Source organism: Myotis yumanensis, unplaced genomic scaffold (assembly GCF_028538775.1).
Source record: "Myotis yumanensis isolate MYYU_CA2020_CCGP unplaced genomic scaffold, mMyoYum1.0.hap1 SCAF_10, whole genome shotgun sequence".
NCBI lineage: Eukaryota > Metazoa > Chordata > Mammalia > Chiroptera > Vespertilionidae > Myotis > Myotis yumanensis.
Genome location: NW_027223761.1, coordinates 62,098,718 through 62,170,806, shown reverse-complemented (window position 1 = coordinate 62,170,806; position 72,089 = coordinate 62,098,718). Strand labels below are relative to the sequence as shown.

Genomic DNA, 72,089 nt, shown 5'->3' with positions numbered 1-72,089 from the left:
TGTCGATGGGCTGAATCAGCACGTTTATGGAACAACTGAAAGAAGCAGAAGACACTGAATTTAATGACCTGGTGTAGTTTACTAACGCTCACTGGTTGAACTGTAAAGGAATCTTACAAAGGTTTACTTTGTTGTTAACTCCGATTCAAGATTTTCTTAAAACAAGCGTGTTTGTAGAATTTTCAATAGTGGAAGGCAAAACCTGTCAGTATGACTTGTGTTTTCTGTCATATCACACTGCATATGAACAAACAAAACCTGAAGTTCCAAGGGACAAAGCTTATCATAACCTAGCTCAATGGGAGAATTACTAGTAATATTGATATTAAAATGTTGCATAAGACAACTCAGTAATAATTTTACACATTTTTCTAACATTAATATGCAGAGTATCTTAATTATAATCAACAGAGCTATGTAAATTGGGTGAAAAACAACTAGAAAAAAATGAAGAAATAAGAAACACTTGTTTCTAATAATAATTTAGAGTTGCTTGCTTCCCCCCAGCTTTATTGAGATACTAGAGGCCTGGTGCACGAATTCGTGAATGGGTGGGGTCCCTTGGCCTGGCCGGTGATTGGGGCCGATCGGGGCTGGCTGCCTGCGGGGAGGGACTGCAGAAGGTTGGCTGGCTGTGGGAGGTTGGCTGAAGGAGCGACTGACCACCAGGGGGCAGCTCCTGCATTGAGTGTCTGCCCCCTGGGTGGTCAGTGTGTGTCAAAGCTACCAGCTGGTCATCTGGTCATAACGGCCACTTAGGCTTTTATATATAGAGATTAGAGGCCCAGCGTACAAAATTCATGCACTTGGGGGGGGGGGGGGTGGTTTCCCTCAGCCCGGCCTGTGCCCTCTCGCAGTCCGGGAGCCCTTGGGGGATGTCCGACTGACAGCTTTAGTGCTACCGTGGGGATGGAAGAGGCTCCCACCACCACCACAGTGCTCGCCAGCCATGAGCCTAGCTAAGCAGTGCTCCCCCTGTGGGAGTGCACTGACCACCAGGGGGCAGCTCCTGTGTTGAGCGGGATCAGGCCGAAACCAGCTTTCCAACATCCCCTGAGGGGTCCCAGATTACGAGAGGGTGCAGGCCAGGCCAAGGGACTCCACCGGTGCACTATCGGGGCTGGGGAGGGATGCGGGAGATTGACCAGCTGGGGAGGGACCGTGGGAGGGCTCCAGGGAATGTCCAGCCTGTCTCACTCAGTCCCGATCGGTCAGACCCCAGCAGCAAGCTAACCTACTGGTTGGAATGTCTGCCCCCTGGTGGTCAGTGCATGTCATAGCAAGCAGTTGAGCAGCCTTAGCATATTATTAGCATATTACACTTTGATTGGTTGAACGGATGACCAGGCACTTAGCATATTAGGCTTTTATTATATAGGATAACTGATGTATAACATGTAAATGTAAAGGGTGCGATGTGATGATTGTGCAGTCGTTTACCACAATAAGGTTAGTCAACACACCCATCGCTTCACATAACTACTTTTTTTTTTTTTTTTTTTTTTTGCTGGGACAAGGAGTGTTGAGAACATTTATGATCTACTCTTTTAGCAACTTTCCAGGACACAATACAATATTGTTACATATACTCACCACACTGTGTATTAGATTCTTAGAACTTAATCATCTTATCACTGGAAGTTTGTACTCTCGGAACAACATATCGTTGCTTTTCAATTTATACAATACCCCTTTGAATGTGAAATTAATACCAAATTGTCTTAAGTTAGTGAATTTATTAGATTTTGATTGATATAGTTTTGAAATTGATATACTTTTTTTAAGAATGCCAAACTTGACAAGCCCATATTGCATCACAAATAAATAAATAATTAAATAAATAAAAAGCTGTACGTGGGGGAAAAAAGAAAGAATGCCAAACAGAGTTTGTTTTACTGCATGATGTTTGCATAAGAAAAAATATTATTGAAAACTGTAAAACAACATGCAATCATCAATAACCTAATTATTACTGTATACTTAAGGTAGGTAGACATATAATCTCAAATTTAAAAACTATTTCCAAAAAAGTAGCATGAGCTTTTAAATATGGCTTATATTCATAGTTTTAAAATATATATATTTTTATTGATTTAAGGGAAGGGGAGAGAGAGAGAGAGAGAGACATCAATAATGAGAGAGAATCATTGATTGGCTGCCTCCTGCACACCTCCTACTGGGAATTGAGCCTGCAACCCGGGCATGTGCCCTTGACTGGAATCGAACCTGTGACCCTGCAGTCCTCAGGCCAATGCTCTACTGAGCCAGACCAGCTAGGGCTATATTTGTAGTTTTATCTTATTAAAAAGTGTTTCCAATATACTGCTGGAAAGTTGCTCTTTATAATGGTGCTGGTGGTTATAACATTATAAAGTAAAACACTAGTTATTTTTATGGAATTAGAATGCTAACATTGTGCTATTCAAACTTTAATTAGTTTTGAATTCTCACTCAGATTAAGTTCATATAATATAATCTAAAAGATCTGTTTTATAACCAATGAAAGTCGGTTGAATTGTAGTTATGCATGTTGAATAGTCAAATATCTGAGTGGTGAGGCCGGAACGGTGAGGCCCAGAACCCACTCTGGTTGGTGTCAGTGTTCTGGGCCATGCAGCGGAAGCCTTCTCGGGAACATTGCCTTTTGAGCACAGTGCACAGGAAAACCGAAGGGTTGACATTTCATTTTTCAGAGATACATACAATGCCCTTTCCTGTTGTCTGACGATATCAACCAAACATCTCTCGTGACCACTCCTTACTGATGGCTTCAGGTCTGTAGCTCTTATTCCCCCATTAAAAGTGGTTTCATCTGTTATTAGTGAGTCACGTTCTTCTGATTCTAATGGCCTTTCGTAATCTGCACAATCTACCAGAAATACACCACCGAGAGCAGGAAGGCAGTTTTTCTACATTCCCCGAGCTTGGTGTGTTCACCCAGCCCAAAGCTGTAAAGGTCGTGCTAGAACTGGGAGTTCCTCTGAAGTGGACGCACTGTTGGGACATGCTCAAGTCTGTCATGTGTTAGTATGGGTAGCAATGGTAAACATGTTTGGGTTTACAAACAACTTGGGTATGTAAGTCTACTTTTTCAACTTTGAATTTTTAGAAATCTAATACAGTTCAAGTGTTTTGATGTAAATTTAGCATCTGAATTGGGATGTGCTATAAGTGTAAGATACACACGACTATTAAAAATGTAGTACAAAAACAGCAAAATATTTCTATGTTGATTACATCTTGAAATGTTAATATTCTGGGTATATTGAGTTAAATAAGATATATGACAATTTCACTTCTTTTTACTGTTTAAATAATATGGTTACTAGAAAATTTCAAGTTACATATATGGCTCACATTATATTTCCATCGTACAGCACCAGTCTAAGGATATTGAGAGAGTCTAGAACTCACCTTTTCTTTTTTTTTTTTTTTTTAAATCTTTATTGTTCAGATTATTACATTTGTTCCTCTTTTTTCCCCCCATAACTCCCCTCCTTCCAGCTCCCACCCCACCCTCCACCCTCACTCCCCACCCGCTGAGTTCATCCATAGGTGCATGATTTTTGTCCAGTCACTTCCCGCATCTCCCACACCCCTTTTCCCCTAAGAATAGTCAGTCCATTCCCTTTCTATGTCCCTGATTCATTATAATCACCAGTTCATTCTGTACATCAGGTTATTTATTCACTTGATTCTTAGATTCATTTGTTGATAGATGCATATTTGTTGTTCCTAATTTGTATCTTTACCTTTTTCTTCTTCTTCCTCTTCTTAAAGGATACCTTTCAGCATTTCATATAATACTGGTTTGGCAGTGATGAACTCCTTTAGTTTTTCCTTATCTGTGAAGCTCTTTATCTGACCTTCAATTCTGAATGATAGCTTTGCTGGATAAAGTAATCTTGGTTGTAGGTTCTTGGTATTCAGCACTTTGAAAATTTCTTGCCATTCCCTTCTGGCCTGCAAAGTTTCTGTTGAGAAATCAGCTGACAGTCGTATGGGTATTCCCTTGTAGGTAATTGAGCCTCTTTCTCTTGCTGCTTTTAAGATTTTCTCTTTGTCTTTTGCTCTTGGCATTTTAATGATGATGTGTCTTGGTGTGGTCCTCTTTGGATTCCTTTTGTTTGGGGTTCTCTGCGCTTCTTGGACCTGTAAGTCCATTTCTTTCTCCAGGTGGGGGAAGTTTTCTGCCATTATTTCTTGAAATAGGTTTTCAGTATCTTGCTGTCTCTCATCTTCTGGCACTCCGATAATTCTGATATTAGACCACTTAAAGCTGTCCCAGAGGCTCCTTACACTATCTTCACACTTTCGGATTCTTTTTTCATTTTGCTTTTCCAATTGGGTGTTTTTTGTCGAATCTTTGTTTTGATTCTTGTGCTCCTCTGGTCTGCTATTGGGTATAATATTCTTTATTTCAGTCCGTGTATGCTTACTTTCTAATTTCTTTATCGTAGCATCGAGGGTCTCATTAGTTTTCGTGAGGCTCTGCACAAATTTATGGCAATCCCTCAAAATTGCGATTCTTAGCTCCATATCTTCCATTTCTGTCATGTTTTTTTGTCTCCGCATCTTATATGCTTTCTTGGTGCACCCCCTTGTGGTCTCTGTGCGCAGTCTTGTTCTAGCCAAGCCTTAATTGTTGTAGTTAACACTAGAGGGGTTTGACCACCAGGCCGACTGGCTGTAGGAATCAGCTGTGGGAAACGTCTGTCTTCTGGGGAGGCGTTATTCCAGCCTTTGCCTGAGGCGGTCAGCAAATGGTTGTGCGCAGGGCCTGGGCGGGGCGGGCTCAACAGGGCGGGGGGAGGGAGCAGCTATGGCCGCTCTCAGTCCGTCCCCAGGGGCTCTGCCTCTCGGTCCCAACAACCGCTGCAAACCTCGGAGGGGCCGTAGCCAGACAGTCCCGCTTCTCCCGTTTGAGTCTGGGTCCCTAGAGACTCGCCCGGATCTGTAGCCCAGAGTCTGAGACTCCCTCCTGATTGAAAATGACAACCGCGCCCTCAGCCGCCAGCCCGCTTTGCGCGAACCCTCACCACCGCACCGCCGTACCTTTAAATTTTCCACACTGCGCCTCCGCTGAGCGTCGGAATGCTGTTGTTTTTGCTTCTAGTTGAAGAGACTCTCCTCAGCCAGCCTTCCCGTGGTTCTGGTTGATGTCCGCTCCGACTTTTAGTTGTATTTTTGAAGTGGTTGTCCACGGTGGCAGTCTCCGGTGTTTAACTATGCCGCCATCTTCTAGAACTCACCTTTTCATACCTACATGGGTATGACCAGAGCCGGAGCAGACACATTTAAAGCTTCCCAATTGTACTGGATTGTCAGCTCAAAAGTGGGGTGCAGTATTGTGCTGGTACATGTTTAACACTTGCTCTTGGGTAAAAAATTCTATTTTGTAGTATTAATCGAATTTCTGTGGTGTAAATACTCTTATCATAGACCATTTCAAGTCACCAACTTGACATTACTGGGAGCTGGGAAGAAATACTGATAAGGCCCTCACCAGCAGGCAGCAGTCGGCTTCGGTCCCACTAGTCGGGAATATCCTTCTTCATTGTTTCTGCAGGATCTTGCACAAGATCAGCAAGGAGTACATCCATTTTGAGTATTTGTTCAGTGAATGAATGTTTCTGACACCTACACATCTGTAGTTTCAGTTTTTTCCTAATCCTCTAACCTAGTGGTCCGCAAACTCATTAGTCAACAGAGCCAAATATCAACAGTACAATGATTGAAATTTCTTTTGAGAGCCAAATTTTTTAAACTTAAACTATATAAGTAGGTACATTCAACTTTAAATTCACGGTTTTTGTCTTCCGTTTTTCTTTGCTTCTTCTTTGTAGCCATCTCAAACAGGGCACCTAAAAAAATGTTTCATTTTATAATAATAAAGCCACCAACACAAAAGAATTACAATTCTTAAATCGACAAAAATACCTGTAGGATTTGCAGCTGATATCCTAAGAATTTTCAGCTGGTATCCTAAGATTTGAGGCTATCCTAAGAATTGTCATTGTGGATGCATTTAACAGCATGAGGTGAAACTCTCATAACTAGTATGTCTTACTCCTTTTTTGGCTTACTACTTGGAATGTTTTGATTTTGATTATGTCATTGTAGTAAATACCTACTTAGCCACATTCAAATTTTTCCCCCCACACATCAGAACAGGAATGATTGCACAAAGCTGAAGCGTTCCTAACCTTAGCAGCTGAGGGTAATTTTCAAAACTCCCTTCCTCACAAAACCGGGCACCTCAAGGAATCACAGTTTCTGAGTCAATATGCTGTCCTTTTAATTTATAGAAATGAATGCTTAAATTTTAAGAGAAAATGTTTCTCGGTATCTCCAAAAAACAAATATGTTGACTTTTCCCTTTCCAAATTCCTGTTCTTTTATACTTGGATTCTCAAGTATAAAAATAGGATAGCATAAAGTCAGGTAGATCTATTCAATTGTTGTATAAAATTCTACAGACCATTTTGGAAAAGTCCAGTGCATGAGCCAGAATTTTTTTTTCTTTAACAATTCCTTTTGCCACAAATTAGATTAAATTATTATTTTTCTAAAATGACCTGCAGACTAAAATAAAAGGAAATTATATAAAATGAAATAGTAAGAATTTGGTTTGTTTATTTCCTGATCTTTATTAATTTAGAAGGTAAATTAATATTACCGTCAAAACACATAAAAATCTTTTTTCCCAATATATTTGCCAGGCATCCAGAGGAATATCTCTTATTTATTATAAGGTTTTTTTCATAGTACCTGATACGAGAACACAATTGAATAAAATATGTAAAAATGTTCTCTGTAAACTCATTTTATCAGCACCAAATCTGACATTTATTCTCATTTTCATAATATACTTCTAGAGAAATCAGAGTTCTTATTGGTAGTTGCAAATGACTTTTCAAATGAGTCTAAGAGATAATCTGTTCTTGAATATTCACTGCCGGTCGCTTGTGGCATAATGAAGCAGTTGCCTGAGGCTTAGTAATTTCTGAGAAAGTCTCAGCCTCTTTATATCGGATTTTCCCGTCTCTTTATTATCTCTTCTGGATCTTGAATTAGGCAAATATAAGACCTGTCCTCCATGTCCACCAACATTTTCATTTTTTAATTTCTTCATCTCTCTTTGCTGCAACCCAGTAGTTTCTATAGGTTGTCTATCAAATTCACCAATTATATCTTTATTAGTAGTTTAATTACTTCATTAAGGTTTCAATTTCATTTAGGTTTCAATTTCACGGATTATTTTTCAGTTTTTAAATGTTCCATTTTGTTTTCTTAAAAATCTGTGTGCTCATTTTTTAAAAAAAATCCTCACCTGAGGATAATTTTTCCATTGATTTTTTAGAGCGAGTGGAAGTGATGGAGGGAAAGAAGGAGAGAGATAGAGAGAGAGAAATCTATGTGAGAGACACACCGATTGGTTGCCTCCCCCATGAACCTGGACCAGGATCAGGAATGAACCTGCAACCCAAGTATGCGTTCTTGACCAGAATTGAACCCGAAACCCTTTGGTCCACGGGCCAATGCTCTACCACTGAGCCACACCAGCCACAGAAGATGGTACCAACCTCTCACATTAAGAACTAAACTTACTGACTCTGTGTCTCAGACACTTTCCAAGTACCTCACAGGTATCAACTCATTTAATTCTCACAACACTCTTCAGAGGCCTGCACTATTACTGCCCCCATGTTGCAGCTGAAGCGCAGACCGTTGCCCAATGGGTCACTTGCTCCCGGCGCCACTGTATTAGCCTCTCCAGGAGCAGACGCTAGCGCAGGGATTCAGAGACGCGTCATCTATGGAGCGTGTACTGCTGGCTCAGCCGCAAAGCCTGTAGCTGGGGGGAGGGGGGGGCAGCAATGCACAGCAGGGGGAACGAGCTGCACAAGGAAGAGTCCAGTCTTAGCCTGATCCCGGGGAGGAAGAGCGGGGCATTGCAATGGCAACAGCTGTGGAAGTGGCCTCGGCCTCACGTCCACCAAGGGCAATTCTCCAGCGTGGGTCCCGGGTGCAATCTGTTAGCAGCTCTGAACCATCTGAGATTTGAGTGTACAGGGCGGCCAGGGGGATCTGGGCCAGTACCAACAGTGTCTGCTGCAGTCACACGTGGAGGAGGGGGAGAGGGGTTCAAAGCCAGATCACCTGGTCCCAGAGTCGCCCTGCTGCCGCTGCAGGCCTGCCTCGAACTCTCTCACTGCTGCCCTCAAACACCGCAAGCACCGTCTACCAGGAAACCCCCGAATTGCCAAACCAAGCACCACACCCAGTTTTGTAGAGAGAGCAGATCTTTCTATCTGGAGACAATTTTGGACCCATTTAATCCAGAGGTTGCAATATCAATTCCACAAGAACTCTCTTGTTTCCAGTGCTCCCAATGCAGAGAGGCCTATTCAATGCAATTTTGCACGTGCCCAGGGCCAGACCTAGGGTGCACAGCCCGGGAGTGAGCGCCTCCTTAAATTCTGTGCCCTACGTGCCCCTGGGAGAGGGGCCCTGATCCTTCACCCTTCAGACACCAGGGAGTCTGCTTGGTGAGAAGTATTCCTGGTATTTCTCTCTCTCTTTCTATACCTTATCAGTGGGGAACTGGTAGAAGGAGGGACGTCGACATCTGGAATTAATGACTTCAGCTTTTAAAGCTTCTGGTCTTAGGAATGAACTCATGCCTACACAGGCACGGAGTGAGCAATGGAAGGCTGGAGAGCTTTGAGAGTGGGAAAACGGGTCATCACTGGAGTCCTCCTATATGTAAACCACTCTGTGGATCTCTCTCTCTCTCTCTCTCTCTCTCTCTCTCTCTCTCTCGTAAGTTCTTTTAGTTATTTTCCCCTTTTTTATTGAATTTATTGGGGTGACACTGGTTAACAAAATTGTACAGGTTTCAGGTGCACGATTCTACACCACACCCTCTGTCCACTGTACTGTGTGTTCCTTGCCCCACGTCTCAGTCCATCACCATTTATCCCTCTTAGACCAGTGGTTCTCAACCTTGGCTGCACATTAGAATCACCTGGGAATCTTTTTAAAATCCTGAATTTTGGGCCTCATCCTCTGGAAATTCTGTTTCTTTGTTATGGGGTGGGGCCACAACATTAGTAACCTTTAATACAGTTCCTCATGTTGTGGTGACCCAACCGTGAAATTATTTTCGTTGCTACTTCGTAACTGTAATTTTGCTACTGTTATGAATCGTAATGTAAATATCTGATAGCAGGATGTATTTTCATTGTTACAAATTGAACATAATTAAAGCATAGTGATTAATCACAAAAACAATATGTAATTATATATATGTTTTCCGATGGTCTTAGGCGACCTCTGTGAAAGGGTCATTCGACCCCCAAAGGGGTCACGACCCACAGGTTGAGAACCGCTGCTCTATACCCTCCTCCACCTCTCTTTACCCACTTCCCCCAGCAATCACCCCACTATTGTCCATAAGTTGTCAGCCTGCTCTCTATGAGTCTGTCACTATTTCTTAGTTCATTTTATTCATTAGATTCCACACAGGAGTGAAATCATATGGTACTTGTCTTTCTCTGACTGGCTTATTTCACTTAGCAAAATGCTCTCCAGGTCTATTCATGCCTTCATGAAAGGTAAGATTTCCTTTTTTTCTTTTTTTAAGTTTTTGTTGATTTTAGAGAGATGAAGAGAGAGAGAGAGAGAAATATCGATGTGAGAGAGAAACATCAATCAGCTGCCTTCCATATACACCACAACTAGGGATCAAGCCTGCAAACTGGGCATGTGCCCTGACCAGAAATCAAACTGGTGACCCCTCAGTGCATTAGACAATGCCAAGTAGTATTTCATTGTGTAAATGCACCACAGCTATTTAATCCACCTATCTACTGATGGATACTCAGGCTGTTTCCAAATCATTACTATTGTAAATAACACTGCAGTGAACACAGGGGTGCATATATTCTTTAGAATTAGTGTTTCGGGTTTCTTCTGATATATTCCCAGGAGTGAAATAGTTGGGTTATTGGGCAGTTCCATTTTTAATTTTTTGAGGTTACTCCATACGGGTTTCCATAGTGGCTGCACCAGTCTGCATTCCCACCCACAGTGCATGAGAGTTCCAGTTTCTCTACATCCTCGACAACACTTGTTTGTTGATTTATTGATGATAATAATCCTGACAGGTGTGAGGGGAAACCTCATTGTGGTTTAACTTTGCATCTCTCTGATGATTAATGTTGTTGAGCATCTTTTCATGTGCCTATTGGCCATCTGTATGTCCTCCTTGGAGAAGTGTCTGTTCAGGTCCTTTGCCCATTTTTAATTGGATTGTTTGTTTATTTTTGGTGTTGAGTTTTATAAATTTTTTATACATTTTGTATATTAACCCCTTACCAGATTTATCAGTAAATATGTTCTCCCATTCAGTGGGTTGTCTTTTCATTTTGTCAATGTTTTCTTTTGCTGTGCAAAAACTTTTTAGTTTGATGTAGTCCCATTTGTTTATTTTTTCTTTTGTTTCCCTTGCCTAAGGTGATATGTCAAAAAAAATATTGCTATGACAAATGTCTGAGATTTTACTGCCTATGTTTTATTCTAGGGTTTTTATGGTTTCAAGTCTAACATGTAAGTCTTTAATGCATTATTAGTTTATTCTTGTGTATGGTGTAAGAAGGTGGTCTAGTTTCATTCTTTTACAATACCATTTATTGAATAGATTATCTTTATCCCATTGTATGTTTTTGCCTCCTTTGACAAATATTAATTGACCTTAAAGGCGTGGGTTTATTTCTGGGCTCTTCATTATGTTCCATTGGCTATATGTCTGTTTTTTATTTTTATTTATTTTATTTAAAAAAATATATTTTATTGATTTTTTACAGAGAGGAAGGGAGAGGGATAGAGAGTTAGAAACATCGATGAGAGAGAAGCATCGATCAGCTGCCTCCTGCACACCCTCTACTGGGGATGTGCCCGCAACCAAGGTATATGCCCTTGACCGGAATCGAACCTGGGACCCTTCAGTCACCAGGCCGACGCTCTATCCAGTGAGCCAAACCGGCCAGGGCTGTTTTTTATTTTTAATAATATCATGCTGTTTTGAATACTATGGCCTTGTAATATAGTTTGATATCAGGTAGCATGTGATTTCTCCATCATTTTTGTTCTTCTGTCTTAAGATCATTGTTGCTATGCATGGTATTTTGTGCTTTCCGTATACATTTTTGAAATATTTGTTTTAGTTCTATGAAATACACCATTGGTATATACTTTTATTTTATTTTTTTAAATATGTATTTTTTATTGATTTCAGAGAGGAATGGAGAGGGATAGATAGCAACATTAATGATGAGAGAGAATCACTGATCAGCTACCTCCTGCATGCCCTCACTGGGGATTGGGCCTGCAATCTGAGCATATGCCCTGACGGGGACTCGAACTGTGACCTCCTGATTCATAGGTCAACACTCAACCACTGAGCCATGCTAGCCAGGCCGCCATTGGTATTTTGATAGAAATTGCATTGAATCTATAAATTGCTTTGGATAGTATGGACAATTTAATTATGTTAATTCTTTCCATCCATGAGTACAATATATGCTTCCACTTATTTGTATCTTCTTCAATTTCTTTTTTCAGTGTCTTATAATTTTGTGAGTATAGGTTTTTTACATCCTTGGTTAAATTTATTCCTAGTATTTTATTTTATTTTATTTTATTTACAGTATTGGCATAAGGATAGACAAATAGATTCCGAAAACAGTATTGAGTCCAAAAAGGAACTTCCAGAAATAAGTTCAATTGATTTTTTAAAAATATGTTCTTATTGATTTTTAGAGAGAGAGGAAGGGAGAAGGAGAGAGAAACATTGATGTGAGAGATAAATAGCAATCAGGCCCTAGCTGCCAGTGGATAGAGCATCAGTCTGCAGACTGAAGGGTCCCGGGTTTTGATTCCAGTCAAGGGCACATGCCTGGGTTGTGGGCTCGATTCCCAGTAGGGGGCTTGCAGGAGCCAGCCAATCAATGATTCTATCTCATCATTGATGTTTCTATCTCTCTCCCCCTTTCCCTTCCTTTATAAAATCAATAAAAAAATATTAAAAAATATAAATAGCAATCAGTTGATCATTTGTCTTTTATATGTACCCTGCCTGGGAATTGAACCCCAAACCTGGGCATGTGCCCTGACCATGAATCAAATTGGCAGCTCTTCAGTGCATGGGATGATGCTCAACCAACTGAGCCAACTGATTTTTGACAAAAACACTAAAGCAATTCAATGGGGAATTGGGACTTTTCAATGTATTATGGTGGAATATAATATTTAGAGGGAAAAAAATGAAACTTGATCTCAATTCACACCCTATGCAAAATTAATTTGAGATAAACCATAGTCTTAAGTGTAAAAGCTAATACCACAAAGCTTCTAAAAGAAAATGTAGAAGAAAAGATTTATGATACTGGAGTAGGTAATGATTTCTTAAATAGCATATAAGATGCAGTATACATTGCCGCAGTCTTTTGCAGCAAAGGTTCAGGAATCTGGAGAAGGGGCTGACGCATAAATGGATACACTAGAGTCCAGTGGTCGGCAATCTCATTAGTCAACAGAGCCAAATATCAACAGTACAACGATTGAAATTTCTTTTGAGAGCCAAATTTTTTAAACTTAAAGTATATAGGTAGGTACATTGTTATTAACTTAATTAGGGTACTCCTAAGGCTTAGGAAGAGCCACACTCAAAGGGCCAAAGAACCGCATGTGGCTCACGAGCCCCAGTTTGCGGACCACTGCACTAGACAATTAATTTAGAGGGCATTGGGAGAGCCAGATGGATACCTACTCTCTAGTGGAGTGGTTCTCCAAATGTCCAGACCCATGGCTTTTTATTTACACACTAGAGGCCCAATGCACAAAAATTTGTGCACTCGGGGGGAGGGGGTCCCTCAGCCCGGCCTGTGCCTTCTCGCAGTCTGGGACCCCTCAGGGGATGACCACCTGCTGGCTTAGGCCTGCTCCCTGGGGGATTGGGCCTAAGATGGCAATCAGACATCCCTCTGGCAGCCCGGCAGCCCTCGGGGGATGTCCACTTGCCAGCGGGGAGCAGACCTAAGCTGCAGTCGGACATCCTTAGCACTGCTAAGGAGGCAGGAGAGGCTCCCACCACCACTGCTGTACTGGCAGCCATCAGCCTGGCTTGTGGCTGAGCAGAGCTCCCCCATGTGGGAGCGCACTGACCACCAGAGGGCAGCTCCTGCATTGAGTGTCTGCCCCCCTGGTGGTTAGTGTGTGTCATAGTGACTAGTCATTCCCAGTCTTTCTGCTGTTAGGGTCAGTTTGCATATTATCCTTTTACTATATAGGATAGAGGCCTGGTGCACGGGTGGGGGCCAGCTGATTTGCCCTGAAGGGTGTTCCAGATCAGGGTGGGGGTTCCAACTGGGTGTCTGGCCAGCCTGGGTGAGGGGCTGATGGCTGTTTGCAGCTGGTCACACCCCCTTCAGGGTGGGGGTCCCCACTGGGGTGACTGGCCAGCCTGGATGAGGGGCTGATGGCTGTTTTCAGGCTGGCCACACCCCCTTTAGGGTGGGGGTCCCCACTGGGGTGCCTGGCCAGTCTGGGTGAGGGGCTGAGGACCGTTTTCAGGCTAGCTGGCGACTGAAGCTCCCAGCCTCTCCTTTTCTTCTTTTTTTTTATTCTGAGATTTATTTACCTTCTATAATTGAAACTCTGTTGCCTTCACTGGTGCTCCCAGCTCTGAGGCCACGGCTGCTGGGAGCCGGTCCATCCTTGCTGCTTGACACAGTCGCTGCAGGAAAGAAACATCTGCACAGCATATGTTTCAAGGGACCTGGCATATATAGCATATTGTTCTTAATATGTTTGCTCTCTTTAGCGCCATGTGTTTTAACCAAGGTCACCTCTCCGAGAAAGGTTGTTTCCCCAGGTGGGGATCTTTCCCTGAGGTTAGGGAGGGGATACAACCCCTTAATTAAGTGCCAGGCAGGTAGTTAAGCTACATAATCTTTACTCCCTGGAATGGAGATAAGAAACGCCCTAACCTTTGTAATAGAAATTGACAGGATTAAAATCGGCTGGTATAAATATGGATGTAACAAGACAATAAACATCAGAACCTCATCAGTTCCTAACCAGAGCTCCGACCAGAACTTTGGCTGGAGATCCTGGCTAGAGGTCCTGACTAGGCTGCTGATCAACTGAAGGCTGTCTTCCTGTCATTCCTTCTTCACCGACTCCGTCCACACCTTTGGGGATCCCTGGACCCGCTGGGGTTGGACCCCAACACACGGCTGGCTGAAAGCAGGTATCTGGGGTTTGTTTAGCTTCTATAATTGAAACATTGTTGCTTTCGGGCTCAGAGCCAGGCCTCGGCAGGCGGGGAACCTTGGCTTCCTCCATCACTGGAGCAAGCAAGCCTCATGTTCACTTCAGCTGCATGGCTGCCGGCCACCATCTTTGTTGGCAGTTAATTTGCATATCACCCTGATTAGCCGATGGGAAGTGTAGCGGAGGTACAGTTAATTACCCTTTTTGTCTTTTATTAGATAGGATTTTGCCCTTTAGCAAAGCAAGCACACATATCAAAGGTAAGGTTTGGTAAACAATAAAGGATTATCAGCTTAGGGGAATTGCCTTCAGCTGTTCAGCCAGCAGCAGGTAATAATATGCAGATTTTCAGCCCTGCTGAATATCAAAGTCCATCAGCCTTTTGAGGACTTTTCCCATTTATTATGACCTGCTGGTCTTAGCCTTGAGCAATACATAAAAGAAAAAATTGTTAAATTACTAGTAGAATTCAGAATTAAGATATTCTACTCATTAAAAGAAACTTAATAAAGGCAAAGTCAAGTCACCAAGTTGGAGAAAATATTCACAATGCACATATCAGGGACTCATATCCAGAATATATAAAGCACTCAAATCAATAATAAAGTAGTCAATCAATTCAGTTTAAAAATGGACAGAAGATTTGAATGCTCTTTTCACAAAAGATGATATATAAATAATCAAAGAGCATACAAAATATGTGAAATATTATTAAACACGAGGGAAATAAAAATTAAAAACATGAGATATCACTACATACTCAAAAGAAGAGCTCACATTTGTTCTTTTAGTTATTTATTTTTGTTAATCCTTACCTGAGGATAGTTTTCCATTGATTTTTAGAGAGAGTGGGAGAGAGAGAGACAGACAGAAACATCAATGTGAGAGAGACACATCAATTGGTTGCCTTCACACATGCTCCAACCAGGGTTGGAGCCTGCAACTGAGGTACATGCCCTTGATCAGAATCAAACCCGGGACCCTTCAGTCTGCAGGCCGACACTCTTTCTACTGAGCCAAACCACCTGGGGTAGAGCTCACATTTAAAAAGTTGACAATTCTAGGTCTTAGGAAGAATGTTCAGAAACTAAAATTCTTATATATTGCTGGTAGGAGTATAAAATGGTGCAAACATTTCGTAAAAGTTTTTGGCAGTTTCTAATAAAAATAAATATATAGCTATTCAATGGCAATTATATGTCCAAGTATTTACACAATAGAAATGGATCTATAGATTCACAAAAAGACTCAAACTGAAATGTTTATAGCTTCTCTTTTCACAAGGGATCAAACCAGGTAATCCAAATGTCCATCAGCAGGAGAATGGGTAAATAAATTATGGCATATTCATCCAGTGGAATACTACATGTCAATACAAAGAACCAACTACTGCTGCACGCTACAATGTGGATGAAACTAAAAATATGTTGGCGAAGGAAGTCTCTATGAGCACACAGTATGATTCTAGTCAGATGAACTTCAAGAACCGAAAACACATCTATGGTGATAGAAATCAGAATAGTGGTTGAGGTAGAGGGAGATGGTGATCTGATAGGTATTGACTGGAAAGAGGCATAAAGGAGTTTTCTCAGGTGATGGAAAATGTTCTTGATCTTGGTCTGGTTGATGATCACCCAAGTACATACAGTTGTTAAAATTCATGAGCTGTCCACTGAAGAGGTGTACTCTCTTGACTATCTAAATTATATGTTACCTAAATTATATGTTATTAAGGTACTGTCAGGATAAAAACAAAAAGCAAGCCACCATTTATAAGGCAAACTTTTTTTTTTTTTAAATATATTTTATTGATTTTTCACAGAGAGGAAGGGAGAGAGATAGAGAGAGTTAGAAACATCGATGAGAGAGAAACATCGACCAGCTGCCTCCTGCACACCCCCCACTGGGAATGTGCCCGCAACCCAGGTACATGCCCTTGACCGGAATCGAACCCGGGACCTCTCAGTCCGCAGGCTGACGCTCTATCCACTGAGCCAAACCGGTTTTGGCTATAAGGCAAACTTCATTGAGAACAGGTCTGTCTATATTTAAACTTTTTTATTTGTAGATTTTCTCATTTGCACTTGTTCAAGGCTGATCTAGCTGTGTTTTATTTGCAAGATATAAAGTTGTCAACACACTAGGGAATTCCCAGCAATTACTATCATATTTACCTTGGAATCAGAACAGTATGTTCCCTTTGTTAGACTTCACTTTTACTTTCATTTCCAGATTCCTGAGTAGTAGAGCCCTTATGTATTTCTTTATTTTTATTTTTGTATTTTATTTTATTGTTCATCCTCACCCAGGATATTTTTCCATTGATTTTTAGAGAGGGTGGAAGGGAGGAGTAGGGACAGAGAGAAACACCAATTTACATCAAATGGTTGCCTCTCGAACACACCCCGAGCCAGGTACATGCCCTTTACCAGAATCAAACCCAGGACCCTTCAGTTCTCAGGCTAATGCTCTAATTACTGAGAAAAACCGGCAATGGCTATTTTATTTTATGTTATCTTTATTGTTGAAAATAATACAGATTTACCCCCCCCCCACTGACACCTTCTAGCCCACCCCCATGCCCTGCCCCAAGCCTTCACCCCACTATTGTCTATGTCCATGGGTTATGCATATATGCATATAAATTCTTTCGTTAATCTCTTCCCACCCACCCACCCTCGCATCTTTCTGAGATTTATCAGTCTGTTCCATGTTCCTATGTCTCTGGCTTATGTATTTCTTTAATTAAAAATGTTAAAAACTTACAGTGCAATAGCATTAGGCTGAAATTAAAGTTGTTACCACATTATTAATATGTGAAATTCCTTCCAGAGAGAGAATTTTTTAGCATGGTCCCCCTCAGGGAAAAAATACTTTAAACTTGATTATTTAATAATAGAATATTGAGAACGTACCACTGGTAAGAGTTATCCAAACTCCAAACCAGGAATGGAGTGAAAATCCTTCTTACACACTTATACCTTGCTTACACATTGGCAGCAGAAGAAAACTGGATAACTAGAGAAAGTAATGGCTCTATGTGTCTACCTTGCCACTTTTCTCAAACATTTCCTTCCTTATTTCTATTTCTAAAAGACTATTTGGAGAGGAAATATGTTTAGGTAAATTGGATGCTGGAAAGAAGAGGGGAAATGTAAGTAAGGGTTAGAGGGGAAATGTAAGTAGGGTATGGAATACTATTAAAAATTTGGATGCAGTTTTTGAATAAAGTAGGCCCAACTGGATAGATTGACTCCATTTTTGTGAGTCAACAATGATTTATTGAACACCTACTATTTGCAGGTGCCCTGCTAGCACTAGCATAATGCTGTGAACAAAATATTCCCAGTCCTCACTCATACACAACTTAGAATTGTTACAGGTAAACAATTACTTTTTAAAAAATCAGCAATTAAAGTTGTGCAAAATGTTGCAAAGGAGACATATTGATCCACTCCAGGACCTGACAGGTCTGATCACAACAATCATTATTAATTGGAAGAACTTGGGAATTCTAATCACTTCAGGATTTCCTGGTCTTGAAATTGGGATAAGTGTTTTTTTTGAGTGAACTTACCAATTCTTTACAAAGATTTAGCAATGGGTCAGTGGGTTTAATTCTCTCTCTCTTTTTTTAAAAAAAAATATATTTTATTGACTTTTTACAGAGAGGAAGGGAGAGGAATAGAGAGTCAGAAACATCAATGAGAGAGAAACATCGACCAGCTGCCTCCTGTACACCCCCTACTGGGGATGTGCCTACAACCAAGGTACATGCCCTTGACCACAATCGAACCTGGGACTTTTCAGTCCGCAGTCTGAGGCTCTATCCACTGAGCCAAACCGGTTAGGGCTGGGTTTAATTCTCTTAAACTCAAATAGGTTTAAGAGAATTAACAATCTGGTGTTATATTTGCATATGTAGTTTTTCTACCTGTGGTTTTTCCTAAAATTGATCTGCCTGAAAACAAGATTATGGTTGCCGGGTCTCTTCTGTCCTCTCACCAACCTTTTCACAATGGTTCTCTCTTAAAAAAACACTGGCTTGCCGAAACCGGTTTGGCTCAGTGGATAGAGCGTCGGCCTGCGGACTGAAAGGTCCCAGGTTCGATTCCGGTCAAGGGCATGTACCTGGGTTGCAGGCACATCCCCAGTGGGAGATGTGCAGGAGGCAGCTGATCGATGTTTCTCTCTCATCGATGTTTCTAACTCTCTATCTCTCTCCCTTCCTCTCTGTAAAAAATCAATAAAATATATTTAAAAAAAAAAAACACTGGCTCACCTCTCACCCATCTTGGGTTTTAAAATGGTGTATTGACTTTGGCTGTGAAATATTCATTGTTAGTGTTGAGAAAATGAATGACTCTAATACCTGAGTACAGAGTTGCCAGATAAAATATAGGCACACCCAGTTAAATTTGAATTTCAGATAATCAATATATTCAATGAGTAATGTATTACATGATTTGTTGTTTATATCAAGTTTAAATTTAACTAGGTGTCCTGTATTTTAATTTGCTAACTCTGGTAACCCAATCTCAAGAGCAAAAGTCTGTATTTTCTAAGTCATGGATTTAAACAAAATTGAGCTGTCTACTGATAATGAATTAAATTTTTGGATTAAAGGTTGGTAAGTGACTTTTGGGCTATAAAACAAATGTTCACAAAATTATGAGAAGATTGATATGATAACATTTCTCCTGGACCTATCTACTTATATATGTGAAAAAGATTTTTCCACACTTATAATCTGTAGAAGTGAGAAAAGGGAACAGAATCTATGGTGAACCCTATCATAATCTAGTAATAGGTAATATTTATGAACACACATGTGAAAAAATTGTTAAAATATAACCTGCAACCCCATTAAGATTGCATTTATAATAGAATTTTACATCTTATCTTTATTAATTATCAACATTTATAATATATTTATATTGTTTTGACCAATTGTGTAATAAGTACCAAAAGTAATATACATGATAATGCAATCAAGGAGAAATTTTTCTTTAACACTTAGAGGTTTAGATCACAGGGAAAAATATCAAATTTGATTTAAATACATATTGTTTCAAAAATATGTGCCAGAGTGATCATAAAGATGTCCATTATGGATATATATTAATATACTGTGGGAGAAGTAGAAGGTTCAAGGTCAAAAGGCAATAATATAATTTTTTCAATTATTTTTTTACAGTATTCACTTTTATGTATATATTTTAATTGTTTATTGTTAAAATTTTCAATTATTAAAGATGAACTGAGATGTTAATTATCGAAGGGGTGGCGGTAGGTGTCAAATGGCTATGGTATTTGTAGTCCATTGTGTAAGAAAGATCTGGATCAATTTTATTCTAAAATATCTATATCTACATTTTGTAGTTGCTTAGCAATTATGACAACTTTTATGTTTTAATATCAACTTAAAAATGTTCCAGGGAAATAGAGTTTTTCAAAATACGTCTGGTGGGTACATGATCAAAAGCATATAAGGACCACACAATGTTTCCATCATCTCAAAGGTGGCTCAAAGGTGGATTGACATCCCTACATCTTCATAGACCAACTTAATCTTTCTGATAAAATTCCAGCTGGAACTAACGAGCTGACCCTCGCTGCGGTGAATGAAATGGGCGTCCCTCTTCATGACTTCACGAATTGCATTGTGGTTCTGCTTCTGTTTCCTGATCACCTTTGATCTCCTGGAAGACAGGAAAATCAGGTGCGCTCTCCCAGGGCACGAGCTCTTCCTGGCACACAGTGTCCTAGAAAAAGTTGCGTCAACCTCCTGCTTGGACAAGGGAGATGGAGAAAAACATGGCAGTGCAGTGGGACTCGGACTTCAAGTTTCCCGGAGAATATCACCTTCACTTAGAGATGTCCCTGGTGCGCCCAAAGGTGGCCTTTTTTTTTTTATAGACAACTCTACCCCAGGTATAAAACCAACCAACCAACCAAAAAGAGTTTCAACTCAGGAAACTAATAAGGTAATCTGTCTCTAAAAGAGTAAAAATAAACTGAAAAGGAGAATCATGCGACCTTTTTGCATGCCACTGCATTTCCATCCATGCCTTACTTTCTCAATCAGAACAAAAAGTTAAAAATGGTCATAAAGGTTTCACAATGTTTTTTTCTTTTTTTAAATAGACATGCGAGATGGACCTTTTCCCGTCAGGCTGACCAATGATCACCTCCTCTCCACGGGTGATCAATATTTCCTCTGACCCACGAACCACGAAGCAAAGGCTCTTTCAGTAAATGCCCCGCGAATACGCTAAGGTTAAGAAATAGGCGTGCTTGTAGGTCATGGAAATCCCCGCGCCGGGGGAAGTCTGTGGTTACCACCCTGGAGTTCCCCTAAGTCCTGCAGGAAAGCACCCGCCGCTGGGGGGCGTGGAGAGCGCGCCGCGCGGCCGGCGGGTGGGCGTGGAGGGCGGGGAGCATTAAAAGGCGGCGTGGGACCCGGCCCGCCCGGAGCCGCCGGCCGACAGGTGTCCCCGAGAAGATCCCAGGTTTCGCCGCGCACCTCGGCCTGGGCAGCAGGTGGGTGACGAGGGCTGCAGCGAGGCTGTGCTGCGCATGTGCATGAACGCTCTCCCCCTCCCCCCCGCCGCTACCCCCCTCCCCGCTTTCCCGGGTGGGGGACGCAGGGTTGCTCCGCTTAGAGGCGCGCGGGGCCGCGGAGGTGGCCGAGGGCCAGCGGGGTGGCACGGGCTGCAGGGCCCAGAAGTCCGCTCCAGGTGGGCGGGCAGGGACGAGCCAAGGAGTGGGTCCCCGCGGGCCGGGCGTCCTTCCCTTCGCTGTCAACCCCCGGGAGGCGCTGGGCGCGGGCCGCAGGGGTCCTGGGCGCGAGGGGTGCCGGCGGCCCGCCTGCCTTCACCCGCGCTCACTTTCTGTCCGCCTCCCGCCGGGTGCTCCATTCTGTTTACTTGTGGGGCGAGCCAGTGGACTGGGGAAGCTTTGCAATTTGGTTTACTTTGCCCGCCAAGAGGTAACCCCTGGGTCTCTGAGTTTATGCGCCAAACAAGCCTCAGAACGGAGCCCGAAGCATCGTAAGGTCAGAGTAAAATATTTAATGAATAAATGCAGGAATGGTCCCAAGTGGTGGCAGGAAGCCGATATTTGGTAGTTTTCCTGGTAATCAGTATGGAAATTCTGTAGTGCTCTTAGCATAAGGCAAATGCCACTAAAATTAACAATAGTATTAACTTAGTTTGCTGTTATTTATTGCTAACCTTAGGTGTTGCTGATATCTAGTATATGCTAGCACCGCCTCTGAAGACTTTACAGGTGTTCCCACAATCTTAACAAGCAATTACCATAATTAGCTCTATTGACAGGGAGGAAACTCAGGCTCAGGGAGATTTACTTGCCCAACGTTACACACGCTGGTGGGGGGAGACTGAATGGTATTGGAAACCCAAGATGTTTGACTCCAAAGCCTGCTTTTGAACCATCACTGTGCAGACTTTGTGGTCATTAATATAACATTGATATCCTTCATACTATGCAAATGAGGGTATTGTGGTTATGGGGGGACTCGAGTCAAGTTTGCTAACATTCATTTCTCCAACAAAAAGTCTTAGTGTCTGCATTATATGCCAGGCTGGGTGGATATTGTGGTTGGGAGAGCTGGTACAAAGTTGAAACATAGTTCTGATTTGAAGGAGCTCACAGTTTCGGGAGAGTTAGAAAAAAAAAAAAGGCAAATATATCCTACACTGTGGGAGATATGGATACACTCAGTGCCCAAGACCGGGGAGACACCCAGCAGCCCCAGGCTCAGAGAGGTTGCTCACGGGAAATGACAAGAGTAAAAAGAGAAGAGGTTGGGGACTTGAGCCAAACCGAGAAGGAAAGAGGAAATCCAATAGAGTGGTATCAGAATCCAAGGGAACAGACAATTTTAAGAGGAAGTGGGCTCCAGGGTAAAACACAGTTTCCATTGGTTTTGGCAAAGAAGCTAGTTTTATAAATATTGAGGTTAGTTTTAAGTGGTGCTGGCTAAAGCCAATTATAGTGGGAGACCTTAACCAGAGACACTTGTTCAATTCACTTGGCTGTGATAAGGTGAGTTAACAGGATAGTTGCTAGAGTGGAAAGTGGGGGTTCAAAGAGGATTTTTTGGTTTGTTTTTATTTGAAAGCTGGGACAGACTTAAGCCTGCTTGTTATATTGAAGGGAAAGAGCCAGTAGAGAGTGAGAGTTGAACAAATGAGGGGGATGAGGTTAAGAGCAAGATTTCTGAGGCGGAGGGGGGGGGGGGGGGGCATGTCAAGGAACAAGGGTTGTTATCTGAAGTAGCAAGTAGGTCGTGAACAATAGAAGGCAAAGCTACCTACTGAAAGCAAGATGGAGAGCAGTGGAGGAGACATGTGAGAACATTGAAGGTTTAGGAGAGTTGCACAGGGCAGCGGGATAGGAGCTGACCAGGGGTAAGTAGAATTGCTGGGAATGGTGACAGGCCAGCCACGGTGGTGCCTGAAGTCGTTCGGGTCCCAGTCTGCAAGGCTGCAGATCTTCCCCAGCAGCATTTGTAAGTCTAGGTGTTGGAAATGGTTAAGACAGTTTGAACTGATCCAGGGTTGCATCTTAGCATGTTTGTGTGTATATATTGTAATTTTCCGTAAACATATGCCTTCTTTCCACACCAAAGCTTCTTTAGGTAAGGTCTGGGTAAGGCAGGGGTAGAGGACTTTTTTTTTTCTGCCAAGGGCCATTTGGATAACATCATTCACAGGCCATATAAAATCATCAATTTAAAAATTAGCCACTATATCTGGTCAAACATTTAATTAACTCACCCCTAATGCCTTGGCAGGGCCAGACCCAACGATTTCAAGAGCCTTAGACAGCCCATGGGTTAGATGTTTCCCCCACTCGTATAAGGGATTTGTGATCTCAAACACATAGGGGCCAGGCAAGTGGTATAAATGAACAAAACTGTGGGTATCTCTTTTAAACAGAAACACATATGTAAACATGAAGGGATGTTCTTCCTTTCCACAAAGAAATATGGTATTCTCATTTTTCTCTAAACATGTGTTCCTCTCTGTCTCCCTTTCATTGTGTTACTTTTGATAGATACAGCTGCACTTTCCTCATAATCCTACTGTAAGAAATCAGTGAGCCAGCTCAATGACAAATAGCATCTGACAGTCAGTCTCCATACCAAGGAGTGAACGTACGGCACCAAACTGGAGAGCACGTGCCCTCTCCTCAAGGTGCAGTCCTGCTCAGAGCTGGCTGGTTGTTGCCATGCAGGAATGTAGACCCTATGTGGCCAGATCTTCTCATTTTTTCTAACATTCTAAACTAGGGAATGTTATGGGAAGTCTCTTACTTTTAAAAAATGTTGGTAATTAACTAAAACATTTAAAAATACTGTGGTCCCGCCCTGGCCAGTGTGGCTCAGTTGGTTGAGCATTGTCCCATAAAGGTTACTGGTCCGATTCCTGGTCAGGTCACGTGCCCAGGTTGCTGGTTTGATCCTCAGTTGAGGTGTGGGTGGGAGGCAACTGATCGATGTTTCACTGTCACATTGATGTTTCTCTCTCTCTCTAATCATTAAAAAGGTATAAAAAGTTAATAAATAACAATACCGTGGTCCAAAAATGTACTTATTTAGAAAACTGGTGACATTCAAACAAGGCATACAGATTAATTAACAGCATTGTATCAATGCTAATTTCCTGGTTCCTGTCATTGTACTATGGTTATGTAAGATGTTACCTTTGGGGAAGTTGAGTACACGGTATGTGGGAACTGTTATCTTTGTAAGGTTTCTCTAAGTATAAGTTAATTTTAAAATAAAAAACTTTAAAAATTAGTAAATATTATAGTTAATTCTGTGTAAGCCAAACGTAATACCTCTACTGGCTCCCCGTTTGAGCTCTTTGGTTTTTGTCTGGGATTTCTTGGCCGTTGCCATGTGTAGTACAGCAACTTGTACACAGTGGACAATCAGTAAATACTAGTGCTCTATTTTGGGGAAAATATTTTTTAAAAATATAATTGTATTACTTCTATGAATTATTTGACTTTTAAAACTCTCTCTCTCTCTCTTTTTAAACAGGTTTTACAAAGGAAGCAAACTGTTTTTCTTCTTTTAGATTTTTTCCATTTTTTTTTCTGTAACTCAAAACAGCTCATCATGGAGACCTAAAATCCTTAAAGGGACTTAGTCTGATCTCTGGGAGGTAGTTTTGTGCATGAATAAACAAATTAAGTAGTTAATTAGAGTTTGTGGCATCCAAAGAATGTTATCATTTTAAAAATATGATCTAGTTATGGGAGGTATAACTATAAAGTAATATTGAGTTTTTTTAATTTGACTGTGGAGAAGTGATTTTACTTGGGACACATTGTTGAAATACTCTTCAAAATTGGCTGAGCAATCTGGCTGCTGTGTAGAATAGAAAAAAAGTACCTATGTTTGTTAAAGATTTAGAAATGAATGACAGTTATCTAGAACAAAGAGTTAATATTCAACCCTCTGTTAAATTAGAGAAATATGCAAACAAGACCTTTGACATGTTTAAAGACTTCTACAATGACAAAGAAATGTCAAGAACAAAACTTTTTGATAAGTACAAGAAATTTAGACAAAGTAGGAAAGATGAACTTGATGATTGGTGAATAAATTATCTAACCATTGGTAAGACTTGGTATTTTAGTTTGTTCAAATGGGCTGTTATCTCTGAGATAAGAATAAGAATGATGGCTAGATGGTTACATTTTGATAAAGGAACAACCTTATTCAGAAGTAAAATTTACACAGAGACAATAATAAACCCCAAGAAGGTGTTATAACAATGTGTAAAATTTTTGACCAGTGAAAAACTAAAATTAGATACAATAACTCACCTTTGAGATATGTTTTTGTGTGTTTGTGTGTGTTTTGCCACCTGGAAATAAAGCATTAAAGTCTGCAGTGGAAAATCCTAGTATAAAAACAAAAAAAAGAAAAGAAAGATTCCAATAGGAAACCATGCTTACAAATCACTGCTAGAAAAACCATGATGATTTGTTTATTGGTCATTGCTAATATTATTGATGCAGAACCTATTCACTAGTAGCTAGTCATAATTGAGATACTCTGAGTTTTTCGGTCTCTGCTGTTCAAAAGGAGTGGATGTGACAAAGTAAATTTATTATTATTTTGTCTTGATAAATTATAGTTCAAGGTATGCTATCTGTGGAATATTTTCTGACCACGCCATATTTGTATTTGGCTATCCATCTTAACCTATAGACGTGGCACTTTTGGTTGTCTTAAAACTAAATACACTATCAGAGTAGAAGATTTGATGTTGGCTCTCAACAGCATGAAGCTGAATTTAGGAGACCCATTGAGCAAATAAAATAGAATATCTAATTTGCCAAGTAAAATAAAATGGTATCGCTATTGCAAAGCAACCAGGTTCCTGACTATTTATGAGAAATAATTATTCTTTAATAAATTTTAAAACCATGCCTTAAGATGTATCAGTTCATTCTGTTACGACCTAAGCTCTATCCGGAAGAAGAGTTTGGATTGCTTTGTTCTCCCTATTAAAATGATTGTAGGAAGAAAATTACTTAATCTGAGCAAGATTTGGGATATACTATATGTCATTGAATCTAAGATGTCATCAATGATAAGGTATACTATAATTTTATGTACCTCTAAGAAATAAAAATGCTGCTAATTAAAATATGCTATGGCATTAATTTCAAGATACCTCTCTATAACAGATATTAAAATATGCATCTTAGAATCAGTGAACTATGGTATGCATTCTTTTTCTCTTATGCTTTCTACCGCTCCCCCCCCCACACACACCAAATTTCACAATCTAAATAAAGCAAAACAAACATAGTTAGAATATTTATTTTCTGTAGAGCACTTATCCAGCATAACTTTCCACCATGGGAGCAAGCTAGCTGTGTGAGAAAGTTTTATTGTTGGGCTGGCTGAACGTCACTGAAGCGTTCTTCTAGTGCATTGACCTGCCTGTTGAAGTGCCCGACACTAGATGGCATCTTGCTGACCCAAAGCTCTCTGCACTTACGAAGGCTTTGCATTTTCATCACAAGGTACTATAGGGCGTCATGCTTACATTGTATGCTCATACAAAGGTGCTGTTATGCATAATTGTTCCTTAAGATGTGTCAATGCAGGATTTTGATCTTGCTGTGCTGAAACCCTGAAGACAGAGGAGGAAAAAAAGAACAAGATATTTTTGTTCTAGGTGTTCAACCTAGAACTAAAACTAGAAAAATCAAAGCCGTGCACAAAACTACCTCCCTAGAGAAAGGCTAGTCCCTTTTCCTCCCCATCCATTTCTTTATGAACCTCGTAGAAAACAGCGAATTCTTATCAAAGCTGATGAAAAGCGCCAACATGTCTGAAATGAAATATGACTTTTCCTGTGAACTGTACCGAATGTCTACGTACTCGACTTTCCCCGCTGGTGTTCTTGTGTCCGAAAGGAGTCTTGCTCGCGCTGGTTTTTATTACACTGGTGTGAATGACAAGGTCAAATGCTTCTGCTGTGGCCTGATGCTGGATAACTGGAAACAAGGAGACAAACCGATTGAAAAGCATAAAAAGTTGTACCCTAGCTGTGGCTTTCTTCAGAAACTAAATTCAGGTAACATTTCGGGAGCCACCTCTCTGCTTAATTTGCCTTCTTCGGGAACAAATTCCACACATTCAGTATTTCCAAGTTTGGAAAACAGTGGTTATTTCAGTGGCTCTTATTCCAGCTTCCCCTCAAGTCCTGTGAACTGTGAACCAAATCACGATGTGTCTGCCTTGAGAAGTCCCAACCACTGTACAATGAATACGGAACACGCCAGGTTACTTACTTTCCAGACGTGGCCATTGACCTTCCTGTCGCCAACCGATCTGGCAAAAGCGGGTTTTTACTACATAGGACCTGGAGACAGAGTGGCTTGCTTTGCCTGTGGTGGAAAACTGAGCAACTGGGAACCAAAGGATGATGCTATGTCGGAACACCTGAGACATTTCCCCCATTGCCCGTTTTTAGAAAGTCGGCCTCAAGACACTTCCAGATACAGTGTTTCTAATCTGAGCATGCAGACGCAGGCTGCCCGTTTCAGAACATTCTGTAACTGGCCCTCTAGTGTTGGAGTTCATCCTAAGCAGCTTGCAAGTGCAGGTTTTTATTATATGGGTAAGAAACTTAATCTAAAAAAATTCAAAATGTTTTATGCACTTCAGTGGGCAAATTTCAAGTTTTGGTCCAACATCAATTTTAGGTCACAATGATGATGTCAAATGCTTTTGCTGTGATGGTGGACTGAGGTGTTGGGAATCTGGAGATGACCCATGGATACAACATGCCAAATGGTTTCCAAGGTAACTGTTTGGAAATTCTCTTTGCAAATGTGTGTGATTATTATGAGATGGGTTATATGTGTTTACCTTGTAGTCAGCCATTAGTTGATTCTTTGTTTCAGACATACATTTGTGAATAAATTTAGGATGCATTGCTTAGAAAAATAATTACTTAAAATATTTTGATGGAAATTTAAGACAAAGAAGAAATACATTTAGGATGTTTTGTATAATTAGTATATATTTTAATATATGCTCATTATAAAACCAAAATCACATGTTACAAATAAGTACAGAGACAAAAAATTTAAAATGCCCAGAACTCACAACCTAAAGATGGCTACAGCTACCATTTTACTGAACATCCTCCAAAATCTCTTTACGCATATGTACATATAGGGTGTCCCCCCAAAATGTATACACTTTGAATAATTATAAAAGCAGTGTTTATTAAAACACATTTCATTTTCAAAATTGAGCTATCAACTGTTGAAGTGTTTTGGGACACTCTGTATATAGATAAATGTATATAATTTCTCTACATGAATTATATATTATATATATATTGTTTTGAGGCTTTTTTTTCCAATCAATTTTATATCTTGGACATATTTTCATTCATTCAACATTCAATAATATTAATCAACCACCTATTGCCAGGCATTGTTCCGGGCACTTAAAATACTCAGTGGGACAAAACCAAGACTTATGGTTTCATACTGATTTTACATGCTACATAACTCTTTAATAAAGAAGTTATGTAGCATGTTGGAAGGTAATAAGTACTATGGATAAAAAGAAACAGAGCAGAATACCCATCAAATCTAGCTTTTTGATCACTACTTAGCTTTTTATTGTCATGTCTTATACTTTTGATTATTCCATACTTGTTTATACTCTCCTTTTTTTATTAAAATCAGGTGGCTATAATTATATTTTTCATGGTCAAAACTTTTAGTATATTTAATGGTGATTACTAAACTTGATATCCTAACTTCTTTTTATTACATATGCTTTTTTAAAATATAAAACTGGATCTTCATTTGCAGCAACATAGTGCTCCCCAAATATTTCAGATTTCAAAAATTATGAAGGGATAAAGAATACTTTACATAGATGTCTTAAAAAGTGCTGCTTTTTTGTGAATATGTAAAAAGAACAGTAAATTTGCTTTGGTAGTATCATGAATTAATTTTGTACTTAAATTTGACAACGGATGTGTATTATCTAGGAAATGTCAAACTTGTGAATATCTGACTTAATAGAAAATGTTTAACTTCCTCATTCTTTCTTCTTGTCCCCCTTTGTATATTTTCATCGTTTAAGCATATAAAGCTAATTTATGAACAGTATTACCAGTTACAGCCTTCTTGCTTACATCATCTCGCCTTTGACTGCAATGTCTCTTAACACTTCTCATATGCTGCATGATTAGTCGAATGGTTATATGCATATCTGTGTTAATTTAAAATGTGTAGCAGTCTACAAATGGCCGATTCAAATAACTCCTCAAACTTAATTTTGTTTACATTTTAGGTGTGAGTACTTGATACGAGTTAAAGGACAAGAGTTCATCAGTCGAGTTCAAGCCAATTATCCTCATCTACTTGAACAGGTAGGGACTTTATTAGTTTTTTAATCGTTGGTTAACAACAGATAAAATATTTTATAATAGTTAGAGAGTAGTATTTTACTACAAAGGCAAGACTTGCTTTAAAAACACATTTTCTGCCCTGGCTGGTGTGCTCAGTGGTTAGAGTGCCCACCCGCCCACCTAAGGGTCTCCAGTTGGATTCCCAGGGAAGGGCATGTACCTAAGTTGCAAGTTCAATCCCTGGCTCCATCGATCAACATCAATATTTCTCTCTCTCTCCTTTCCTCCTCCTCTCTCTTCTTCTTTCTTCTCCTCCCTCCATCCCGTCCACTCTCTAAAAATAAATGGAAAAAATGTCCTTAGATAAGAATTACCAAAAAAAAAAGTTTTCTTTTTTACAACACCCAGCATGATCTTAGAGTACTATTTTAAGGATAAAAACAGATTCAGAATTAGAAACCTCCTGAAAAATAATATTTAAGTTATATTTCTCTCTAAGCATTTTTCTAAGGAAGTTGCAATAAAATTTGAGGAAAAAAAATGGTTGGAGGGGATGGTAGACTTATAATGGTTTACTATATTAATTTTTCTTAAAAAGATTTGAGAAAGAGAATTGTATTCCTCTTTCTAATCTTCCTGGAAAAGCAAATAAGAATTTATATAGCCCAGCCGTTGTGGCTCAGTGGTTGAGCATCAACCTATGAACCAAGACGTCCCGGTTCGAGTCCTGGTTCGATTCTCAGTCAAGTCAGGGCACATGCCCAGGTTGCAGGCTCGATCCCCAGTGTGAGGCATACAGGAAGCAGCCAATCAGTGATTCTCTCTCATCATTGATGTTTCTATCTCTCTCTCCCACTCCCTCTCCCTTCCTCTCTGAAATCAATAAAAATATATTTTTAAAAAAGAATTTATATGGTAGTGTTGAGGACCAAACACTTTCTAAGCAGAGCAAATGGAACTGATATAGGGTCCAACTTATCCCAAAGGGTGATCCAGGAAATGTCTGATATTTGGGATGACAGGCAAACAATGATTGTCGTAGATCACTGAAAAGATCTAGCCCTTCTCCTGCCTTAATAAAAATAGAATTTATATGTTAATATATACACACACATACCCAAAGAAATGCTATTAGTTTATGGCTTAGGAAATTACTGCTGAAAATAGTGCTTTTGATATAAAAGTTATTTTGCCAATAAACAAGTCAGTAAGTTGAATAAAATAGGCCTCTTGATTTATTTTTGTTGCAATGGACAGGATAAGATTTATATTTTAATTTTATACCTTTTCCCCCATGTAGCTGTTATCTACTTCAGAGAATCCAGAAGATGAAAATGCAGAGTTACCAAGTATGTACAATGATAGTAATTGCCACATTTAAATAGAACCACTTGGTACTGTTACAATAGAAATTTGATAATAGTTATAATATATGTATATTTGTGGTATGATTTATAATTTACAGTACATTTTCAAATACATTAAGCTGGTATTTCTCAAACTTTAGGGTATACCATAATTGCCTAAGGAACTTTAAAAAATATTACAGATTTCTACTCTCCATTTCAAACCTACTGAATTAAATCATAGTTATCTAAGGGCAGGGCTTGAGCATCTGTTGTTTTAACAAACTTACATACATCCAGCCTAACCCTTGTTCTCAGACCAGGGTGGGAACAGATGCACTGTAACATTAGCTTGCTCACATATTCTTTCCATGAAATGGAGAGGGTAGAAAATATTATTTATTGTCAAATAGGGACTCCGAGGCTCAGAGAGGTTACGTGATCTGTCCATCACCTTAAACCTAAAAGGTGACAGAGCCTAATCGGAACAAGCGCTTCTATTCTACCATCTAGTGTTCAATTAAAGTCCATGAATATTTATTGTGTATCTGCTCTTCTGAGGTTAGGCTAGAGAACAGGATAAACATAACTCCTGTTCTCATGAGCTAATAGGCAAAGGGAGACAGACAAATACAAATACATAGATAGGAGAGAGGGATGTGGTGGGAAAGGGTAAGTGTGCTCTGAGAGTGCCTGAGGAAAGATCAGAAAAGGCTTCAGGTGAGAGGAAGTATTGGTCTTATCATAGAATCACAGGGACCAATAGGAGTTAACCAAGTGACAAAGGGAAGAAAGAATATTCCAGGCAGAAAGACTTCAGTGACAAAAGAGAACAGGCACATTTGAAGAACTGAACAAAACTCTGTATGGCCAGAAGTAGGACTTGGAAACAGAAAAATGAATGAATCAGGTCAGCTGTAAGAGTAGTCAGCACTGCAGGCAGAATTTGTGACTTCTGGACTAGAGTACAGAATACAAATGAGTAAATGGTGAGAAATCCATCAGTTTGCAGCTCCTGGGCTAGAGTGTACTGTGCAAATGAACAAGTGGCGAGAGGTGAGGATGAAGAAGTAAACAGGGTCCAGAGATGGTGTGAGGTCTTACACGCCACAATCCTAAGGCAGTAGAATTGTTGGTGGAATTTAAGGAGTGTGACACAATCAGATTTCTGTTTTTAAAATGTCACTCTGGCTGCAATGTTGAGAATGAACTAGATGGGAGCAATACTGAAAGAGGCCATTGCAGTAATAAAGGTGAGCGAAGACAATGGCCTCTTTTGGAAATATGTGAAACGTATTTGATTTAGAAAGCTCATTTGTTCATTCAACATGGGAAAAAAGGACCTCTGTTCTGCTGGGGGTGATCCCCAACATTCCATCGCCTTCTCATACTCATAGTTATGCCGGATAATGCACATTTTGTATCTGGATACAATATTCCATATTCTTACTCTAGTGATGGCACGTACTTATCATTATTTTAAATTTAACGAAGTTAATGCAAAATAGTACCTTTATGTTTCTTGGGCTTTATGTTTTTGAAATTGTAATAACTTTTAATTTTAAAAAATACGGATTATCCCAATATGTGTTAAATTCTTTATTCCATATAGTTATTCATTATGAACCTGGAGAAAACCATTCGGAAGATGCAGTGATGATGGATACGCCTGTGGTTACAGCTGCTTTGGACATGGGCTTCAGTAGAAGGCTGGTAAAACAGACAGTTCAGAGTAAAATCCTAACAACTGGGGAGAATTACAAAATCGTCAGTGATCTTGTATTAGATTTACTTTATGCTGAAGATGAAATAAGGAAAGAGGAGAAAGAAAGAGCAACTGAGGAAGAAGAATCAGGTACACATATTTGTTAGTACAGTCTCTGTTTCCATAAGAATTTGATGTCACTGCATATGTTATTGAAAATACACTCATAGTCAATTCAATCAGATTTTTCTTATGATTAGTATTCTGAAAAATTTCTTCACATTAAAATATATTTGAATTTCTTAGTAAATTGAAATGCATATACTTAATAAGAGCATTTTTTTCCCCTGCTTTTTCTTAATTTATATTTTTACTAAAGGCCTGGTGCACGAAATTCGTGCACGGGGGTTGGGGTCCCTCAGCCAGGCCTGCAACGATGCCAGCATCCCTTGCCCTGGCCTCTGGCCCAAGGCCCCTCCCCTCCCTCTGTGTGGCCGGGGCCCCTCCCCTCCCTTCTCTCTGTGCGGCTGGGCACGGATGCTGGGCTCACATGGCCAGGGCGACGCTGCCATTATGGGCGCTGCCATCTTTGTCGCAGAGTGATGGCTAATTTACATATCACTCTTTTATTAGATAGGATTCTGGGTAGTTGATTGTGCATGTAATTCTTGGCATGCTTTTAACCCCAGGCCAGTTGCTTGCTTTAAATTGGAATGGGATCAGTAACAATGATTAATTTTAACATCGGCATAACAGTATGTTTTAGCCTATGACTATAAATTAATGTACAAATTATGATGAAGTCTCCTACCTGCCTGTACAAGAGCTGAGTTTCCCTTCCTAGTGTCCGTCTAGTATTTAGGGGAGTCCTAAGATAGGTACTGTTTCACATTCTCTCGAGATAACTTACCCATGTCCTTCCATACTAGCTTTGTCTGCTACTCTATTGCCTTTTACCAAAACTCTTCCTCAGAGCATGTCCGGTCTCAACTAGTTGCTCTCATTGCTCCCATCACTGTGGCCTAGACAAAGATGATCTCTCCTGTGCCACTCTTCCCCAAGCATGGACCAGTTCTGAGTCCTTTCAACATAGCTAAAAACAGACTGCAACTTTTAACAAGCTCTTCCTGGAGATTTAGGGATAATAAGAGCACCATGGCCCAAATGGCTCATCCTCACAAATCTCTCTCCCTAGCTTTTGGTTTATCTCTGCATAGCTCTGGCCAGTTTATACTAATGACCAGGAAAGCATGTTTTCCCTAATCAAGACTCAGGTTCCCAAATAGCCACTAAGCCCAGAAGCAGAAAACAGGTTGCCCCTTATTCTTATTCCCAAGGCCATCTGGGATCTAGTTCTTCCCAGGATGATTGACAATGAGATCGTTTACTCCATTCCTGAGTAAACCTACTCTTGCCCACTAAGGTGGCTTTGCCTTCTGGCTAACCTAGGCAAACATATCAGACTATAGTAATACAGCATTATTTATGTGCCAAAGTGTGAGTTATAGTCTTACACACCAATTCAGCAGCAAAATAGCCCAAGTTCATCTTTGCCCACCCTACTCAAGTTCTCTTTTTCATTATGAAGTGAAGATCAGAATGCAAGTCCTTCCTGTAGTCTTCTCAGTTTGGCTATTGGTCATCAGTGAACAATTGCTCAAAGAAGAGAACATTCATTTCCACAATTGTTTATAGACTCCATGAAGTCTAAAGCCATGCAGCTATAAAATACTTATGTTTCCTCTGAAGAAAATCAACAAAGTCTCCAGCTATAACCCTAATTCAACAATCTATATATATAAAAGGCTAGTAACATGCAAAGTGTCCCTGCGGGAGTTCGACTGGGAGTTCTATCACTTGTTATGATGTGTGCTGACCACCAGGGGGCAGTGAAGAATGAAGGAAGGCCCCGCTGGCAGCCAGAAGGCTCCGATTGGCCCTGATCAATGGCCAGGCCTAGGGACCCTACCTGTGCACGAATTTCATGCATTGGGCCTCTAGTATACAATAACATGCATTGTCAAAAAGATCCCTTCTCGGGCTCAACATTATACCCACATAGTGTCTGCATTCAAGAAATGTTCTTTGAATGAGTGAATGAAAATACTTCCATTTAGGTTACTGATTATTTTAAAGTTTTCTGAGAACAGTGGGTAATTTCTTGACAGGTGTGTAAATAAAGAGGAAATTAAGGATATTTTTCCAGAATAAGAGAATAAAATGCCTCTAAAGTATTTTCACCTTAGAAGCCAGAATAAAATCTATGACTTTGAAATGAGTCTTTTTCATCAGCCACTAGCAATCCAATTTTAGACATCTTAAGAATTTCAGAAAATTGATTACATTAGGTTAAGTAACATGAAATTAGAAACATTAATCTTAGATGGAAAAACTAATATACTTCAACATCAAGTTGTAAATTATATCTTAATTTTTAATATATCACTATTTCTCTAACATAGATACTTTAACAGAATAAATTAAGTCCTAATTCTTCTCCCCCTCTATTACTTCTTTGTTCCCATTGCTCTTTAAATTACTAAGGCTTGGTTGTTCATTTGTTCAATCTATATTTTTGGAGCATTGATCTTGTGCCAGATACTGCTCTAGGTTTATTCTCAGATCTTTTATTTATTCTCAGAGCTTCAATTCTCATTTATTCTCAGAGTTTCAATTATCTTGAAAATGTATATCTCTAACCTTGACTTTTTTACTAAACCCTATATTTTATTATTTATTATATTGTTCTATTTTTGTGTCCTTTTACTTGACAAAGTCAGTGCTTCTAAAATCTGGAAATCTCTCCCAAATACTTCTTTAGACAACCTAACTTCTGTTATTAGTTACTTCATAGAAATAGTTTTATGGATCATGGTAAAAGTATATGATAATTATTAAATTTAGAACAAATGATAATAAAATTTCAGAGCTTCAAAATAGGAAACATTTCACCAGTAGATAAAAAAATCTAGATCTCAGAGAACACAGTGATCCTAAATGACAGGAATGTGTCATTGACAAGTAGCATTTAGTTTTCAAAATGCTCTTAATGTCTTTCCCTTTACTGGAAAATATTTAGGTAATGGCAATATCATGTCTAATTTAGGAAAATAACTAAAAATTTCATCTTAAAATGGAAATTTAAAGGAATTTTATGCGTAAATGTAATTTAAGAAAAATATTCTATCATTTTAACTATCTTATTTTCCCCCCAGTTTGACTAGGTTAAATAGAAATTTCAATTTTATTAGGTTCTAAATTGTATTTTATAGCAGTATTGCCAAATGGTTGAGAGCACAGATTATGATGCCAGACTGCCTCGGTTTGACTTTTGCTAGTTGTGTGTCCTCAAGTAATTTACTTGCCACATTGTACCTCTGTTTTCTCATCTGTTAAATTAAAATACTAGTATCTACCTCAAAGGGCTGTTGTGAAGATGAAATGAGTAAATACACTCTCAGTGCTTACCACAGTGCTCAGTAAGCGTTAGTCCGTAACATTGTTATTAGGCACAAGGGGTTGGGTACCCCCAAACCTAGCAATCATCTTTAATGCCTGATTATGAATTATGGTCATTTTTTTCATTCAGTTATATGTGTAGGCGTGGGAGGAAGTTTGTGAACAGAGATTGAACATGTTTGTGTTCTTTTTCACAAAGATGATCTGTCATATATCCGGAAGAACAGGATGGCACTTTCTCAACATTTGACTTGTGTGGTTCCAATCCTGGATAGTCTACTAATTGCTGGAGTGATTCATGAACAAGAACATGATATTATTAGACTGAAAACGCAGACAACTCTGCAAGCAAGAGAACTGATTGATACTATTATAGTAAAAGGAAATTTTGCAGCCACCGTATTCAGAAACTCTCTACAAGAAAATGACCCCACGTTATACAAGCGTCTATTTGGTGAGTGCTAGAAAATTACTTTTGAGAACTTTCTAGATCAATGGAAAATATGCTTATTAATAATTGTGATTATTGAAAAAATCCAATCAAATATATAAACTATTAATTGCACAAAAGACTTTTGTTGCCTTGACATGATGACAATTATTTCTAGTATTTGGCTGGAGTCTAAACTGTTACTTTAAAAATATGTATTCTGTGACTAAATACTGACCTTACTTGCCCTAGTAATGCTTTTTTCCTTTCCTCCTTAGTGCAACAGGACATAAAGTATGTTCCCACAGAAAATGTTTCAGGTAAAATAGTATTAACGATTTAAGCGAGTAGAAAACATTATTTTTATTTTCTTGGCTTTTCATTGGGAGAGAAGCACCAAATTGCCTTTTATTAAAAATTTATTTCTCTTCTTAGACTTACCAATAGAAGAACAATTGAGGAGACTACAAGAAGAAAGAACATGCAAAGTGTGTATGGACAAAGAAGTTTCCATAGTGTTTATTCCGTGTGGTCATCTAGTAGTATGCAAAGATTGTGCCCCTTCTCTAAGAAAATGTCCTATTTGTAGAGGTACAATCAAGGGTACAGTTCGTACATTTCTTTCATGAAGATGATCCAAAATTTTGGCATTATGGGTTAAATGTATTGTAATTTTAACTTTTATATTGCTTTAGTTTACTTATTTTTTAAATTTATTTACAACTCAGAAAATTTTGTTTTACACAACTATACATATATTTATGTAAACATATTTCAGATAGCAAGAGAATGATATGCTTCTTTTCTTGTGAACAAAAAAATAGGGATAGCACTACAAGTACAATATTAAATCAAAATTCAGCACTACTGAAATTGCAAGTGAAGTAAAATTTAAGATTTGTTAATTAACCTTTCAGAACTTTAAATATTTTGGAGTTATATTAAGAACCAAGAACATGGATCCTCTGTCTTTTTTGATAAGTGTCCTATACATGGAAGGTTTTGATATTTGTTGAGTACCTTTTTATAGACATGGTGTTTTTGTAAAGAACTATGTGAGAAATGTTTTAATAAAGCAATCAGAATTACTCTTATTCTTAATATTTTTATTTCTATGATATCGGATAACTTAGGCATTCCTAGGCTCCTTCCTTACCAACTTAAAACTCTTCAATATTGAATTACTAGAGGCCCAGTGCACAACATTTGTGCACTTGGTGAGGGGTCCCTCAGCCTGGCCTGCACCCTCTCACAGTCCAGAAGCCCTCACGGGATGTCCAACTGATGGTTTAGGCCCGCCTAAGCCATCAGTTGGACATCTTTAGTGCTGCCACGGAGGCGGGAGAGGCTCTCGCCACCACCACTACGCTCACCAGCTATGAGCCTGGCTTCTGGCTGAGCAGTGCTCCCCCTGTGGGAGCACATTGGCCACTGGGGGCAGCTCCTGCATTGAGTGTCTGCCCCTTGGTGGTCAGTGAACATCATAGCAACCGGTCATTCTGCCGTTTGATTTGCATATTAGCCTTTTATTATATAGGACTAGAGGCCCAGTGCACAAAAATTTGTGCACTCGGGGGGGGGGGGGGGAGAGGGAAAGGGGGTCCCTCAGCCCGGCCTGTGCCCTCTCGCAGTCTGGGACCCCTCGGGAGATAACGACCTGCTGGCTTAGGCCTGCTCCCAAGTGGCAGAGGGCACGCCCAATCCCTAGGTGCAGCCCCTGGTCAGGCTCAGAGCAGGGCCCATTGGGGAGTTGGAGCGCCGCCCCCTGTCATGCACAGAGCAGGGTGGATTGGGAGGTTGCGATGCCACCCTCAGTCACGCTCAGGGTAGGGCCGATTGGGGGGTTGGGGCACTGCCCTTTGTCACACTCAAGGCAGGGTCGATGGGGAGGTTGCGGTGCCACTCCCTGTCACTCACAGAGCAGGGCCAATCGGGGTTGGGGTACTGCCCCCTGTCACTCACAGAGCAGGGCCCATCAGGGGGTTGGGGCACTGCCCCCCTGTCACTCACAGAGCAGGGCCGATCAGGGGGTTGGGGTGCTGCCCCCTGTCACTCACAGAGAAGGGCCCATCAGGGGGGTTGGGGCTCCGTACCCTGTCACACACAGAGCAGGGTCGATCAGGGGGTTGGGGAGCCCCCCCCGTCACGCACAGAGCAGGGCTGATCAGGGCGTTGAGGAACTCCTTCCTGTCACTCACAGAGTAGGGCCGATCAGGGGGTTGAGGAGCTCCCCCCTGTCACAGAGCAGGACCGATAGGGGAGTTGGGGCACTGCCCTGTCACACACAGAGCAGGGGGGATCAGGAGGTTGGGGCGCTGCACCCTGTCACACTCAGGGCAGGCCAATGGGGAGGTTATGGCTCTCCCCCGTCACACACAGAGCAAGGCCTGTGGAGGGGGGTTGGGGCGCCACCCTCTATCACCCACAGAGCAGGGCCGATCAGGGGGTTGGGGCGCCGCCACTGTCACACTTAGGACAGGGCCGATGGAGAGGTTATAGCTCTACCCTGTCACACACAGAGCAGGGCCTGTTGGGGGATGGGAGGGGGGGTTGGGGCGCCGCACCCTGTCACACACAGAGCAGGGCCCATTGGGGGGTTGGGGCGCCGCACCCTGTCACACACAGAGCCGCAGGGCGATCAGGGGGTTTGGGCGCTGCCCCCTGATCCCGGTGCCGGCAGGCATATTACCCTTTTACTATATAGAATAGAGGCCTGGTGCATGGGTGGGGGCCGGCTGGTTTGCCCTGAAGGGTGTCCTGGATCAGGGTGGGGGTCCCCACTGGGGTGCCTGGCCAGTCTGGCTGAGGGGCTGAGGGCTGTTTTCTGGTTGACTGGTGACTGAAGCTCCCAACCGCTCCTTTTTTTTCTTTTTATTCTGGGCCAGCTTTAGCTCTGAGGCCTCGCTGCTAAAAACATTGATACAATGTTGCGGTCCGGCTGGCTGAATCCCGGCTAAATGAAAGCTGGCTTCTGGGGTTTTGTTTAGCTTCTATATTTGTTACATAGTTGCTTAGAGTTGCAGCTGAGAGGCCAGCAAGTGAGGCGGGGAATGTTGGAGTCCACTGTCACTGGAGCAAGCAAGCCTCCCTGTTCGCTTCAGTGCATGGCTGCCGGCCGCCATCTTGGCTGACAGTTAATTTGCATAAGGATATGCTGATTAGCCAATGGGAAGGGTAGCGGTCATAGGCTAATTACCATGTTTCTCTTTTATTAGTGTAGATAGTTTAGGTCCCTTTCTTTAAGGTGTTCCATCATTTACACTTGTAGAGCACACCTGGCTTTAACTTATGGGATTCAATGGGATGTCTGATATGAAATCAAACAATCATCTCAGTGTTTGTTTATTCATTTGTCTATTGATTCAGTCAGGAAGTCTTGTGCCAACCCTATCCATTGGCAAAGTTCCTCGTTTTATTCTTACCACTTTGGTATTAATTCTAAGACTTAGAAAGTACACTGGGTAGCAGCCCCTGGAACCAACAGGTAAATAAATATGTTCTATACCAGCTGTGGGCAAACTATGGCCCGTGGGCCGGATCCGGCCCGTTTGAAATGAATAAAACTAAAAAAAAAAGACCGTACCCTTTTATGTAATGATGTTTACTTTGAATTTATATTAGTTCACACAAACACTCCATCCATGCTTTTGTTCCGGCCCTCCGGTCCAGTTTAAGAACCCATTGTGGCCCTCGAGTCAAAAAGTTTGCCCACCCCTGTTCTATACTGTCAGTGCAGCAGAATTTCCTCCTATGCATTTCTTTTTGGTACCACACTCAAAGGGTAATTCTCTATCCTTTGTTTCCTATGTTATTAGGTCTTTAAAACCAGAAGTATCTCTATAGTGGGGAATACTTTTGGGAGGATAAGCAAAGGCCAATTAGCAAAACCAGTTCTAGATGTTTGCTAGGGTTGCACAGAGGAAGATTAGGAACCAAGCAAGGGGGAGAGAATCCATCTCCTTATTCTGACACTAGGAGACTACTTCTTTGGGATGTCACTGATTTTGCCCCTCAGTTCAAAGGTTCAGTTGGTTAGCGACATGCTAACTAAATGGTTCTCCTGGGGTACTAGCCTGTATTGTAATATTGCTTAGGTGATCTGTAACTCAGCTATAGGATAGTACATGTCTTCTGCAACACCTAGTTTTTATCTGGTTCTTATTGCATACTACACATAATATTTGAACTTTCCTATCTCCCTTTTGTAAAACTCTTGTTCATTTCTCATTTTAGTAGTCTATAATTAACATAACCAACTTACTAATCAAATATTTTGTTATTTCCCCAAGTATTAGTTAAATTGAAATTTTGTTTTGGAAAAAATAAATCACTATAGCTAATACTGGTAGTTCCATTTTTGGCTGATTGATGTGTGGTAATTCATTTGAGTCTCTCCACCTTCACTCCCCATCCAACCTGGCCTTCAGGTCTCAGAATAGGGTAGATCATTTAATATAAAAGCCCAGCAACCAGAACGGCAGAACAACCAGAACGACCGGTGGCTATGATGTGCACTACAGCAGCCAACCAGCCTGATCTGGGCCCCCATGGGTCCCTCCCTCTCCACCATCCGATCCCCAATCAGCCCCCAACACCCTGATCAGGGGCAGGGCCGGCCAACCAACCGCCCATGGCCCCTCCCTGCTGCCAGCCTGGCCCGATGGGCCCCATTGGGGTGGGCCGGCTGGAACCCACCCGTGCACGAATTCATGCACTGGGCTTCTAGTATATGTTATAATTCCGAACTTTGCAGCAGGCTTAATGTCATACTTAGGTCATGCTCATTATAACTTCCACCCACTCTTTTTATTCATTTCCTTATGTTACTTGACAATATTAGCAAATATTGGGTTCAGATTAGGGCTGAGTAATCTTGGGAAAATTATTTAACATCTCTATGACTGTGCATCTCTGTGGAGTGAGGGTAATATAGCAACATCTCATAGGATTGTGGTGAGGATTTAAAAAGTTGGTATCTTACCTAATAACAGACAAACATGGAAACAGACCGTACTTTCACTAAACCTTAAGCCATGCCCACCAGCCAGTCAGAGTGACTATATGCAAATTAACCCAACCAAGATGGCGGCCGGCAGCCAGGAAGCTGGAGCGAGCAGGAGGCTTGCTTGCTCCAGTAATGGAGGAAGCCAGCCTGCCTCAGCCTGCTCTGAGTTACACTGAAAGCAACAATGTTTCAATTATAGAAGGTAAATAAACCCCAGATACCTGCTTTTAGCTGACTGTGGCCACGGAGCTGGAGCGAGCAGGAGGCTTGCTTGCTCCAGTGATGGAGAAAGCCAGCCTGCCGCCAGCTCTGAGCTCCACTCAAAAGCAACAAAGTTTCAATTATAGAAGGTAAATAAACCCCAGATACCTGCTTTCAGCAGGCCGTGGCCATGGAGCTGGAGCGAGCAGGAGGCTTGCTTGCCGCTGCCATGGAAGAAGCCAAGCTTCCTGGCAGCTTCTGCCTCCTCTCAAGGCAACAAAGTTTCAATAATAGAAGGTAAATAAACCCCAGATACCTGCTTCCAGTTGCCATGGCCATGGAGCTGGAGTGAATAAAAAAACAAACAAAGGAAAGGCTGGGAGCTTCAGTCGCCAGGGGGCTTGGTCAGTCTAAAAAGAGCCCTCAGCCCCTCACCCAGGCTGGCCAGGTACCCCAGTGGGGACCCCCACCGTGAAGGGGGTGTGGCCAGCCTGAAAATGGCCCTCAGCCCCTCACCCAGGCTGGCCAGGCACCCCAATGAGGACCCCCACCCTGAAGGGGGTTTGGGCAGCCTCAAAATAGCCATCAGCCCCTCACCCAGGCTGGCCAGGCACCCCAGTGGGGACCCCCACCCTTAAGGGGCTATGGCCAGCCTGTAAACAGCCCTCAGCCCCTCACCCAGGCTGGCCAAGCACCCCAGTGGGGACCCCCACCCTGAAGGGGGTTTGGGCAGCCTGAAAACAGCCATCAGCCCCTCACCCAGGCTGGCCAGGCACCCCAGCGGGACCCCCACCCAGATCCAGGACACCCTTCAGGGCAAACCAGCAGGCCCCCACCCGTGCACCAGGCCTCTATCCTATATAATAAAAGGGTAATATGCAAATTGACCCTAACAGCAGAACTGGGAATGACTGGTCACTATGACACACACTGACCACTAGGGGGCAGACGCTCAATTCCGGAGCTGCCCCGGTGGTCAGTGCGCTCCCACAGGGGGAGCTCTGCTCAGCCACAAGCCAGGCTGATGGCTGCCAGTACAGCGGTGGTGGTGGGAGCCTCTCCCGCCTCAGCAGCGCTAAGGATGTCCGACTGCAGCTAGGCCTGCTCCCCGCTGGCAAGTGGACATCCCCTGAGGTCTGCTGGGCTGCCAGAGGGATGTCTGACTGCCAGCTTGGGTCCAATCCCCTGGGGAGCGGGCCTAAGCCAGCAGGTGGACCTCCTCCGAGGGTTCCAGACTGCAAGAGGGCACAGGCCGGGCTGAGGGACCTTCCCCCCCCCCCCCCCCCCCCCCAGTGCACAAATTTTTGTGCACTGGGCCTCTAACATATATATGTATGTATATATTGCTGAGAATACTCAAATATTAAGTAAATACTATTCTTGTTTTGTTGTTTTTTAAATATGTTTTATTGATTTCAGAGAGGAAGGGGAAGGGAGATAGAGATAGAAACATCAATGAAGACAGAGAATCACTGACTGGCTGCCTCCTGCACGCCCCACACTGATGATCAAGCCCACAACCTGGGCATGTGCCCTGACTGGGAATTGAACCATGATCTCTTGGTTCATAGGTTGATGCTTAACCACTGAGCCACGATGGCTGGGCAAGATATAACTTTTCTATTAAAATATTCATTCGTTTAGCATTACTAATTGAATAGTTAATATCCTTATCACTAATATCAATGTCATATATCACATTCATATATATGTATTACATGAATATGTATATACCCCTGAAAACAGCCATCAGAGGCCCAGTGCACAAAATTCGTGCAGGGAAGGGGGGTGGTTGTCCCTCAGCCCAGCCTGCACCCTCTCCAATCTGGGATGCCTCAGAGGAGATGCGACTTCCGGTTTAGGCCCAGTCGGGCCTAAACCGGCAGTGGCACATCCCTCTCACAATCCGGGACTGCTGGCTCCCAACCACTCCCCTGACAGCCTGATCAATGCCTACCTGCTCCCCTGCTGGCCTGGTCGCCCCCAACTGCCCTCCTCTGCTGGCCCAGTCACCCCAACTGCCCTCTCCTGCAGGCCCAGGTGCCCCCAATTGCCCTCCCCTGCAGGCCCAGGCGCCCCCAACTGCCCTCCCCTGCAGGCCCGGTCACCCCCAACTGCCCTCCCCAGCAGGCCTGGTCGCCCCCAATTGCCTTCCCCTGCTGCCCTGATCGCCCACAACTGCACTCCCCTGTCGGCCATCTTGTGGCTGTGGGAGCCGCCATCTTTGAGGGCGGGGCAGCAATTAGCATATTACCTCCTTATTGGCTGTGGGTGCTGCCATTTTTAGGGTGGGGCAGTCAATTAGCATATTCCCTCTTTATTAGATAGGATATTCTATCTACACTAATAAGACAAAGATGCTAACTGACCGTACCTTCGCTATGCCCAAGCCACGCCCACCAGCCAATCACAGGGACTATATGCAAATTAACCCAACCAAGATGGCGGCCAGCAGCCATGGAGCTGGAGCAAGCAGGAGGCTTGGTTGCCCCGGCGATGGAGGAAGCCAAGCTTCCTGCCTGTCCAGGCTGGCTGTGACCTCCACAAAAGGCAATAAAGTTTCAATTATAGAAGCTAAATAAATCTCAGATACCTGCTTCCAGCCAGCCTCCACTGGGAGCTTGGGTGGCTGGGGGCTGTGGCCAGCCTGCAAACAGCCATCAGCCCCTCACCCAGGATGGCCACACCCTCATCGGGTGAGGGTCTCTGCTGGGGGGCTTGGCCAGCCTGCAAATAGCCATCAGCCCCTCACCCAGATTGGCCAGGGACCCCAGCAGGACCCTCCACCATGAAGGGGGTGTGGCCAGCCTGAAAACGGCCCTCAGCCCCTCACCCAAGCTGGCCAGGAACCCCAGTGTGGACCCCTACCCAGAAGGGGCTGTGGCCTGCCTGCAAGCAGCCATCAGCCCCTCACCCGGGCTGGCAAGGCAGCCAGTGGGGACCCCCACCCTGAAGGGGTGTGGCCAGCCTGCAACCAGTCATCAGCCTCTCACCCAGGCTGACCAGGCACCTCAGGGGGGACTCCCACCCTTAAGGGGCTGTGGGCAACCTGCAAACAGCCATCAGCCCCTCACCCAGGCTGGCCAGGCACCCCAGTGGGGACCCCCACCCTTAAGGGGCTATGGCCAGCCTGTAAACAGCCATCAGCTCCTCACCCAGGCTGGCCAGGCACCCCAGGGGTGACCCCCCTCCCCCCCGCCACTGAAGGGGCTGTAGCCAGCCTGCGAACAGCCATCAGCCCCTCACCCAAGCTGGCCAGGCACCCCAGCGGGACCCCCACCCGGATCCGGGACACCCTTCAGGGCAAACCAGCCAGCCCCCACCCATTCACCAGGCCTCTATCCTATATAATAAAAGGGTAATATGCAAATTGACCCTAACAGCAGAAGAACTGGGAATGACTGGTCACTATGACACACACTGACCACCAGGGGGCAGATGCTCAATGCAGGAGCTCTCCCTTGGTGGTCAGTGCGCTCCCACAGGGGGAGCTCTGCTCAGCCACAAGCCAGGCTGATGGCTGCCAGTACAGCGGTGGTGGTGGGAGCCTCTCCCGCCTCCTCAGCAGCACTAAGGATGTGCGACTGCAGCTAGGACTGCACCCCACCGGCAAGTGGACATCCCCCGAGGGCTCCTGAGCTGTCAGAGGGATGTCTGACTGCCAGCTTAGGCCCAATCTCCCAGGGAGCGGGCCTAAGCCAGCAGGTTGGACATCCTCTGAGTGGTTCCAGACTGCAAGAGGGCACAGGCCGGACTGAGGGACCCTCCTGAGTGCACAAATTTTTGTGCACCGGGCCTCTAGTATCTTTATATCTATCTACCTACCTACCTATCTATACATACACATACACACACACACACAACACATACTTTTGTGGGCTCCTTATCTTGTTCTTTTATTTGTCCATTCTTGTGCTATTACAATATTGTCTTAATTACTGTGGCTTTATTACACAACTCATTATCTGGTAGACAAATCCCTTCAATCTTATTTTTTCCCTTAAAATTGTCTTGAATCCTGTAAATATCTTTTCTACATAAATGTGAAATATATTAGAATGGCAACTTCAACAGAAATATACACCTTATGTTTTTAAATCACCAACTCATTCTAGCCCGTTTGGCTTAGTGTATAGAGCATCGGCCTGTAGACCGAAGGGTCCTGGGTTTGATTCTGGTCAAGGGCATGTGCCTGGGTTGCAGGCTTGATCCCCAATAGGGGGCGTGCAAGAGGCAGCTGATCAATGATTCTCTCTCATCACTGATGTTTCTCTTTCTCTTCCTCTCCCTTCCTTTCTGAAATCAATAAAAATATATTAAAAATAAAAAAAAAATCACCAGCAACAACTCTACACTGAAAATCTGAAAAAGATTAACTGAATAATTTTAACACCAGATTACAGCTTATACAAGATTAAAGTTACAAAGTAGTATTTATTATAACAATGTTATTACATACTTTTTTTGGGAAATATGTAAGGTTTTTTGAGTGTTTGAAATTCGAATTTTCCCCTATACTGAAGTACGTTCATTATCTTTTTTTGGTCAGGACAAGAACTGAAAAAGAGAAATACCCTTGAATTCAGAATGAACAATTCTTGCTATATATATATTTCCCCCATAGATAAGGAAGATTCTATAACTTTCCCAGAAACAGTGACTTGAACTAAATACCAAAGGTCACGTGCCATATTTGGAAGTTTTTAGTCACCAGGAGCCATGGCATTTCTTTTCTTTGTGTCACTAACTTACAAATACTTTTCTTTTTACTATTACCATTGGGACAGAAAACCTTCTGTTCTGGGACTGACTGGCAGACAGAAATGGCAGGGACAGAAAAATGGGAAATGGCTCAGGATCTTGGAATTCCCGGCGGCCTAACTCAGTGGCTTGCTATTTGGAAGTTTCTGAAATGTTTGCCCCCGGAGTTCCCCTGAAAGAGGGCGTCTGATATCACTGGCAAAGAGCGTCTTCACACAGGACATACATGAAGGAATGCGCTCGCTGCAATATGACAAACATTTACTCTGTGACACTGTTTGTGGCATTAAATAGGGGTGGGGGTGGGACAAAATGTCCAGGACTAGCAACACCAAGATTTCTTATTTCCAATATTCTACCAGCTAACTAATTAATTTTCTTTTTTATAACATATTTTATTGATTTTTTTACAGAGGGAGAGGGATAGAGAGTTAGAAACATCCATGAGAGAGAAACATCGATCAGCACGGTACATGCCCTTGACCGGAATCGAACCTGGGACCCTTCAGTCCGCAGGCCGGCGCTCTATCCACTGAGCCAAACCGGTTAGGGCCCAGCTAATTATTTAAAGCTTCAATAAGTGGGATCCTTTGTGGATCCTTTGTGGATCCTTTGTGTGTGTGTGTGTGTATATATATATATATATATATATATATATATATATATATATATATATATATGGCTTTCTAGCCATATTCACGAAAACTTGGGAGTAAACCCTTGCCTGAAATACTGCTCGTGGCTAGCGACGAGCTTTTGAAATGAGGATACGCTTTCGTTGGTGCAATCCCTGGAACAGAAAACCAACAGTTTAAAAACGAAGAAAAGTTTAAAAATAAAAGGCACACCGGTTCATTATAAAAAAGGTATGATTACAATATTATCCCCAAACGATGATGAGATCAAGCCTTCAACCTTAACCTGACGCCGTTCACTTCCCAACGCTCCTGCCTGCTTCCATTTCCATGGCGAGCTGTTGCAAGGGGATGAAAACGGTTCCAACGGTGACAACCGTTGACTTCATCGGAGCAAAAATGCCCCCCGGCTGACTATTCTCAGCAGCAGCCCCTCGACAGCGCAGGCGTCACACCGGAGGCATCCGGCCGGGAGCCGGCCACATAGCTGCGCGGTGACGCGACGACAAGGCGCAGAACCGCCCGCTGCGGGGCGTTCCCACAGGATTTCCCGGGTTCAAACGCTCCGGCTCACGGTGTGTCACATCCCCCCGGGAGGACGTGAGGGATAAAGCGAGCAGGAAAGGTCCAAAGCGCTCAAACCTCGAGGTAGAGAGCGAAACGCCCGCCGCCGGCTGACCCACTGACCGCAGCGGAACGCGCGCCGACTCCCGCCCTCCGACCGCAGACTCCCCGGCGCCCGGCGCGGCGGTGACGCAACCCCGCCGGGCGCGCTGACGTCACCGTGCGTCGGTGTGGGCCGGGCCTGGGCGGGGGTGGGGGGGCTTCGGGATCGTCTACCCGAGCAGGTCGGGCTGCGAGTCGCGTGGAGGCCGAGGGGCAGCCGCGCCGTCTCCGTGGGCGCCGCCTGCACCGAGGTGAGTGCGCCGGTGGGGGCACCGCGCGAGGCGGGTTGGGGCGCGGGGCCCACGTCCCCGAGCCGCGGCGGCCGGGCCCGAGGGCAGACAGCCCAGCGGCGGCGCGTCCAGGGCGCTCCCTGCTCCCGCCCGGGCTCCTGTTTCATTCGGAAGCTCGGACTCCACGACCCGCAGTCGAAAATAGCTTTTAAACTTCGGCCTGTTTGCCTGCCTGCTCCGGCCGCCGCCCACTTTTCCGGATGTTTTCTCCCAGCGCGTTTGCAGGGTTTTAAACGTAACCTTTTAAATCTGTTGGAACCAAAGCATTTGTGGGCGGCGAGAGGATACGTTTCACATCGTCCCGGCTGCGCCCGCCGCTCGGCTGGTCTTTTGTGCGCTGTGAGCACGGCTCCGGGAAATCAGTGGGTGAAGCCCATCGTTGCTCTTTTTCCTTCCAGTCAACCCCCCACACCAGCTGCAGTTTGCACAAAGGAGGTCAGAATTCACTGTCATGGTGCTTGCGGGGAGGAGTGGCTCATTTAAAGGGGTGAGACCGAGTCCTGCTGGAACGGAAGCTTCCGTGCGAGGGGTCCCAGCTCCGGGCCGGGGCTCCGCAGGCCGCGGTGCTACGTGCTGGTTTCGAGGCGCTGTCTGTTGGGGTTGCTTTAGAGTTGGGAGGGGATGGTGGCGCTTAGGGGTTTGTGTTAGCGAATTCCTGATGCATCTCGCTCTTACTGGTCAGTGTGCCTCGTCCTGGAGAGATTGGGCGTTAAAAAAAAGTTCCTGCCTAATTACTGCCGCACTGTTGCTGATGGGTTTTGCCAGGGAAATTCTTAAACTATTAAAAGTTGTCGCCAGAAAAGGGGAGGCGACCGAGGACAGAATATTTTGATCTAAGTAAATGCCCATCTGTCTTTAAAGTTGTATGTTTAAAATATAGGTATATATATTTAGTGCTAAGGGGCCTATCTATATTGCATTTATTTTAATTAAAGCTTTCCCAGTTAGAAAGTTTTTGTGATAAATTGCTTGTGAATTAACATGTATTTTCTAAAGTGTAACTCATTTTTAGACTTTATTGACTACATTGAATACTAGTGTATAAATGCTCTTGACTATTAAAATAGTTTCCTAAAATAGCTTTTTTTTTTTCTTCCAGATTTACAGCTTTGAAGAGACTACTTTTTTCCCCTCGTTTTTTTCCGCTGCAGTAATAAATCCCATTATGGAGACCCAGAAACTTTATAAAGGGATATAGCTTGAACTCTGTGGAGTGTAATTTTGTGTATGAATCATATTTTTTAAATGTGAAGGGGTTTTCAGAAAGAATAGTAAAGTTAATTACTGGTACATTATGTAATACAATATTTTATTAGGCATTTATGATAATACTACAAAGGACAAGCTGTTACCTTGATAAATTTACTTATCTGTAATTACAAAATGAATGATATAGGTGCATGATCCTTAAATGAAAGACAGGTTAATTTTTAAATGAAGAGTAGAAAGTTTCTTCTGTGGAAATTTTATGGTTAAATTAGTTAAGTTTGTAGAGAAAATACCTTCAATTGGTCAAGCATAATAATAAAGTGGTATGCAAAGTTAGGAAGAAAAACAACATAGTAATGATGCTGCAGGAAATGGAAACATATAGACAATAATTAACAAAGGAGGAAAAATTAGTTTGTGAGCTTTAAGCAAAATTCATTTCATTTGACATCATACACAGTATAACAGGAATAAGTTCAACAAAGCTTGTGGGTATTGATGTCCCCCAAAGCTATCTGAAACTAATATAACCCACTTAAGTAAATACAATGATAGTAAGTTGTGTGAATTAGCCTTTAGATAATGTGACCATATGAAGACTTTAATTCTTGTTTACTAGACTAAAGCAAGATTTTGTATTTTTTATTTTTGAAAATTATATTAAAGTGCTTGTAGAGAAAGAAGCCTGCATAAAGTTTTTTTTTCCTTTTATAGCGTCATCAGTAATTGGCTTGATATCCAGGTTTTGTAGTTTACAACCAAAAGCAAATTTAGGTATTCTGTAGTTGTTTAGAACTTTGGGAATATAAACCTCCTTTAAAAGTCAATTAGTTTTAAATATTTTCAGAAGCGTATTGACTGCTTTCAGGTCATTATATTAGTATTACACTAAATAATGACTTAACAGCACCTGAGTTACCTAAAAGTTAATATAATCCCAAAGAATACTACAGAGTACTTGGTAATTTAGAGGGGATATTCATCCTACCCGAGTGTAAACGTAGGTGTAATCCGCTAAACTAGGTGTAATAAATTTTAAGTAGGCGCCTATCATTTGATTCTTTTTTGTAGTAAAAATCTAATTTAGTATAAAGAGAGGAGAAATTTCATGTGAAAGTTTTTGCCCATCAAAAAGTAAAATCACTCATGCACAAAACTACCTCCCAATGACTTGTCCCAGGTCCCTCATATCGAAAAAGACTATAATGGAAGATAGTACTATCTTGTCAAATTGGACAATTGACAACAAACACAAAATGAAATACGACTTTTCATGTGAACTCTACAGAATGTCGACGTACTCGACTTTCCCCACTGGTGTTCCTGTCTCAGAAAGGAGTCTTGCTCGCGCTGGTTTTTATTACACTGGTGTGAATGACAAGGTCAAATGCTTCTGCTGTGGCCTGATGCTGGATAACTGGAAACAAGGAGACAATCCTATTGAAAAACACAAACAGCTCTATCCTAGCTGTAGCTTTATTCAGAATCTGGTTTCTGTTACTGGTTTGGAGTCCACCTTTAAGACGACTTCTCCAGTGAGAAACAGTCTTACACATTCATTGTCTCCTACTTTGGAACAACGGGGATCGTTCAGTGGTTCTTATCCCAACCTTTCATCAAACCCTATTCATTCTAGAGCCGTTGAAGACCTCTCCTCATTGAGGACTAACCCCTACAGTTATGCAATGAGCACTGAACAAGCCAGATTGCTTACTTACCACCTGTGGCCATTAACTTTTTTGTCACCATCAGAATTGGCAAGAGCTGGTTTTTATTACATAGGACCTGGAGATAGGGTAGCTTGCTTTGCTTGTGGTGGGAAACTCAGTAACTGGGAACCAAAGGATGATGCTATGTCAGAACACCGAAGACATTTCCCCAACTGCCCATTTTTGGAGAACTCTCTAGACACCCTGAGGTTTAGCATTTCAAATTTGAGCATGCAGACACATGCAGCCCGATTGAGAACATTTATGTACTGGCCTTCTAATGTTCCAGTTCAACCTGAGCAGCTTGCAAGTGCTGGCTTCTATTATGTGGGTAAGAAACTTACATAGCTCTACATTTTATCTAGTTCATTTTGATTGACATTTGAGAACACGTGTGTATTTAATGTTAGTCTTTTGTTTCCTTAGGTCGAAACGATGATGTCAAATGCTTTTGCTGTGATGGTGGCTTACGATGTTGGGAATCTGGAGATGACCCCTGGGTAGAACATGCCAAGTGGTTTCCAAGGTAATTGTTTTTAAAGGTATTCCTGCACAAAACTGCCTAAAGAAGTAGGAATCCTGGCATGGTTAAACTTACATTTCACTATGACAAAGCTTCTCTTAAGCTATTTAGGGAATGAGCCTTTTAAAACTTCCAATTTGAACTTTAATCATTTTTATTGAAAAAGTTGTAGAATGTTCTGTGCATTTTTCTTTTGTAAGTCATGTATTCATGGTATAGTTCAACTTGACTCATTTATAATTATGGCAGCCATACATTTCATTTGTTTTTTGCCTATTTTGCTTTAAAGGAGACTTAAGGATTAAAGATATATAAAATAGAACAAAAAGAATGTAAGTTAGAAAAATGTGAGAAGGGAAAAGGAAAAACAAGTGACATGAAATAGATTTATGAATAAAATATTTCGTAATAAGAATGCATGTAATAAAATCTGATTATAATTGTAAATAATTTTTTTCTGCACAATTTTATCTTGTGATATGTCACATAGCTCCTTTGGTCACTGTCTCTAGCAGTATCTCCTATTTTTAGAAAGAATTTAGAGGCGTTAGTAGAAATAGAATTAGAAATTAATTCTGTTTGTATTATTGAGTAGCTATGTGAACTTGAACAAATTGTGTGATGCCTTTGAGCTTCTCGCCTCTTCTGTAAAATGAGGGAGTTGGACTAGATGATTTTTTTAAAAATTGTGGTAAAATATACATAACATAAAATTTATCTAATTTTAACCATTTTTAAGTATACATTTCTGTGGCATTAAGAACATTCACATTGGTTCTTAGTCATTACCACCATCCATTTTCAGAACTTTTTCATCTTCTTAAACTGAAAGTTGTACTCATTACACTAACTCAGCATTTACCTGGCCCCCTAGCCTCTGGCAACCACCATTCTACTTTCTGTCTCTATGAATTTGACTACTGTAGGTACCTCTTATAAATGGAATCTATACTAATAAAAGGGTAATATGCTAATTAGACCGGGGATCCTTCTGGACAAAGCCATGGAGGCGGGGCCGAGGCAGAGGTGGTTAGAGGCGATCACGCTGGCAGGGGAGAGCAGTTAGGGCAATCAGGCTGGCAGGGGAGAGCAATTAGGGGGTCAGGCCGGCAGGGGAGAGCAGTTAGGGAGACCAGGCCAGCAGGGGAGAGCAGTTAGGGATATCATGTTGGCAGGGGAGAGCAGTGAGGGCGATCAGGCCGGCAGGGGAGCAGTTATAGGCATCAGGCAAGCAGGCAGAGTGGTTTGGGGCGATCAGGCAGGCAGGCAGGTGAGCAGTTAGGAGCCACCGGTCCAGATTGTGAATGTCCGATTGCTGGTTTGGCGGGATCGGGCCTAAACCGGCAGTTGGACATCCCCCGAGGGGTCCCGGACTGGAGAGGTTGCAGGCCAGGCTGAGGACCACCCCCCCACACACACATGAATTTTGTGCACGAATTTTGTGCACTGGGCCTCAAGTTGTATAATATAGATAATGTTTTGACCTGTGAGTGCCTTTCACAATATAAGACATCTTTGAAATCCCTTCAGGAAATTAAAAAGTCCTTTTGTCATTTTTGTATAGAGTTAAAAAAAAATTGGAGAAATATTTTAGTATGGCCCAATACATTGTTAAAAGTTGTGTTTTAAAATTTTATCTTTAATATTCATAATATGTCAAGATAAATTTTGACTTTCCAACTCTGAAAAGGGACATATATTTTGTTTAATTAATTTATGTAGGAAAAAGCATGTTTTATTGTCAGATATTTAAATAACCTAATTATATTCGACTCTATGGGATTATGTACATATAACTGGAAATTTGAGTATACTGTATGAAAAAGACATAAACAGTTTTCTAATTCCAGTGTTTGAATTGCTACATTTTATCCTTTATAAAACAAAACAAAGTCTTGGTTTATTTCTGTAACTTGTGTTTTGCTTTAAATAGTTAAATAACGGAAAGAACTTAGTGATGCTTTTTTGTAAACACTTCTGAAAACAGCAAATTTCCATTGTGGGTAATCTTTAATCTTAGTAAATGAAAACCCCAAATAAGTAATTGTTATCACTATATTTTAACAGTTTACTTATTTATTTATCAAATATTTGGGTGCTTAATGGATACTCTTTAGATGCTGGGGACATAGCAGTGAATAAGACACCCAAAAATTGTCCTCATGGAGTTCATTGGAGAAGGGGAAAATATGGAGAGACTTTATTATACTTCCTATCTTTATTTTTTTAATTTATTTTTTTGGTTAATCCTCACCTGAGGATATTTTTCCATTGATTTTTAGAGAGAGTGGAACGGAGAGGGAGAGACAGAGAGAAGAAACATCTATATGAGATACATTGATTGGTTGCCTCCCACGTGTGCCCCAACCAGGGTCAGGGATTAACCTTGCAACCAAGGTACATGCCCTTGACTGAAATCAAATGTAAACTTAAATTTTTTTTTAACTTTACATGAAAATGACAAAATCAGTCCGTAGGTTGATGCTCTATCCATTGAGACAAACTGGCTAGGGCTATACTTCCTATCTTTAATCGTTATGAATATAAATTAATCAGTTCCAGAATGAAAATAATTTAAAACTATACAAAGATCAAAACACAGTAACAACTAGTTCTGTTACTTGGCTGATAACAGAGCATGCACATGGTCTTTATTCATTCCACCCACTCACCAGCTGAAGGACATTGGAGTTGTTTCTAGTTTGGAGCAGTAATGGATGAAGCCACTCTAAATATTAATAAAGCATTTGTGGACACATGTCTTCATTTTTCTTGGGTAAACATGTTCAAGTGTGATTGATGAGTTGTATGACAAGTTTTGTTTTAACTTTATAAGAAACTGCTAAATTGTTAAATGTTAAATTTCCACTGGCATGGTATGAGACCTCCGGGTGTTCCACATCCTTAACAACATTTGGTATTGTCCGTCTTTTTATGTTAGCCATTCTAATAGATATGGACATAGTGACATTTAATTAGCATTTCCTATCGATTAATGATGACGAGCTTCTTATTTGATTATTTACCATCTATACATCTTTGGTGAAGTGTCTGTTCAAATCTTTTGCCCATTTTTATGTTTTCTTTTTTTAAATTAAGTTTTGCTAGTTCATAATATACTCTGGATACAGTGCTTTATCAGATGTGTTTTGCAAACTTTCAGTCTGTGGATTTTCATTTTCTTAACAGTGATGAGCAGACATTTTTAATTTTGATAATGTCAGTTTATCAGTTTTCTCTTATGCTGTTGGTTTTTTATCTGAGAATTTGGTGCCTAACATGAGGACAAAAAGATTTTCTCTTAACATTTTCTTCTGTTTTACATTTTACATTTACGTTAATGATTTATTTTGTTTATTTTTATATATAGTATGGGCATAGGTTGAAGTATATTGTTCTAGTTGTCTAGCACTATTCGTTGAAAAACAAAAGCTATGAAATGGAAACAGATTTTACGTGAACTTCCTGGAACACCTTTTAGAAATCTTAGTAATTTGAAAATGAGTACTTAGAAAACACTGTCACATTATAGATGAAAATATTTGATTCAGTATTTTTTTGGAGGGCGGGTTTGTGCTTTAAATGTAATGGAAGAATGGACACTAGAGAAAGATTAGCAGTTATTATATTATGAAAGATCACATTTTAGGAATACTGTACTACAGTTTCTGAAACTATGTTAAATCCCCAAATTGTCTATAACAGCATTATTCAAGCCTCAGTTTGTGTTCCTTTGTAGATCTAGACCCTTTTATTGTTGTTAACTCTGTTAATGGATCTAAATAGAAAATACCAGAATGCATCAGCACATAGTAAGAGTCTAATTTTTGAGAATTTTGTTTCAGTTAGGTATGTATGTATGCTGCATTGTGATGTAAAGTGTTTCTATTATGGGGTACAAAATGTATGAAAGCCACTTTTCTAGAATGATCAGGTTATATTTTTGATCTAAAACAATTAAAATTTTATCTGTATGTTTTAGGTGTGAGTTCTTGATACGCATGAAAGGACAGGGGTTTGTTGATGAGATTCAAGCCAGATATCCTCATCTTCTTGAACAGGTAAATACATTTTTATAATTGACATCATTGAGTTCTCCTAAATAATAATTGCAAAAATATTTTAGAAGTAATCATTACATTTGTTTTTCAGGTATAGTTACAGGTTTTGTATTCATATTAATACCTTTAATTTTTATTTTTTTAACTACCTTGTTAAGGGGTTATAAAAAAGGTTGTCTTTTGTTTTCAGTTTTTTGAAAATCACTCCACAAACTACAATTTGTAGTAAGTTGGAGGAGAATCTTTAATGTCTCCTCCATCTTTTCCAGAAAAGAATATAGAATTGCCAGGAGTTTGGAACCTCTGAGAGTGGTCCAGTTGAAATACGACTTTGGAAAAGAAATGAGACATCATTAATACTTTTTCTTATTTTTCTGAAACTAGAGATACACTTGAATTCTAATTTGGAAGTAGGTGAAGTTTAAGGACATTTTTATGATGATTAAGGTAGAACAAAGCAAAGTGAAGAATTATTTTTTAATATGTTACAGATATTAGAGAGGAAGGGGGAGATAGAGAAACATCGATGTAAGAGTGAAACATCTGTTGGTTGCCCCCACACGTACCCTGACAGGGGATTGAACCTGTGACCTGGGTATCACCCTAACTGGGAATCACACCAGTGGTCTTTTGGTGCATGGGACAGTGCTCCAGCCAACTGAGCCACACTGCTCAGGGCAAGCAGAGTGAAATATTATGTAAATTTTCCAGTTTTCAAAGAGTCTGTACACTACTTACAGAAAACTTACCTTAATGTTGCTTTGTGCAGGCTGTTTGACATTTTTTATTTTACCCATTAATTTTTCTTCTGTTTCATAGCTGTTGTCAACCTCAGACACTCCTGGAGATGAAAATGCTGATCCACCCAGTATGTATGAAAATACTTCAAATATGGAATGGGAATTTTTATAAGAATGCTGGGAATGAAAGTATGTAAACAAAGGATTTCTGAGGTCATAGGGAAAAAAAGCTGGAAGCTAATTATAAATAATGAGTATACTAAGATTCATGACATTGTCAGAAGATTTTTAGAAGTATACTAATCTTTCTTAAAATACTGACATTCCAAGTGGGGAGATAAGACACATGTAAAAGAAAGACAACCGTAACAAATAGCTCAAGGAATACCAAGGAAATTTGCAAATAATAAGCCCTTCAAGGAGGAAAAGTTGTTCGCTTTAAGCTAGCATATTTGAAAAGACCTAGTTCACATCTCATTTAGGAATTAGGCTAGATGTTAGGTTTGTGTTTTTTTGTTTTTTTTTAATATGTTTTTGTTTATTTCAGAGAGAGGGAGGGAGGGAGAAGGAGAGAGGGATAGAAACATCAATGATGAGAGAGAATTATTGATCAGCTGCCTCCTGCCCCTCTTCCCTCCCCCACTGGGGACTGAGTCCACAACCCACACATGTGCCCTGACCAGGAATTGAATCTCTACCTCCTGATTCAACCACTGAGCCACACTGGCTAGGCTAGATGTTTGGTATTTGTCAGGAGAGCTTTTTATCATGAAAGGGGTTGAATTTTCTCAAATGCCTTTTCTGACTCTATTGAGAGGATCATGTTTTTTATTATTTATTTTGTTAAAGTGGTTTATCATGTTTATTGATTTGTATATGTTTGAACCATCCTTGCATCCATATATAAATTCCACTTTATCATAACTAAGATTCTTTTAATGTATTGTTTAATTGCTTGCTAGTATTTTGTTGAGAACATTTGCATTTGTATTCATCAAGGATATTGGCCTGTAGTTTTCTTTCATTTAGTGTCCTTATCTGGCTTTAGTATCAGTGTAATGCTAGCCTCATAAATGAATTTGGCATTTTCCCTCTTTAACTTTTTGGAGGAGTTTGAGAAGGATTGGCATTAATCTTTTTTAAATCTTTGGTGGAATTTACCAGTGAAACCATCTGGTCTCAGTCTTTCTTTGTTGGGAGGTTTTTGATTACTGCTTCAGTCACTTTAGTAGTTCTTGGTCTGTTCACATTTTCTATTTCTTTATGATTCATTGTTAGTAAGTTGTATGTTTCTAGGAATTGATCAATTTCATCTAGACTATCCAGTTTGTTAGCGTTAATTATTCATAGCAGTCTCTTAGGATCCTTTGAGTTTCTGGTATTTCTTTTGTAATGTTCTCTTTTGTTTATAATTTAAGTCTTCTCTTTTTTTCTGTATGAGCTTAGCTATGGTTTTTCCATTTTGTTTATCTTTCCAAAAAACCAACTCTTAGTTTCTTTTTTCTATTTTCTTTATAGTCTCTATATCATTTATTTCTGCTCTAATCTTTGTTATCTCCTTCTTTCTGCAAAGTAGGGCTTATTTTCTTTTACTGATTTCATGATGTTTCAAATTGGGTTGTTTATTTGAGACTTTTAAAAAATATATTTTTATTGGTTTCAGAGAGGAAGGGAGGGGAAGAGACAGACAGAAACATCAATGATGAGAGAGAATCACTGACCGGCTGCCTCCAGCACACCTGAGCCCACAACCCGGGCATGTGCCCTGACTGGGAATCAAACCATGACCTCCTGGTTCACAGGTCGACACTCAACCACTAAGCCATGCCGGCTGGGCTTGAGACTTTTTAATGCAGTCATTTATTGCTGTAAACTTCCCTCTTAGAAATGCTTTTGCTGCATCCTCTAAGTTTTGGGTACGTTGTGTTTTTGTTTGTTTCAAGATATTTTCTAATTTCCCTGATTCATTGGTTGTTTAGGATTTGTTTTTTAATTTCCCTATATTTGTGAATTTTTCCATTTTCTTCCTTTTACTGATTTCTAGTTTTATACCATTGTGTTTAGAAAAGATACTTGGTATGATTTCAGTATTCTTAAATTTGTTAAAGTTTGTTTTGTGGCCTGACACATGATCTATCATGAAAAATGTTCCATGAGAGTTTGAGAAGAATGTTTTCGGTGCTATTGGATGGAGTGTTCTGTGTATGTCTGTTAGGGCCACTTGCTGTATAGTGTTACTCAGGTTCACTATTTTTTTTATTAATTTTCTGACAGGATGACCTATCCAATGTTCAAAGTGGGTATTGAAGTCCCCTGCTATTATTATTTCTCTCTTTAGTTTGCTTTAAATATTTATGTACGCCAATGTTTGGTACACATATATTTACAATTATTATAGCTTCTTGATGAATTGACCCCTCTATAGTGACTTTCTTTGTCTTGTTACTGATTTTGACTGAAAGTCTTATTTTATTTTATACAAGTACTAGAGGCCCAGTGCACAAAAATTTGTGCACTGGGGGGAGCGGGGGGGTCCCGCAGCCTGGCCTGTGCCCTCTCGCAGTCTGGGACCCCTCAGGAGATAACGACCTGCTGGCTTAGGCCTGCTCCCGGGTGGCAGAGGGCAGGCCCAATCCCTAGGTGCAGCCCCTGGTCAGGCTCAGAACAGGGCCGATTGGAGAGTTGGGGCGCCGCCCCGTCATGCACAGAACAGGGCGGATCAGGAGGTTGCGATGCCACCCTCAGTCACGCTCAGGGTAGGGCCGATTGGGGGGTTGGGGCACCACCCCCTGTCACACTCAAGGCAGGGTCGATGGGGAGGTTGCGGCGCCACCCCCTGTCATGCACAGAGCAGGGCCAATCAGGGGGTTGGGGCGCTGCCCCCTGTCACTCACAGAGCAGGGCCAATCAGGGGGTTGGGGCGTTGCCCCCTGTCACTTACAGAGCAGGGCCAATCAGGGGGTTGGGGCGCTGCCCCCTGTCACTCACAGAGCAGGGCCATCAGGGGGTTGAGGAGCTCCCCCCTGTCACTCACAGAGTAGGGCCGATAGGGGAGTTGGGGCACCGCCCCCTGTCACACACACAGCAGGGTGGATCAGGGGGTTGGGGCGCCAGACCCTGTCACACACAGAGCAGGGCCGATCAGGGGGTTGGTGCACTGCACCCTGTCAAACACAGAGCCGCAGGGCGATCAGGGGATTGGGGAGCTCCCCACTATCAGGCACAGAGCAGGGCTGATCAGGGGGTTGGGGCGCCTTCCCCTGTCACGAACAGAGCAGGGCGGATAGGGAGGTTGTTGCCCCGCCCCCTGTCACTCACAGAGCCGCAGGGTGATCAGGGGGTTTGGGCGCTGCCCCCTGTCCCGCTGATCCCGGTGCCGGGAGTCTCGCTGCTCCCCTGATCCCAGTGCCGGGAGGCATACTACCCTTTTACTATATAGAATAGAGGGCTGGTGCACAGGTGGGGGCCGGCTGGTTTTCCCTGAAGGGTGTCCTGGATCAGGGTGGGGGTCCCCACTGGGGTGCCTGGCCAGTCTGGGTGAGGGGCTGAGGGCCGTTTTCAGGCTGGTGGGTGACTGAAGCTCCCAACTGCTCCTTTTTTTCTTCCACAAATGAGTAAGATCATGTGATATTTATCTTTCTCCAATTGGCTTATTTAGCTTAGCATAACGCTCTCCATGTCCATCCATGCTGCTGGGAATGGTAGAAGTTCCTTCTTTCTTACAGCAGTGTAGTATTCCATTGTGTAGATGTATCACTGTTTTTTAATCCACTCATCTGCTGGTGGGCACTTAGGCTGTTTCCAAATCTTAGCTATTGTAAATTGTGCTTCTATGAATATAGGGATGCATATATCCTTTCTGATTTCTTGGGATATATTCCTAAAAGTGGTATTACTGGGTCAAATGGGAGTTCCATTTTTAATTTTTGGAGGAAACTCTATACTGTTCTCCACAGTGGCTGCACCAGTCTGCATTCCCACCAGCAGTGCATGAGGGTTCCTTTTTCTCCACATTTTCGCCAGCACTTAGTATTTCTTTAAGTACGTTTTTTCTTCCTTTCTCTCTTCCTCTGGAACACCCATGATGTGAATGTTCATGTGTTTGGTAGTGTCCCATGATTCACATAGTCTTTCTGTACTCTTTTTAATCTCTCTCTTTTTTTTTGTTTTGTTCCTATAACTTGCTAATTTTAAATGATCTGCCTTCTAGTTGTCTGATTCTTCTGCATGAACAAGTCTGTTGTTGAATTTTTCTGTTGAATTTTTCAGTTCTGTCTTATTCTTCAGCTGTAGGATTCTTTTTTTAAAAAATATATTTTATTGATTTTTTTACAGAGAGGAAGGGAGAGGGATAGAGAGTTAGAAACATCGATGAAAGAGAAACATCGATGAGCTGCCTCCTGCACATCCCCCACTGTGGATGTGCCGGCAACCAAGGTACATGCCCTTGACCGGAATCGAACCTGGGACCCTTCAGTCCGCAGGCCGATGCTCTATCCACTGGGCCAAACCAGTCAGGGCTGTAGGATTTCTTTTTGGATCTTTCTTATGGTTTCTGTTTCTTTCTTAAACTAATTTTTGTTCATGTGTTGTTTTCCTCATTTTATTTAGTTGTCTTTGTTCTCTTGAATTTCATTTTCTTTAGTTGATTATTTTAAATTAATTGTCAGGTAAATCATAATTGTCAGATGAACCATAGCTTTCCATTTCTTAGAGTTGATTAGTAGAACTTTATTAGTTTCCTTTGGTGGTGTGAAACTTCCTGATTAGCATGATATACATATAACCTTTTTTGGTGTCTGTGCATTTGAAGGAGCAAACAACTCTTTATAGACTGCTTTTTGTAGGTAAAGACTTTCTTCTCTATGGTCCCCTGGCTGATGGGATTGCCTCTGGATTGCGATCATGCTTGGTTGGAGCTTTTATGAGGCTGTCGATGGGTCTGTGGTGCTATCTGTGGTTGGTGGACTTTTTGCTACAGGCTAAGGCTGTGTAGATCCTATCTGGCCCCTTGGTGGATAGGACTGACTCTAGTACATTGTTTAGTAGGATGTTGTTGGGACAAGGTTTTGCTTCAGTGTCCACAATTGGGCTCTAGATAGTGGGCCTATTACCAGATGTACAGATGAATGTGGCTCCCTTCAGATCCTTGTGGGGAGGAAGGGGCTCTTGTCTGGTGACTGGATTTGCCTCTTGATGGATAGGACTGGCTCTGGAACATAGCTGAGAGGGGCTGGAACTGAGCCCCAGAGCTGTTTTCAGGTTCAGAGAAGATAGAAGTCTGTAGACCTGGTCCTGGAAGCACAGATGGACATGTCTCCTACCAGGTCCCTTGGTGGACTAGACTGCGCTCTAACGTAGGTAGAGGGGTTGTTTCAGGGTCTCCTGAAGTGCAGACACGAGTGTCTCCCACCAGGTCCGTGTGCTAGCAGTACTGCTGTGGACTGTGGCTTAGAGAGACTGGGGCTGAGTATCAGGCCCTTTGAGTATCTCCAGCTGCTCCGTTAGGAATGTATCTTGCTGGGTCCCTGTGGCAGCAGGACTATTCGTGGACTGCAGCTGGGATGGGTTGGAACCTAGTGGCAAGGGCCTTTCAGAATCTACAGTCTGACAGGTTTACCTGCAGTGGTTCCTGGACCATGGATGGATCTGGTTCATAGGCAGCTTCAGTGTCCACAGCTGAGACCAAAGCATAGGTGGGCATGGCTTCTCCCCATTTTCTTGGTGCATGGTGGGGACAAGATCAAGTTAAGTTGGATTGTAGCCAAGTCCTGAGCAGTATGAAAATGTTTTTGGGTCTGTAGATGGGATAGTGGTCAGTGAGTCAGCTGTCTGGGTATAAGCCTGTTTTCTCAAAACAGTTCTCCTTGGTCTTAGACTATTAGAAGATTTCATAATCTGGTTCTGGAACATAGCTGAGAGGGGCTGGAACTGGATCTCAGAGCTCCCACTAAGGGACTTCTAGTTCATGGATGGATTCCTGTTGTTGATGGGATAGGGTGGGGTGGGGGAATATGAGTGAGAGACATCTTATTTGGCAGTCTTGCTGATGTCACTGTCCTTCATCCTCCTTAAGACATTGACTCTTGACTTCCCAGACAGCACATTCTTGGTTTTTCCCTGGTTGATCATGGACAATCTTCTGTGATGACTACTCCTTTTTCAAACCTTCAAATGATGGAATAACTCTCAACATTCAGGCTATCTTGTCCAACTACATATTTAAATCTCTACTTAGCTGTAACCTTTGCTCCCTTCTTTCATCCCGCGAATTTGTTCCTACTCTGGTTGTCCCCATCTCAGTTAATGGCACCCATTTGCTAAGGTCAAAAGTTGACTCAGAAAACTGCCCTGACTGGTGTGGCTCAGTTGGTTAGAGTGTTGTCCCCTGCACCGAAAGGTCTCAGGTTTGATTCCTGCTCAGGGCACATACCCAGGTTTCAGGTTCAATCCCTGATCAGGATGTGTATGGGAGGCACCTGATCGATGTTTCGAACATTGATGTTCCCCTTCTCCCTTCCTTTCTCTCTCTGCAGTCAATGCAAAACATATCGTGGGGTGAAGATTTTAAAAAAAGTTAACGTAGGCATTATTCCTGATTCTTCTCTTTACCTTATATGTTTAATTAGAGGTCCTTTCATCTCTACCTTTATAATATGTTCCTAACCTTACCACTTTTCTCCATTTCCATCCGTATCAACCTAATCCAAACTGCCATCATCTTCTATTATAATATCCAAACAGATCTCCCTGATTCCATTTTACCTCATTTAAGTTTATCACCAAACTGCTAGAATTAATCTTTTTGGGGAAAAAAAAAATCAGGTTTTATCACTCCTCTGCTTAAAACCCTCCTAGAATATTCTGGCAAACATAGAAGAAAATATAAACTTCTCGCAAGGCTCTATAATCTGGGCATCCTCCTCCTCCCTGACTTTCACCACCACCTTTCTGTTTCTTGAATATACCTTGTATCAAGCTTTACTTTGACTTAAAGTTTTATACTTGCTTTTCTCTTTGCCTGGAAGACTCTTCAGATATTCCCATAGCTTACTTCTTTTTATCACTAAAGTATTTGTTCTGGTGTTACCTCTTTAGACAGGGCTTGCACATATGTTTGAGCAAGGGAGCACAGCACACATGGTAGCCATTGTATATTTATATGTTTATTATAACAGTTTTCCAGCAGATGGCAGTAAAGCATCTTGAAGAATTAATGTTTTTGTAATTTTCTTTTTTTTAAAATATTATATATATATATATATTGATTTCAGAGAGCAAGGGAGAGAAAGAGAGAGGTAGAAACATCAATGATGAGAGGGTATCAATGATTGGCTGCCTCCTGCACGTTGGACCGAATCCGCAACCTAGGCATGTGCCCTTGACGGGAATTGAACCTGGGACCCTTCTGTCCGCAGGCCAACGCTCTATCCACTGAGCCAAACCGGCGAGGGCTGTAATTTTCATAATGTGTCATATTGGCTAGCATTGATCCTGTTATCAGAAAATGCTTTCCTGATTACCTTATTTGAAGTGTCCTCCTGCCTCCTAGTTTGTTTTAATCGCCTTACACTGCTTTTTCTTCAGAGCATCTGTCACTTCTGAAATCATATGACTGTCTACTTCTTTTATCATATTTATTTACATCTTTAGACATATTTTGGGTGAACCAGCCTTCCATTTTACTATACTTCCTATCTTCGCTTGTTATTCTCTCTGCTTCATCTATTCATATCTTTAGATTCTGTTTCTTCAAGTCAGAGCTCTAATGCCACTTTTCCATGAAGCTTTGTTGATTTCCTCAACTTCCCTGGCTGAAGTGAGATCATTTCTCACTTCTAAATTTGTGTAGCATATTGGTTTCTAAACATGACTGTACATCAGAGTCACTTGGGGAATTTTGAAAACATACAGATTCGTAAGCCCCATCCCTAGTTTCTCTTTAAGTAGGTCTGGAGTGTAGCCTGGGAAGTGGAAGTGGTATTTCTTAAAAAGTACAGCATATCATACACTCTCATTTGATCCTGATCAAATTAAACTTTTGTTGGAGTTATAGGTAATGAGTACATCTAGTTCATCTCTCTTACCAGGATATAAGTAATGTGAGGGTACAGTTTGTGTCATAGACGTTTTCCTACATACTTTTATATTTGTGGAATTTAACATTGGTACATGTCATTCCAAATAGTTGTTCATTTTGGACCCGGAGAAAGTTCTTCAGAAGATGCAGTCATGATGGATACGCCAGTGGTGAAAGCTGCCTTGGACATGGGCTTCAGTAGAAGGCTGGTAAAACAGACAGTTCAGAGTAAAATCCTAACAACTGGGGAGAATTACAAAACAGTTAATGATATTGTGTCAGCACTTCTTCATGCTGAAGATGAAAACAGACAAGAAGAAAAAGAAAGACAAACTGAAGAAATGGCATCAGGTATTTGGAATTCTAGTAAATTGCATTATTTCCCAGTGGGGCTCATAAGATTGTCTCACATGCCATGGGGAAGTTAGTATCCTTGTCTATCCACTACCTGCTGGTAGCAGCCTCCAGGCATTTCCAAACTGCACATCCCCTTCCCCACTGGGGACTGTGGACTACATTACTTAACTATTGACTATACCTTTTTTCTATGTTTATTTTCCAGTAAGATTCCTTGATATATGCTAATCAGAGGATTTTAGCATAACTCTTCTTGAGTTCTATTTACTTGTTATAACAAGTTTAAGTTGTTCTGAAAAGCAAGTTTTTAAAGTTGAATGCAGGTCTTATTTCTCTCTTTTTTTAAGTTCCTTCAAATTATATTCTTAATATGATATTTGACTCTGTAATCCTGAAAGCAGTCCTAATACAAAAAATAGAACTGATTATAAAATCCTAGGGCTTGGTGAGAAGCCCCTGTCCAACCCAAAGATAGGGAACTGATTTTGGAATTCATCAGATTATGTTACGTCTCAGACTCCCAAAACAAGTGTTGAGCAATCATTTCTTCAACAAATATTTATTGAACATGAACACCTATAGGAGTCATGGTGCTCATTCTCAGAGTTTATAGACTAGCTGTAGAGACTAGGATACAAAAAATAAGGTTAAAGAGCTAGCAGAGGTGAAGGTTGCATATATAGTATAGGGTGTCCCAAAGTTCACGCAAGAAGTATTTTGATAGAAAACACAGGTTTATAATTAAAAATTACAAATTTTTTTTATTGATTCATAAAGTATACAGTATAGGGTTATGTATGGAATAGCATATCTGGTAATGGCCTCCACGGCTTTGCTGGCACATATGCACTCTTTTGTTGAAATTTTCCATGACCGTTTTGCATAAATGTGGCTGAATTTCGTTGATACAGTGCTCAATTTCCTCCTTCAAGGTGTGGGTGGTTGTGGGCTTGTTGGCATAAACCTTAGACTTCAAAAAACCCCAAAGAAAAAAGCCCAATGGTGTTAAATCGCATGATCTGGGCGGCCAATTCTGATCACCAAAACGGGAAATTACACGACCAGGAAATGACTCATGCAGTAATTGAATTGTTTCTCGGGCTGTATGGCATGTGGCACTGTCTTGTTGAAACCACATGTTGTCCCACATCCATATCTTGCAATTTAGGCACAAAAAACTGGATTATCATGTCGAGATAGCGAGCACCATTAACTGTTATTGCCTGAGCAGCCGCATTTTCGAAGAAGAATGGTCCGATGATGCCTCCAGCCCCAAATCCAAACCAAACGGTGACACGTGGATATTTTGCCCGATATGCTATTCCATACATAACCCTATACTGTGTATACTTTATGAATCGATAAAAATTTACAATTTTTAATTATAAACCCATGTTTTCTATCAAAATTACTTCTTGCGTGGATTTTGGGACACCCTTTATAAATTGGGGTATTTGGATTGAAAGACCCTTTTTCTGTTTGTTTCTAAAAAAGAGGAAAATAGAATTCACTTTCATACTTCTCATTAAACTTATAAATGAAAAGATGTACTTTTTTTGAAGGCTGGAAACAGGCAGTTAAATATGGTGATTGGAACAGTAGATGAAGGAACTTTTTGAAAAATACATCAGAAATTCATGTTCATATTCCATAAATTTAGAAAATTTAACTATGGATTTTATTTGATTTGAGGTTAAAGGAGAAAACTTTTACTTAAAAGATTAGACTTGGTTCATAGGCAATTTTTAAAAAATTGATATAAACATAGACATTTATAAAATAACTAGAGGCCCGGTGCACAAAAATTTGTGCACTGGGGGGGGGGGGGGTCCCTCAGCCCGGCCTGTGCCCTCTTGAAGTCTGGGACCCCTCAGGAGATAATGACCTGCTGGCTTAGGCCTGCTCCTGGGTGGCAGAGGGCAGGCCCAATCCCTAGGTGCAGCCCCTGGTCAGGCTCAGAGCAGGGCTGATTGGGGAGTTGGGGCGCCACCCCTTGTCATGCACAGAGCAGGGCGGATCAGGAGGTTGCAATGCCACCCTCAGTCATGGTCAGGGTGGGGCCGATTGGGGGGTTGGGGCACTGCCCCCTGTCACACTCAAGGCAGGGTCGATGGGGAGGTTGCGGCGCCACCCCCTGTCACACACAGAGCAGGGCCGATCAGGGGGTTGGGGCGCTGCCCCCTGTCACCCACAGAGCAGGGCCCATCAGGGGGTTGGGGAGCTCCCCCCTGTCATGCACAGAGCAGGGCCGATCAGGAGGTTGAGGAGCTCCCCCCTGTCACGCACAGAGCAGGGCCCATCAGGAGGTTGGGGAGCTCCCCCCTGTCACGCACAGAGTAGGGCCGATAGGGGAGTTGGGGCACCGCCCCCTGTCACACACAGAGCAGGGCGGATCAGGGAGTTGGGGCACCGCCACTGTCATACTCAGGGCAGGGCCGATGGGGAGGTTATGGCTCTACCCAGTCACACACAGAGCAGGGTCCATGGGCGGGGGGGGGGGGGGTGGTTGGGGCACCGCACCCTGCCACACACAGAGCAGGGTCCATCAGGGGGTTGGGGTGCCTTCCCCTGTCATGAACAGAGCAGGGCGGATAGGGAGGTTGTGGCCCCGCCCCCTGTCACACACACAGCTGCAGGGTGATCAGGGGGTTTGGGCGCTGCCCCCTGTCACACTGATCCCAGTGCTGGGAGGCATATTACCCTTTTACTATATAGGATAGAGGCCTGGGGGCCGGCTGGTTTGCCCTGAAGGGTGTCCTGGATCAGGGCGGGGGTCCCCACTGGGGTGCCTGGCCAGCCTGAATGAGGGGATGATGGCTGTTTGCAGCTGGTCACACACCCTTCAGGGTGGGGGTCCCCACTGGGGTGCCTGGCCAGTCTGGGTGAGGGGCTGAGGGCTGCTTTCAGGCTGACTGAAGCTCCCAACCACTCCTTTTTTTTCTCTTTTTTAAATTTTATTCTGGGCCAGCTTTAGCTCTGGCTCTAGCTCTGAGGCTTCGTATCTGGTTTGTTTGCTGTTCTATAATCGAAACAATGTATAACTTCAGCTCTGATATCCTGGCTGGCTGAAAGCTGGTTTCAGCTTCTTATTTGCAACATAGTACATAGTTGCTTAGTGTTGCAACTCAGAGGTCAGCAAGTCAGGCGGGGAAAGTTGGAGTCTGCAGTCCCTGGAGCAAGCAAGCCTCATGTTCGCTTCCAGCTGCCTGGCTGCCGGCTGCCATCTTGGCTGACAGTTAATTTGCATAAGGATATGCTGATTAGCCAATGGGAAGGGTAGCGGTCACACGCTAATTACCATGTTTCTCTTTTATTAGTGTAGATATTGGTAGCTAACAATGTACCAGATATTATGCTGAATATTTTACATATATTATCTCATTTAATTCTCACACCCTGCTGAGGGAGGTACAGTTATATTTTACAGATAAGGAAACCAACGAATCTGGAAGTTAGGGCACATAGCTAGTAAGTGGCTAGGCCAGCATGGGTCTCTATATCTGTCCTGACTTTACAGCTCAGACTCTTTAACAATGCAGTACAGTAGTCCCCATCTTATCCGCAGGCTATGTTTCAAGACCCCCAGTGTGGATGCCTGAAACTGCAGATAGTGCTGAACCCTATATACTGTGTTTCTTTCCTATACATTATATACCTATGATAAAGTGTAATTTTTAAATTAGGCACATAAGAGATTGACAGCATTAACTAATAATACAATAAAACAGTTATAACAAAATACTATAATAAAAGTTATATGAATGACTTTGGTGCCGTTATTAAGTCAAATAATGGTTACTTGAAAGCACTGCAATACCATGACAGTCGACCTGGTAACCTCGTGGCTGACATGTGGGTAGCGAATACAGTGTGGATATACTGGACAAAGGGATTTTTCACCTCCCAGCTGGGACAAAGTAAGATTTATCACACTACTCAGAATGGTGCACAATTTAAAACTTATAAATTTTTTATTTCTGGAATTTTCCATTCACTGTTTTTGGACTATGGTTGCCTGGGGATAACTGAAACAGTGGAAAGTGAGACCACAGATAAAGGAGGTCTACAGTACTGCTTCATAAGCATGGAGTTGAAAACAATACTAGGAGACCATGGTCTGCAGCTAATTATTTCTGTAACCTTGGGCAGGTTCCCATTTTTTTCGGAGTCTTCGTATTTTAAAATGAGAAGCAATCATACCTACATTGTTTAATTGAAAGAATCTTTGTATCAAATAAGACAATTTATATAAAAGGCCTTGTAAAAGTGATATAGTTTTTGAATTAGTGTTTTCGTTTTCTTTGGATAAATACCAGAAGTGGAATAACTGGGTCAAATGCTATATCTTTTTTCAAATTTTTGAGTACTCTTCATACTGTTTTCTATGGGGACTACACCAATTTGCAGTCCCACCAATAGGGCAGAAGGGTTCCCTTTTCTCCACATCCTCGCCAACACGTGTTCTTTGTTGACTTTTTGGAATGTCCATCCTGACTGGTGTGAGGTGGTATCTCATTGTGGTTTTGACTTGCATTTCCCTGATAATTAGTGGTGTTGAGCATCTTTTCATATGTCTGTTGGCAATCTGTATGTCTTCTCTGGAGAAGTGTCTTTTCATGTTCTCTGTCCATATGTAGTGGGATAATCACATTTTAAGGTATAAAACTGTCAAATCACTAGGTTGTACACCTAAAACTAACATAACAAATATAAGATTATATACCAACTATACTTAAAATGTAAAAACTTAAAAAAGTAAAGTGATATAATGCAAGTAGAAGTTAGCGTGTTTTATTAACTCCATGTGGGAAAGTATAAAAGTGGGAAATTTTTACTATCCTCTAACATTCTCTGCTTGCTTTCAACAGAATAAAGGAAAAGTAGGCTTCTGAATATATAAATGTATTGACTTAAGAAAGGGACCCAAACAGACTGTGTGTGTATGCTGTATAATGTGCCTTAGCTAAATCTTCTGGGAGTTTTTCAAATGAGAGGCATTACTGTGCAAACAAGTAAATTTGCCCTTCTTTTTCAAGTTCCTATTTATTTAGTGCCTAAATTGTTTATATGGTTGGTATAGGTTTAGTTGGAGCAGTATAAAATCTAATGGATTTTTTTTTCTTTTTTCTAAAATGAAGATGATTTGTCATTAATTCGGAAGAATAGAATGGCTCTCTTTCAACAGTTGACTTGTGTGCTTCCGATCCTGGATAATCTTCTAAAGGCCAATATAATTAATAAACAAGAACATGATATAATTAAACAAAAAACACAGATACCTTTACAAGCAAGAGAACTGATTGATACTGTTTTAGTTAAAGGAAATGCTGCAGCCAACATCTTCAAAAACTGTCTAAAAGAAATTGACTCTACATTATATAAGAACTTATTTGGTGAGTTTTTTGGTAAAATTATTTTAGAAATCCTTGGGATTATGTTCATCTTTGTATTTGACAAAAAAGTAAATAAATCCAGTTAGCAAACTATGCTCCATAATTTTACATGTCCTAAAAAACTGGTCTTTTATTGCCCAAGTAGTATGGCTAAATCTTTTCTGATAATATATACTTAGAATCTATGTTATTTAGCAGATAGTAGGTAAAACAGGTAGTAGGTTAAGCAGTGCTGTATTTGGTAATGACGTTTTTTGTATGTTTTCCTTTCCTTAGTGGAAAAGAATATGAAGTATATTCCAACAGAAGATGTTTCAGGTAAAACAAAATGAAGACTTAAGATCAACATGAATTATTACTCATTTTATTTCTTTAATGGGAACTAAAATAGAAATTCAATTTCGCTAAAGTTTTTTGTTTTTTGTTACTAGGTCTGTCTATGGAAGAACAATTGAGGAGGTTGCAAGAAGAAAGAACTTGTAAAGTGTGCATGGACAAAGAAGTTTCTATTGTATTTATTCCTTGTGGTCATCTAGTAGTATGCCAGGAATGTGCCCCTTCCCTAAGAAAATGCCCTATTTGCAGGGGTATAATTAAGGGAACTGTTCGCACATTTCTCTCATAAAAGAAATATGGGCTATATGTTAGTCTGTATGTGAAAGTCTTTAAATAATTGTTGAACATTTGAAGCCATCTGAAGTAGAAACGGAGTTACTGGTTCTTTCATTAGTAACATTTGTGTTCTACCCAAATGTTCTATACCAGTAACGTGGTTTCCAAAAAAATAAAGTATTGTATATCATATTTAATCTTAATCTCTCTTATATCAAAGGGAAGATTTATGTTTGGTGGACTTTATTAGTGTACATGTTTGCATATAGGAGAAATTAAGGAGTAAGTAGTCTCAGTGCTATTATGTATCATTTCAGGAGTGACTGAATTGGTATTTCTGAAAGCTTTGAGCACTACATGAGAGTGTAGTTTAAAAGGACTGGAAACCAGGAACTCTGAAGTTTATCCAAGTCATGATGCCAAATTCTCTTTGGTGTTTTTCATTTGTGTTGTTAAATATCTTTCTTTTACTGGCAAATAAGCTTTTTCCTAATATGTGAAAAACATCCTAATAAAGTTCTTGGAAAAGATTACATGATCAAAATTTTTTCTCTCGGCTTAAAAAATACTTTTTATATGTCTTCAATGTGTTATAAGGATTAAATGGGATAATATATTTAAGCATTGTCCCTGTCACATTGTAAGCACTCGTATGCTAACTTAGCATTTATTATATTTTATTGATTTTTTTTACAGAGAGGAAGGAAAAATGATAGAGAGTTAGAAGCATCGATGAGAGAGAAACATCGATCAGCTGCCTCCTGCACACCCCCCACTGTGTTTGTGCCTATAACCTAGGTACATGCCCTTGACCAGAATCAAACCCGGGACCCTTCAGTCCGCAGGCCAACGCTCTCTCCACTGAGGCAAACTGGTCAGGGCTAACTTAGCATTTAGATAAATTAGATAAAAGGTTGAATTCATGAAAGAAATTACTAAGAAAAATTTAAATAATTTAAAATTAAAATTCCTTTAGATAAAATTATTTGTCTAGTTGTTTTGTATAATCTATCTATATAAAAAGCCCAGCAACTGTTACAGCAGAACGACTGGTCACTATGATGTGCACTGACCACCAGGGGGCAGATACTCAACACAGGAGCTGCCCCCTGGTGGTCAGTGCACTCCCACAGCTGGAGCACCGCTCAGCCAGAAGCTGGGCTCACAGCTGGAGAGCATAGTAGCAGTGGCGGGAACCTCTCCTGCCTCCATGGCAGTGCTAAGGAGTGGCAAGCCAAGCAGTAAAGAGCGAGAAGGCGGGTGGTTAGGAGCAAGGGGTCTCGGATTGCAAGAGGGCACAGGCTGGGCTGAGGGACCCCTCCCCCCACCCTATGCACGAATTTTGTGCATCGGGCCTCAAGTATAGATATAATTTGAATTAAAATTTATATAAAAATTCTCAACTAAAATTAGATCAATCTGCAATGGATTTTCAAAAACTAGTATAGTTGCTTTGTTGCATAGGTGTTAGTGGGATGAAGAGGTGGAATATAGATAATCGTAATTATCTGTCTCCTCTTAGAGCCCATTCATATTGGACCTTTCCCAGATCTGGGTCTGTGGCAGACTTTTGAGGCCAAGTGGAAAGGAGGTATAATTTTAAAAGGTACACTTTTTTTTTCTTACCC

At 41.6% G+C, this 72,089-nt stretch overlaps 2 protein-coding genes across 2 annotated transcripts; both read left to right on the top strand.

Annotated features, from left to right (window-relative positions):
* Nucleotides 1–20,767: 20,767 nt before the first annotated feature.
* On the top strand, nucleotides 20,768–37,308 carry LOC139017453 (baculoviral IAP repeat-containing protein 3-like). The gene is made up of 9 exons (XM_070425889.1): nucleotides 20,768–20,883; nucleotides 24,416–27,521; nucleotides 27,607–27,706; nucleotides 29,222–29,300; nucleotides 30,580–30,628; nucleotides 32,238–32,480; nucleotides 35,989–36,243; nucleotides 36,498–36,539; nucleotides 36,655–37,308. The coding sequence occupies exons 2-9, from the start codon at nucleotides 26,672–26,674 to the stop codon at nucleotides 36,846–36,848; spliced, it is 1,812 nt and encodes a 603-aa protein (XP_070281990.1). The 5' UTR covers nucleotides 20,768–20,883; nucleotides 24,416–26,671; the 3' UTR covers nucleotides 36,849–37,308.
* A 10,332-nt stretch (nucleotides 37,309–47,640) lies between these two features.
* Nucleotides 47,641–71,506, top strand: BIRC2 (baculoviral IAP repeat containing 2). The gene is made up of 9 exons (XM_070425888.1): nucleotides 47,641–47,738; nucleotides 48,877–51,026; nucleotides 51,122–51,221; nucleotides 55,201–55,279; nucleotides 56,099–56,147; nucleotides 64,208–64,450; nucleotides 69,595–69,849; nucleotides 70,126–70,167; nucleotides 70,281–71,506. Exons 2-9 carry the CDS (start codon nucleotides 50,153–50,155, stop codon nucleotides 70,472–70,474), a joined length of 1,836 nt encoding a protein of 611 aa, XP_070281989.1. The 5' UTR covers nucleotides 47,641–47,738; nucleotides 48,877–50,152; the 3' UTR covers nucleotides 70,475–71,506.
* The last annotated feature ends 583 nt before the right edge of the window (nucleotides 71,507–72,089 follow it).

Coding starts and splice junctions, on each gene's coding strand:
- LOC139017453 (XM_070425889.1), top strand. CDS start 26,672: ATGAACCTCGTAGAAAACAGCGAATTCTTATCAAAGCTGATGAAAAGC. Junction 27,707..29,221: donor CATGCCAAATGGTTTCCAAG/GTAACTGTTTGG, acceptor TTTACATTTTAG/GTGTGAGTACTTGATACGAG. Junction 29,301..30,579: donor ATCCTCATCTACTTGAACAG/GTAGGGACTTTA, acceptor TCCCCCATGTAG/CTGTTATCTACTTCAGAGAA.
- BIRC2 (XM_070425888.1), top strand. CDS start 50,153: ATGACTTGTCCCAGGTCCCTCATATCGAAAAAGACTATAATGGAAGAT. Junction 51,027..51,121: donor TGCTGGCTTCTATTATGTGG/GTAAGAAACTTA, acceptor TTGTTTCCTTAG/GTCGAAACGATGATGTCAAA. Junction 56,148..64,207: donor TGAAAATGCTGATCCACCCA/GTATGTATGAAA, acceptor CATTCCAAATAG/TTGTTCATTTTGGACCCGGA.